The following is a 61,443-nucleotide window of genomic DNA, read 5'->3' on the forward strand; positions in this document are numbered from 1 at the left end:
TTTTCTCACCCCTGTTTGCCCATACGACTTAAACTAGTTCTTCCTGAGCATCCGTTTGTTCAAAAGGACTTTTGACATTGTGAAACTGCAATGCAGAGCACGGTGATAAATTGCCGCTCCTGCAAACACGTGCATGGGAAGTTGCGCTGTTGGATGGGAGGCGATGGCTCGGGCTCCAAGTGCCCTCTGCTGTCACTCTGTCGTCAGTGCACTCACATCAACGAGGAGGTGGCACAGGTTTAACACTCCTCATTGAGAGCCTCACTGCTTAATCAATGAGTTGTAATTTTAATGCTTTGTCTTCTCCGGACTTTGAAAAATTATTTTATGGCTTCCTGAAAGCCAGGAACAAAGCTCAGGTCTTTGGGAAAGTGTTCTGTTACAACCTTTAAATGGATATTGACCTCTTTGGACACAGCTTGGCTTGGTAGGTGGACAGTGTTGGACTCTGTGTGGCCACTTCTGTTAAGGATTTGGTCTGGGTGCCTGGGGCAGCTGCCAGGAAGCACTTCAACCATATGCCAAGCTTTCAGCCAGGTGCCAAGAAGCGATCAATAAATCATCATATTTAACAAGAAAATTGATCTTAAATCACCGAGTGTGTTTTTCTCTTCTTCCTGCCTCAAAGCATCATCTACCCAAATGGCTGAGCACCTGGAGGTCCCACTTTCCTTCAGCTATGGGTTGTGATCAACCCCACTGCTTTTCCATGGGGACAAAGGCAGTAGGTCTTGGAGACACATTAGAAATGCAAACTGTTCTGACAGCCTTTTGTCTTTCATCTGGTTTAGATGAGTTTTATATTCACTCCAGAGCCTTGGCTTCCTCCCCACTGGCCAACTTTGGGGTGATAATACTCAGCCCTCAAAAGTGGATCCAGGTAGAACTCCTCTGACGTCTGATGGCTGCCAGCCCTCAGAATGACTTTGAACCAGCTCTGTTCTGTGGAGGCAGACAAGAAAATAAATCAGGAACTGTCTGCCTGCAAAATTGTCTTCTTACCATCTTCTATCCCAATCTTTAAGGGTTTACAAGAAGTCTTTAAAATAAGGAAAAATCCACCCTGGTGTGGCGTTCTCAGGTCTTTGGAGGTATGAGATCATGTTCCTTGGAGTCCTACTGTAATTAAGAAGAGCTCTAATAAATTCAGTTCCTATTTTATGCTGTGCATGGAAAGTTGAGGCTTCATACAATGAATGTATTTGTGATACATGCAGGGAATATTCACAGAGTTATGCAGGTTTGCAGAGATGCTGGTCACTGCACACTCATCACCCTTTAAGTGAAAAGGGAAACAGGAAAGAGTGGCGCTTTAAGATATTGATTTGATTTTGGTGGAATCATCTGTAGTTAAATGAGGGTGGAAATCAGTTCTACGTGCATAATCCCACGCAGAGTTCAGTTTCCAAGAAGCCGAAGGGGATGTGCTCCAGGATTCTTATCAAAGGCATCTTTGTGGCCTTTTCAGTATCGATCCCATCTTCATCTGAACACTCTGGATGTACAAAAAGGGACTGCAGTGTCACAAACAGCCCTAAATATTGTCTTCTTACACCACTGGATTCTCACAATGTTCATGCAGCTTGAAAAGCAGATGACATTGCACATTATTTAGCTTGTGAAAACCTGTCCCTGCTGACCACCACCCCTCCCACTGCCATTTATTACCAGGAGCATGGACAAACCAACACACACGGTGTGCCAAATATAGCAGGAAAAAAAAACGGATTGAGAACAGTCCCTTTCTGACAGAACGTACCTCATTGTGTTATCTAGGTCAGCACAGCTTGGGAGATGTCCTATATAACTGACGGCCATACAGAGTGGTGTTGGGAGTGAGCAGGATGTAGAAACATCACAGTCTCAGCCACTTGTTGGTGGCTCCCTTTGCTCCCAGATTTGGACTGATCCTGTTAGCTCAGAAGTCATGGAAATGAACTCATGATTTCAACACATTTGACATTATTTCTGAGTATAGTCTGGAGTTCCTGGTGGCAGAAGCAGGTCACCTCGGTCTGCAGCAGCACTGGGAGTGGAGGTGCATGAATTCTGTGATCCCAATATGATTCTTTCCAGAAGGCAGCTATTAGCTATTGAGGAATAGTGAACGCGTAGCCATTTGGATCCCCACCTACAGGGAAATCTCAGAGCAATTTAGTTTTGTTGCATTTTAAAGAGCTGTCCCATACTGCATTCCCAGCAGCCTACGATCACATCATCCCACATTGTTCCTAAATATAACTGCGTCCCCTAATATACCTATGTTCTCTGTTTTGCTTTAATTATTTGTTCCACTTCAGTGGCTTTCCTCGGGTTTGTGCGAGGCAGAGATAGTTATTAAGAACTTCCTAATTATGGGGATATAAATACATGCAGACTGATACTCCCAACCTGCTGTATTTTGGCTGCGCAGAGATTCCAGCCTGCAAATGCTGTCAGCCAAACCTCGGCTTAAAACAGCGGCTTTGTTCCTGTGTCGTTGCAGATTCCCTATGCAGCAAGCTTGATCAGGAAAGAAAAGCTGGGTGCACACCTCAGCAAAAGCTAAAGGTAAGCTGGTGAAAGAAGGGGTGGGGTGTTATTCTGACCCGCCTGGCCATGGGGTTTTACTCTGCAGCCATTGAAAGAACTGAGAGAATTGTTTTGCTGTGTGATATTGGTGCATTCCCACCATGCTCACTGACCATGTGCCCAGCTGTTTGTTTGTTCAGAGTGAAGGATGGGTGCATTTCTTGTGCTGGTTTTGCTGCAGGTGATGCACCATCCCTGCAAGCAACAGGGATTTCTCTTAGTAGGCCCTGGTGCTTTTAGAAGATCAGTTGTTACTTAACTGCCAAGCTAAGCCAGTAAAGCAGAGAATCACAACTCTATTGCTCAGAAGCAACTTTAGATTCTCAATGTGCTGAGCAGGAAATGTGAGTAAATGTTGTAATTCTGTGACTAAAGAAACGTCAGATTCGAGCTTAGAGATGGTAACATTTTCTCTCTGTTTTGTCTTGTGGGTTGTCTGTCGTTCGTTTTCATTCCCAGAAGCGCTGGACCTTTTGCAGCTGTTCCCTTGTAAATAAAAACCCGCCGTTCTGAAATCTAACTTGTATAAAGACTGATAAAATGGAAGTGCTTGGGGATATAAAGAACAAGTAAAACAAATCAGGTTCCTCCGAACTCAAGGACAAGTGACCTCAAAAACATCATGGACAACCATGTAAAATAGAACGTAGCAGCCATTCATTAGTAAAAACAAAACAAAACGAAACGGGAAAAAAAAAAAAAAAATTAAAAAAATGCCTGTCCTGGATCTTTTTTGGTGGTACCAAAGTTTAAGTCTTTGTGTTTTTAGAAGGACTACTAAACCTAATAGAGGAAACGCTTTTGATGAATCACACACACACACAAGCAGCGAAGAGAAACGACGATCCTTCCAACGCTACGGACACCGACAGCATCCTCCAGATCATCTTTTGCTTTTGCATAGTGATTGTCTTACGGGAAGAAACTGGCTTTGAGACGGAGCCACACTGGGATGGAAGGATAAAAAAGCGTGAGCCATACACAGTGCTTTTTAAAAGCAGACTGGAAACTCTCATTACCCCCCCCCCCTCCTCCTTGGTCCCTTTCTCCTCTGGTATTTTGCCTGCTGTATGAATTAAGATTGTACTCTTCTGGAAATATTTTACAATTTAATATTGAGTGTAATTAAGAATATAATCACTGTTATCAAAAAAAAAAAAAAAAAGAAAGAAAAAGAAAAAAAAAAGGTATTTAACTCTGTTGTAGTTTCTTTATCATTCATGTGGATAAAAAGTCTATAATAAAACAAAGAAAACTATGAGATAATAGTGGAGCTTCTCTGTAATTCGATGCTGTGCTTGTTCCAATGGAAATTAAAAAACAAAGAATGGGGAAATTTACCCCCAAGAAAAGCTGTTCAGAAGCACTTCAGTCCACAGGCCTGACAGTGTGTCAGCCAGCTGCCAGATGAGTCCTTGTCAATCCTGAGTGTCAACCCACCTCCTCTATGCCAGAATGGTTTCATAGGCAGCCATTGAGCCTCTTTGGTTGCCTTTCTTCCAACCAGTTGTTGTTGCTCCTCCAACAGAAGCAATCCCACAGCTTTCCTCTGCCTCTTTCTGATCAGCTGTGTCCTCCATGAGATGGGGAGATATCTGCACAGCACTCAGCACTCAGGATGTCATATAGATCGTAGCGTAGAGTGACACAGTGATGTCTTCCAATCTTTTCTGTGAAGAATGAACTCCTCTGTAGCGTCGTGGTAAAACGTCTTACCGCTACAGATCAAAACTTCTGCCCAGACATAAAGCAATCCCATTGCTCGATAAGAAATTACTGCCTTAATGGCTTCAGAGTGCCAGAGCTCCTGGATGTGGTCAGGCGAGCGGAGCAGCCTGTTGTCTCCCACCATGTGTTCAACCCCAGGAGCAGACACAAAGGATTTGCGGCAGATTTATTACTTCCCTCTGCTCTGTCCTGTTCAGCAGAGCCCAGACCATCATGTTGTGCTTCCAAGTGTTGCTTTTGCAGATGGCTGGTGCAAATGAAGGATGTTTAACCAATATGCCTCTAATTTAACATTCAAACTTCAACTCCACACTCTCACTTCTTACTTACGCCACAGTCCCAGATAGAAAACAGAAGCACCGCTTGTCCTGTTGGTAAATGACCTGCAGATATCCATGCACGTGTGAAGGCGGAGCAATGGTGAAGCATGAGCAAAACCTCTTGAATTAAAAACTCATCCCTCACTCCGATAAAGCTCAAGAATCCTGACCCTAGAAAGCAAACACAGAGCAGCCTCCGCCTAAGCAGCTCTCCTTCAGCAAACACCCTACGAAGCTTCTTATCGCCCATTGGCTCTTGTTTGCTTTCCTCTTGCGACAACGTTTTACATGTTAAAGTGATGAGGTTCCCAATGTAGCAGTAAGTACTTGCACCCTACAGACTCAACCCTCAATGTGTTTTTTTTTCCACCAGCTGGTGCCATAAAGAAAAGGGATGGCTTACATAGCTGATAATTTGCGTGTGCCTGAACTAATGCTGCCTTGTATTGAACTCAGATCTGTAGATAGTTATAGAATCATAGATTTAATATCCTGAGTTGGAGGATCACTGAGCCCAACAGGCTCCACAGGGCACAGCTAAAAATCAGACCATATACTGTGATGGTGGCCCTGTCGGGTGAGCTGAGGACATCCTGGGGAGCAGTGTCTGGCATGGTGAATAAACCCATATCTACAGCCTTCCCCACAGGAGGTGGCCATGCAGAGATGAAAGGTAAGGGTTTGCTGGTGCATTAATTTTATGGGTGTTGGAACAAATTCCTCCCACCCAGAACACGAAGCTCAGGTGCCCTTAAGGCATCTCCAAGACCACAGATTTCCTCCAAATGTTTTCTTCCATTAATTTTTACGTAAAACTTTCAAATCATAGAAACACCAAGGTTGAAAAAGACCTCAAAGGTCAACCGGTCCAACCACCCCTTAAGGCTATTACATCAGAAAAAAAAAATGTAGATAAAGATTGTAGTAGGCAAATGGTGAAGTTCTATTCACAATCAAAGTTTGTGAGGAAGAACATTGTGTGCCCATCGTGTCTCTGCACTGAATTCCTAGCAGGGCCAGAGGGTTTTCAGTAACACCCAGGAGACCTGCACAGCCTTGCAGGACTGAGCTCTGCTGCATATCTTTACCTTGGATGGTTTCTCACATGTAAAGAAAAACACACAGCCTCCGTCATTATCTCAAAGTGCTCGCTGGGTTGGAACGTGGAGATCTGAAAGGCTGCCAACCAACCTAAAGGGCTGTGAAGGGCTGCTTTGGTGCTGCTGATACTTGCAGGAGGAGCTGTGATTGTTTTGTGGCTCTTTGCCTTCCTGCAGCCAAAGGAAAAGAAAAACGTGTCAGTCTCCATTGTTTTGAAAGCCCTGCTTACCTGCCAACCCAAAACAACAGTGTTCAGATGGAGCCTCCACCCTGCAGCACCCCTCCCTCTCTGCTCACACAGCTTTGAGTTAAAGGGATGCTTTTTGTTTTTTCAAGGAAAACTCAGTGTAGCTGCCAGCTCAGCTCCTCCAGCAGCAAGGAGTGGGATTTTGTGCAGAGAAAAAGGAGGTCCTGATCTGCAGTGAAGCACCATCCCTGGAGGAGGTGTGAGAAAGAGGCGAGTGCTGCAGGGTGAGATTCACAAGACCTTGCTCATGGTGCAACAAATAAGCTAAGGAAAAGCCAACACCAAAATAAAGCATGTTTCAAACTCGGTCCTTCTCCAGCAGCCCAGAACTTGGCCATCATGGAAGACGCTGCTCAATGAGGGACATGGTTACTGGGCATGGATGGGTTGGGGTTGGTTTTGGTGATCCTTGAGATCTTTCCCAGCCTTAATGATTCTAGGAGTCTATGACTCTAACACTGTTGCTTTCAATGTCAGACTGACAGATTGGTCTGTGTAGCACCAAAAAAAACAAAATCTGGGTTCAGACTTCTATGTTCCCGTAGCTGTCCCTTGGCCAGGAGCCTTCAGGCCAGGGAGGGACCTCCACAAGTCCTGCTGGAATGACCCAAAGGTCCTGGATGTGGCACATTTCTGCAGAGACAGATGCAAACAGAGGCAGCTCTGTTGCAGGAGAGGGTGCACATGTGGCTGCTGGAAGGAGACCAGCGCTTGGAGAAAGCTCTGGAGGCTGTAGGTGGAGTCCAGCTGCGTCAACCGCTCTGCAAGCAAGGAATTGCTTCAGAGGAGAACAGCGAGTAAAGGCTCTCTTTGATCCACCTCCACACTTTATTAACTGCCCGTGAAAGGAGGAGATTATTCCACCCTAATAGATATATACATATACGGAGGGGAATAAAAGAATAAAAGCAGAGGCAAATGAAGTGAGCCATTAGCCTGGAACCCTTCAGACCAGTCTGGCTTTCACTTCTGGTCACACCAGCCTGATGTCGATGCAAGGATCTCCAGCACCCACAAGGTAACCCATAACTTTGTTATTTTCCTTCTCAGCCTGCTCCAAATATAAATGGCCGTGGCTTATTCTGTAACATTTTCGAGCTGTAGGGTGGGATGGAGGTGCTCTTTAAGGACATCTTTCAATGTGAGTCAGGTTGTATCATGGGAGTCTGGAGGACTCCCCAGCAGGAGTTATTGCGTACAACTCTGATGCATGTGGTACATGAGGTTTCATTCTGAGCATCATTTCAGAGCTGGCACCAGATTTTTCATAATGATTCCACTTCAGCTTCGAGCTTTTTGGTGCAAAGAGAGTAGAGTTGAAAGTGTAGTGTGTAAGTTGTTATAAACAAGCTGTTCTGATACCCGGGATCACAATGGTGGACAATTTATTGGTGTGTTAATAAGATGAATGTCATGGAATGCAGCCTGTGATTGCACACTTTGTTCCTATCCTGAAAAAGGAACTGGAAGGGAGTAAAATGGAATGGAAGCTTGTGCCCCACACACGCAATATGGAAGTAATGTGGGCCCACACTGCTGATTTCTCTTATTGCCTTAAAAGAAACATTCCGGTTTTCAGTATCAGATTAAATTCTGCTTGTAGGATTTGTCCCTCAGCCCCTCTATGCTTTAATTCCCTGCCTGAAAAACCATGGTATTGTAATGCTCCTATCTCACAAGGAAGTTGTAAAGATAATTCACATTAGAGATGGTGAAATATCCTGAGGTCATTCAGGGATATAAAACAGACACACTGATTTTGAACACTGAGATGTGACCTGAGTGTTGGCTTGTCTCTTCAGGATGCTCCACGATGCTGAAGAAGGTTTTCAAACCGCTTCCCTGTCCAAGGAAGAAGGTGCTTTATTTTCCTGTTTGTTTCCACTGGCATTTAAAATCACTTTTGCTGTGTTTGTTGGTGTGGTAATAGCCCTGAGAAGCCCCGGGTAATAGCAGTGCTGTCAAACACTGAGGATTTATCAGATACAAAATGGTGAGTGGGCTCAAAAGGAAAGGAGTGAATGAATGAACAACCTATTCCTGTTGGAGTTTTAGAGAGGGGAGGACAGTGGAAATAAAAAGAGCTGTCACATTGGAGGTGGGTGCATATGGGGGAATCCAAGCCACCGTGCCCACTGACCACGTCCCCAGCTGCCACATCTCCATGGTTCACTGACAAATCTCACCTGTGGTTTCCATCTGCTCTTCAAGGTTCGTCGTCCATTATTTATGAAATCATCATGTTGTCTCTCGGAGGAGGCCTGCTGCTGCTCTTTGTGATCAGTATCACAGTGAGAATTCTCCAGAGGTGAGTGCTGTGGACCTGGGTACACCAAAGAAATGTGGGCAGTGATCGTAGAGTCATTAAGATTGGAAGTTCCATCTCTGGAGACATTCAGGATCAAGCCCTGGGCAACCTGACCTAGCTATGGTGTCCCTGTGCAGTGCAGGGGAGTTGGACTAGATGGCCCTCAGAGGTTACTTCCAACTCTAAGGATTCTATGATTCTATTCCATGATTCTAGAGAGGACCGATTAACTCCTTAGATTCATTTTAAATTGAGATTAATATTCCAGATCTGACAAATGTTTATTTGAGCTTCAGTTTGAATGCCATAGAGGAGTGAGGTGGGGTCAGAAAACGTGTTTTGTGCTTAAAGGAGAATAAGGTATGAGGGAAAGGGAAAAGGACATCTCATCACCAGCACCACATTGCTTTTAGTTACACCCTCTTATAAGCTGAATCACAGAATCACAGAATGACCCGGGTTGGAAGGGACCTCAAGGATCATGTAGTTCCAACCCCCCTGCCTGGCAGGGCCACCAAACATACACCTTTACTACATCAGGTTGCCCATGGCCCCGTCCAACCTGGTCTTGAACACCTCCAAGGACGGGGCATCCACAACCTCACTGGGCAGCCTGTTCCAGGGCCTAACCACTCTCCTAGTGAAGAACTTCCCCCTAACATCCAACCTAAATCTTCCCTCTTTTAACTTAAAACCATTTCCCCGAGTCCTGCTATTGTCAGCCCTTTCCAAGAGTTTACTCAATCTGGACTGGGTTCAAACTACACACGTCTCCCCACAATGATGTGACGATCCTCACTGATCAGCTTTGTTCCGTTTCCATCTCACAGCCGCTGCACTCCACGTTACTCTTCCAAAGACCTCAGTGCACCTACCACAGTCCTGGAAAACACCGCAGTGACCAACAGCTGCTCTGATAAGATCTCAACAGTGAATCTGACTGGCCCGGTGTGTCTGAGTTATGTTTCCAGCAGGTCCACCGAAGGTACAGAAGAAACAATTTCCATTTCTGAGCTCTCGTTCTTCTCTGCTGTCCCGATCACACCCTCGAATTCACCACTGGAGCAGTGATGGCTCCTCCTGTCAGCTGCTTTATTCTGAAGATAAACGTGCACTGGGGTGCATGTTGGCAAGCAATGGCCTGGTGTGTCCTACATCTCCTCCACCATGACTTCGGGTTGCTGACCTGTACTACACCAGTATTAGAAAAAAGAGGAAACTGGGGATTTTGTTATTATTATTGTTGTTATTTGTAGAAGTGGAGAAAAAGTGTGTATTTGCTCACCTTATCTTTGTGGGGTGATGTATTAGAATTCTACCGCAGATTTACTTTTCTCCATATTATCTCCTGGATGGACATATGATCTCTTTCTGTTGAATGAGTCATGAGGAAAAAAGCAAAAAACAAAACACAGGGAAATTTCAGGTGATTTTCATTCAGGTAATTAGGGTGATTCCCTCTGATTCACACACAAATCACGGCCTTCTACTCATGGTTTCCAACAAGCTATGTGACTGTGGCTGTGCTAACAACCACCGGACACACTGCAGTCTGCAAGTCACCAGGTGTGTGACGTCCTTTTTTGATCTGCCCACCTTTACAGTCTGAAGGAAGATACTATCTATTAATCTTTAAGCTAAGAGCTGCAGCACCAGTGACCTCTGCCTCTGGTGTGACATCAGCTTGTTGAAGAATGAGCTTGTTCTCCCCACTCAGGTACAAGGAACAAACCAGCCTGAGATGGTGGTTGATCAGTTTGCTGGCTCCTGACTTCAAGGGATCTAATTTTCCGTTTATCTTATCAAGTTTTTTGGCCTATCTCCAGCATTGTTTTCCAGAGGAAGCAGGAGGAAAGTCCTCTGACTGATACGTGTTCCTCCAAAAGGGATTTGGAGTCATTCATTCATTCCTTCTTCAATCATCAAAGTGACAATTTGAGCAATTTAACCAGGCGGTTCATAGAATCATGGGATCACAGAATCATGAAGGTTGGAAGACCTCTAAGGTCCCCAGGCCCAACTCCAACCCATCCCCACCATGCTCACTCACCATGTCCCCAAGTGCCACATATCCATGGTTCTTAAACACCTCCACGGATGGGGACTCCACCACCCCCTTGGTCAGCTGTGTCACTGCATTGCTGCTCTTTCAGAGAATAACATTTTATATCTCTTAGGGTTATGGCAGAATTCCCTTTCTTATCTCCAGTGTGGAATTCCAATGCATGAGGACCAGGACTGTGATACTGGTGATAATAATACAGGATAATGTGTATGTATGCACCAGACAACAAATAGCAATTAGAGACTGTTAAGTTTAGGGAGCCAAGCACAATAAACTTAGGAAATAGCACCAATAAATGGCTGTGTGGGTTTTGAATTTTGTATTTGTTTTACTTTTGTCCTTTGCTCACCAGAAATAAAGCAACATAATCCTGACAGGGTGCATGCTACAAGCTTTGGTCTCGGTGGAGGAGATGAGGATGGTTTAACCCCAGGAAATGTGCTTTGTTTGATGATATTGAACAATAAACCAATGCAAAATGTAAAAGAATGAAAAACAGCAAGGTCTTCTCAATACTTCCCCAGCCTCAGCTGTAATCCTTTGGCATCTGTAGGGTGGTTTTGAACTCTCCTTTATGGTGATGGACTGCACTCTGCAGATGACATCGGAGGAATTTACTGCAATGAAACACAACACCTTAATGAGGAAAAGAACCGCTTTCCTCCTAATGCAGCAGCTTTGTCTGGTTTCTCCCTCCACCACGCAGTGCGATGGTTCAGATCTAAGACTCGTGTGGTTGCAGAATTGCCATGATGGATTTTAGAAAGAGGAAAATCATGTCAAGTTTATGTAAGCTTTACAGCAGCTGCTCTTTGGAAATACATCTTAATTATGGGTAAAAACACTAAGGCGTAACTTGTATGCTTCTTTTAAAGAACTCAGGATTTTTCTTTGTTTCTTTGTTTTTAGGTATTTTAATTCTAAACACTAGTTCTTCACTCAGCTCAGTATCTGTGTGTGTAAAGCCAGTCTGTTAAGCTCCCTTTAAACACTGATGGCTGCAGTGAGGTCTTCCTGGAGCCTTCTCCAGGCAGAATAAGCCCAACTCCCTCAACCTTCATTAACAGCAGAGGTGTTCCAGCCTCAGCAGCTTCCACATTTTTATCCAGTGGTCCCCAGGCCTGGATTCAGTACAAACACATTAATAACAATTATTTAGCTCAATAAAACTCTATAACAGAATCACAAAATCATACGGTCAAGTTAGAAGGGGGCCATAGGGATCACTGAGTCCAGAGCCCAAACAGCACTACCCAAATCCAAACCCCAAAAACCACTGCCCAAATCCAAACCCCAAACAGCACTACCCAAATCCAAACCCCAAACAGCACTACCCAAATCCAAACCCCAAACACCACTACCCAAATCCAAACCCCATGGCTGAGAGCAGCATCCTAACTGTGAGTCTTATGACCTCAGGTCATAGTGATGATGCCAAAACCAGTCATAATTCTGCTACTGCCCAAGGAAAAGGATCATGGTATACTTGATTGCTGATAGAACTGGGGTTACACAGTGCCCTGTTGGCTGCACTGAGAGATGTGAGCAATACAAGCAAATGCTCACCCACAGAGAGCAGCACATTACGAGGAACTGAAAACACAAAAAACATCCATTCCTCCCCATTTTCTCCCTCGTCTCAGATCCCACCCCTCTTAACTCCCTCCCACAACCCCGTGGCCCCACCTACTCACCCCAAATCCCCGCCTATTCAGCCCTGAACCCCCCACCCCGTCCATCCCCATTCACTCATCACACCCCCCGCCCACTCCCCTTATGTCCCGCCCCCCTCCCCGCCACGTCCGTGTCCGTCCCTCCCCGCCATGGCGTTCACGCTGTACGCCTTGCTGCAGGCCGGGCTGCTGGTGGTCAATGCCGTCGCTGTGCTGCACGAGGAGCGATTCCTTCGCCATGGTGAGACCCCCGACCCCAGCCCCAAAACCCCCCCGACCCCTCTGCAATGCCCGGAGGTGGCTGCCAGGCTTCGGGCCCTCCCTTGTTTGGGGTAGGGGTGGTGGGAGAAACGCGATGTTTTGGGTTTTGTGGTCGCCCTGCTGTTGTATTTTGGTGCTCAGCATCCCTCCATGCAGGCTCTATGGCTGCTCTTTCCCACTCTCTTACGCCTTTTCCTGTTTACTCTCTGCATTGGGATGCTCCTTTGGGGCGAACACTGCTTTCCTCCTTAACAAAAGAAACGCAGAGCACAGAAGTGTGGGCTGCCACCATTGGTTTCAGCAGGGCTCCCTGTTTGCTGCTTTTGCCCTTATTTCTCCAAAACCAGGCCAAAAGCCCATCCCCAGAGCTGCTGGAGCTTAAGGTGTGCTGGGCACCGCTCTCAGATGCAGAGCTTGCATTGGGGTAGTGCTGTATTGGGCTCCACGTGTGTCCTTGCAGCTCAGGGTGCTGATATTGCTGTGATATAACATCTGTTTTTGGTGTGCTTTGCTCTTTAACGTGGCTGTGTTCACGGCGTGCAGTTGGCTGGGGAAGCGATCAAGGGATCGGAGGATTCGGAGAGCAACCAGGAATCAAAGCGCAGCTGATGAACCTGGTTCGATCCATACAGACGGTGATGAGAGGTGAGATGATGGAGGCTGTCTGTATGAGCAGCCACTGTCTGTGAAGTTCTGCATTGGTTTGTGATGAGCAGAAGGAAATAGATCCAGACTTACTCTTGTTTTCTCTGCAGTGCCGCTGATAGCTGTGAACTCCGTGACCATCGTGCTCCTCCTGTTCTTCGGCTGAAGATTCCAGTTGCAAAAACCTTTTGGATATCCAAAGAAGCGAGTTTATGGCCTCATTGCTATTGAGTTTCCCGGGGATACAGCACGGTTTAACTGTCAGTTTGCCGTTCGACCTAAAATAATAAAAGACACTGTTTGTATTTATCCTATTTCCTAATGCTCACTTTCGGTTTCATTCAACGAGATAATGGGGCTGTTGCATCTGTTGGGCTGTGACAGGGTCTGTTGGTGTGTGTAAGGTCGGAGGCAGGTTGGAAATGTCTCAGGGCTGAACCTCATTTAGCACCTTGGATTCAGCAACAAATTGCTTCCCAGTTTGTTCCTGAATTAATAAGTTACAGTGGATTTTATTTCAGCTGTTTGCCATAGTTCTGCTTTAAGGGAATTAAGCTTCAAAACGTGCTGTGAATCATTGAAGGAGGTAGGAGGTGAAACGAAGATGGGCAAACGTGTGATTTAGCAAAGATTAATAATTTTTTTTCCTGATCTGACAAAAAAAAATAGGATTTTTCTCTTCAGATCAATGTGAAATAAGGTGAAAATAGGAGCAGTTTCTATGCAGAACCTAAAGCAGCTGTACCTGAACTGGGGCAGCTCTGTGTTATTTATCAGGCAGGTTCAGGTCAGCATTTGTTTCTGTTCTGTCCAGCTCTGTTATTATTTATATGCATTAAACCCTTTGGGCTGAGCACTGTGAATCTAATAATCTCATAAATATAATAATTACAGTGTTTTTGCAGAGTAGAGCATATCCAGGAGGGGAATATGTTGTTTTTTATTATCCAGGAGGGCAGTCTATGTTGTTTCTTTTTTATTTTTTAAGTGAAAACTTACAAATAAACGTTGTATTTCTAAGTTAAGCTCTCTAACTCTTTATATCCCCACGGCTGCCCGATGCGCTGCCTGATCAAACGCGGCTCCTTCCCGGCGCTCCGCGGGGCAGCCCCGCTGTGAGGACCCCATCGCTGTGAGGAAGGCGGCGCTGTGAGGCGGCGGGTCGGTGCGGTGCGGGTAGGCCTCGCTGTGTGAGTGCGGCCGCTCGTTATATTAATTAAGGGGCGCTGAGCCCATTGCTGGGGTTGTTAATGGGGTTAATGAGCACAGTACAGACCCCTAAGGGTCACTGCTTGTCGCTGGTCTCCATCCGGATATTGACAGCTGCTGGATGAGGGTTGAGGCCTTGCTGCCCAAGATGGCGCCGGCCGCTCTATCCTGTGTGCTCGGGGCTGGTCTCATATCGCTCCCCTTTAACATTAACAACCACCGTATTGCATTGCTGCATCTCCAAACACCTTCATGGGCAACATCTCTGCCTCATTCCTTGACATTCTGTGTGTGACCGAGATGAACAGCTGCCCAGCGAGGCTGTGCATGCAACAACATCCATTTTTAGGGTGTTTTTTTATTGTGTTTTTTGAGCGTTACCGTCGGATCTCAGTAGCTCTGCATTCATTTTCCCTTGAACAACACCTCTGGTGTCGCTGGGACTTGCTGCAATGCGAGGCCTTGAACCAGCAATCCCAGACCTAATGATCCCAGCTGCCATCGTTGTTTAGAGAGTTTTTTGACTCAAAAAGGCACTTAACAAACAAATAGCACCTGATTTCCATATATAGAGTCTTTGGGAAAATACCACCCCATCAATTACACGGTTTTTTTGTTGTTTTTTTTAAACACTGCCTTTTATTTCTCAGTCTGAAGGGGCCCATTTCACAGTACGAGTAATGTTGTGAATAATCCCGGGCTTGGCACCAATGAGGCGCTTAACTGAGCTCCTTATTTTTATTACCCATTGTCTGCTAACCAGTTTTCTGTCATTTCATTTCTTTGCCTCCTCCCTGGGGATGAAGGATGGCAGCTCGGCGCGCACTGAAAGCTGTCCTGGTGGATCTCAGTGGCACGCTGCACATCGAAGACTCAGCCGTGCCGGGTGCGCAGGAAGCTCTTAAAAGGCAAGTAGCCTCTTTGTGTTTCTTCTGACAGGTTGTGTCAGGACTGCTGGCACAGAAATGCACTTTGAGAAGTGGGGCTGAAGATCTTGCCTTCTCAAAGAATGGTGTCTAAAGAAACGATGGCATCATGTATCAGTTTCATCTCACATCAGGGCAAAGCAGGCTAAGCAAACACTGTTCTGTTCTGACATCTGACATCATTTCCATGGAGACTTTGTCTTGCAAAGGCTGAAGAAAAGCAGCAGGAAGTGGTGAATGGGGGGGTGGGGTGGGAAGAATAAGTCAGGAGGGAGGGGTAGGGTTGAATTAAGCATGGAAGGTTTTCACTGGAGTTGTATTGACTGCTTTAAGCTTTTATAAAGCTAGGCTGTTGTATGGTTGGAAATCTCACAGAGGGATTAGGAAGCTGCAGTTCTTTCCACAGATAACTCTGTGGCAATCGTTGTTTTCTGAAGATGTAGAATGGCAAGGAACTAAAAACGACTGAAGTGTTGGATATCCATTCAGTACTCAGTGGATCTTGTTAATCCATGTCATTGTCCTCCCTAAAGAGATGGCAAAATGAAAGGCCTGAAAGTTGCTTGGGGAACAAATGCATAGATTCCACCTTTAGGGCTAGCTTTCAGTGCTGAGGTCAAAGTAACAACTAACAAGTATTAACAAACAGGTTTGTTTATTTGGTTTTTGCTAGTTTGTACCAGTGAAAGGTCAGTATATTTCTTTCTCTGGGTAGCAGAACAAATGAGAGAGAAGTGGTGGGTGCAAGCAAGACTTACAGATTGACCAGCTTTGTCCTGGTGTACTTCATACAGTCAGCATTTGTTTCTGTAGCAACAAACAGAGGAAAGCGATGGTAGGGGAATAATTAAAGGAGATGCCATTGAAATTGTCACCTAAAATGATTTGGCTGTTCAGCAGTAAGTGCTAGTAATGTAGTGCAGTAAGAAGTCTGTAAACAAGAAGTGTTCTGCAGCATTGAGGCTTTGCTTTTCGTTTATCAGGCTGCGTGGTGCTCCAGTAACAATTCGGTTTGTCACCAACACCACTAAAGAATGCAAGAAGGATCTGCTGGAGAGGCTGACCAAACTGGGCTTTGACATTGCAGAACATGAAATCTTCACGTCTCTGACAGCAGCCAGAAATCTTCTGGAGCAGAAGCAGGTGCGGCCGCTCCTCCTGGTGGATGAGAAGGCCCTGCCTGATTTCACAGGTGAGGTGGGTATGGAGTAGCATGGGAGGAGTTGTTGAACCATTGACTGTCTTCTTGGCTTTCTTCTTGACACCTTTCCACAGCTCCAGATGGCAGTCAGAATCTTCAAATAAGCAGGAATTCAGATAAAACTTGATACATGATATTAATGTACAGCTTAGAAAGTAGTGTTTATCACTGGATCATCGGAGATTTATTGCACCTGCCAATATCCATCAGGCCTGGGGCCCTCAGCACAAGAAGGATGCAGAGCTGTTTAGAACAGGTCCAGAGGAGGGCATGAGGATTCTCAGAGGGCTGGAGCACCTCTCCTATGAAGGTAGGCTGAGGGAGCTGAGCTTGTTCAGCCTTGAGAAGAGAAGGCTGCATGGAGACCTCATGGAGAACTTTACAAATGTGAAAGCCATGAAACCTAATAATCTGTTCCGCCTAAGATCACACCCGGAGAAATACAGCCCCAGCAATGTTTTGTGTTCTCAGTAAGGCTTTTTTTTTTTTTTTTGGTGGGGGGGTGGTTTAGAAGCAGCTGAAACAGCAGCTGAATTCACCAAAGTGCTATGAGAATCTTAACATATCTGGGTTCTTTCCATCAGTTTTACAGTAGCTGTAGCTAATTCCGTATCAAGTGGCAAAGAATACGGAATACACTGGCAACACTTTTTGCACTGCTTGTATCTGGTATGGGTTGTTTTGTTTCTTTGTTCTGCAGGCCTTTAAGCTTACACTCAGTGCTGCTCTTGAAGCATCAAAGTACCCTGGAGAATATTTTAAATTCCTGCTAGTGACTGCTATTGAATTATTCTTAGATAATCTCTCAGTAAAGTTGGTCACAGATGGATGAATGTAATCCATTCTTGGTTAATGGACCCAGATGCTTTCGGGTGGTGTCACAAATCCACGTGGCATCTCTGCATGCTGTGCTTTACTGTCTGAGCTCACTGATTGGACTCTCTGGAGACCCACAACTTTTCTACAGTGGTTTTCTTCACTTCTGAAATACATAAAACTAGTCTGCAAGGTGCATCTGTGTCAGAAGATGCTAAATTTTGCTGCAAAGTGATTAATTTCACTTGTTGCACTTGCTGACTGCCTATTGCTGAGCATAAACAAAATCTAGCTCATTCAGAATGATCATGTTTTGATTTTCCAGGGATTGCCACTGATGACCCCAATGCAGTGGTCATAGGACTGGCTCCTGAACACTTTCACTATGAGATGATGAATAAAGCTTTTCGGTAAGCTGACCACTTCTTGTGGTTGTCTTGTGCTTTTCCTACAGTTGTTCCTTGCTTGTTCCTACAATGCTAGGAAATATTCCCATATCACCACTACATGGTGAGGATGATGTTAACCTTTATGGGTTTGCACCCTTAGCCATTAAGTTCCACTTGAAGAGGCTGGAACGTGAGTCTGTTGCTGCATCCAGCCCTCATTTCCCATTCACAGGGAAGTCAGCAGAGGGAATTTCTGCTGGTGTCAGCTTTGTTTGGTCGAAGGGAGTATTAGTGCCTGGCCATGTTCTGCTTTTCTTCAGCCTCATGTCTGGTCCACATGCCTTGACCTGTACTGCTCAGATAATTCAGTCACTGTGAAGAGCCCTGAATCGCAGGGCTGGTAGGCAGCTGCTAGGTTGAAATCCATCATAAGGCTGCCTAAATCCAACCTGGTATGAGCCCCAAAACACAATTCATAGCATCAGTCCATTCTCTAGGCACCATTTGAAATGATTGAGACTAAATTTCTATTCTCTTCTACCTGGGATTTTCACGCCATATTTAAAAGAATTATCTTGGGTGAGATCCTTCCTGTAAACTGCTGAATGCAAGCAGTTGTAGTGCCACTGTCAAATTAAATCCTTCTGTGTCCTAGAGGCATCGAACATAGCTGGCTGCTCTCACATACAAGTGCCAAGTCTCTTCTGACAGAGCTTGATTTGGAATGCGTTGATCCAATAGAAGTATTTTGTGATGATTGAGGAGCTGACTGAGATCAGAGGAGTTACGGTCATTCCTTAAGTACTTCTCTTCCATTTTTCCACTTACTGCAGGCAGTCCCATGTTCCATGCAGGTTTTTTAACAGGTTGGCCAGCTGGGAGGTGCACATGAGAACCCTTCTATTGTGCACAAAACTGTTGGGAATCCAGTTGCTTTCAGCTGTCTTCCACTTGGGATTTTTGCCTATGGGAAGAAGCCCAAATCCACCTCTGTTTCTGAAGCATACTTTACTGGGGAATCCAATGGAGCAAGAAAGTGCCTAATATCTTTGTTCTTTTTCAAGATGGAAATAGAAGATCCATACAAAGTGATCGACCTCTTACCTGAGATTCACAGGAACACTCATCTCTGCAGGAATATTACTTAAGCCCCAAATGAATTCTATGATTCCATGATTCTGAATGCCATTGGAGGACCTATTTGGGTCTTTCTGGAAGCCAGTGGGTGTTTTGTCATCAACTTAAAGGCAGGATCAGGCCTTCAGCTGTAAGTATTTTTACCTTTTGTATTTTCCTCTTCATCCTTCAGGTTGATTTTGGATGGTGCTCCTCTTATAGCCATACATAAAGCCAGGTATTTCAAGAAAAAAAATGGCTTGGCTCTGGGACCTGGACCTTTTGTAGCTGGACTTGAATACGCCACAGACATTAAAGCAACAGTGGTGGGAAAACCAGAGAAAACATTCTTCCTGGAAGCTTTACGAGGGACTAACTGTGCTCCAGAGGAGGCTGTCATGATTGGTGATGTACGTGGGGACCATACCACCTGCCTGCTAGCACAGTGCTCAGCTCCAGTCTATGGAGCTCCCTACCCTTGTTAAGAATTGTGTCCCTGACCACAACCTAATTGTTCTCTTCCATCGCAGGACTGCAGGGATGATGTTGGTGGGGCCCAGAATGCAGGCATGCGTGGGATTTTGGTCAGGACTGGTATGTATGTGATGGATCGGTCGTTTCATGAGACCATGGTGGTGGGTCCCATCATCTTGTCCTGGGTACTGGCAGCTCACAAGCCCAAAGCAAAGCTGTGCACTGAGCCTCTGGAACTTAGAGATCTGTTGCTGTGACATTATTGTCAAAATCAGTCATGTCACTGTAACCTCTGCTTGTTCAGGACCTTGATGACATTCCCTAGTAATTATACTGGCAGTTACGTATGGCATTTCCTTCAGACAGAATTGGAACCTTGTGGGACTGGAAGGTGTTGCCTGTACTGCTGATGCTGTGATAGATCCATGGGCTGGGGAAGGTCTTTTTCTTTTAGTGAAAAGCTGGGAGATGCTTGTTGCAGAACAGCAGATTGGCATTTCTCCTGTCATTTGTGACTGTTGCTGATCCCAGAAAGCTGCAATTTTTAGAGAAAAAAAGATAACCAAAGGAGTAAATGCATCTTTTTGTTCATTTCTTATAGGTAAATATCGACCAGCGGATGAAAACAAAATCAATCCAGCTCCTTACTTAACCTGCGAGAGTTTCCCAGAGGCAGTAGAACATATCCTGGAGGATCTGCTATGAGAAGCTGAATAGTTCAAAGAAACATCTGATTCACATAATTTACTATTGCTTCTGAGGTTGCAGGATCAGTGCATGCTCATCAGAAACCTATCCATAAGCTCCTTCCCATCAGGGTGTGGAAGGGAAGAGGAGCAGTGTGTGGTGGTCACAACGCAGCCCTTTACCTGCACTCATTTCCTGAGGCGGTGATTAGGGACCTTGGATGATCAGCAGGACGGGTAGCACAGGAAGGCTACAGCACAGCTGCTTTCCTGAAGGGTGCATGGAACGTGGCAGAGAGTTCTGTTTTCAGATATCATGAAATAGCTGATGTAAAGCCCACTCTGAAAACTGTTAAGGATAAACTAAACTGGAAGCCTCACTGGAAGCACTCAAGTAAACTGTAAAGCCTAACAGCACTTCAGTCAGTCTGCAGTGATCTCTCTGTTCTAATTTAAAGGCAGAGATAAAAACCTCTAGAAATGACTTCTATATTAAAATATCACCACTGTTAATAATTACTATTTGCACCTTTACTCTCATTGGAGCAGATCCTGGTTTTTGTTTTTCAGACTTTACATAAAATTAAAGCTGTCAGCAGCGTACAGATGTTTTAATTAGATGCTGTTATTAAAAAGAATGGTACTCAAACAAAAGCCTGGTATTAAATGCCTTTAGACGTTGAATTTTTAAAGTAAGTTAGACTTCAGCGGGGTCCTATTAACGCTTCAGTTCCAAAATTTCACTATTGCTGCTTTTTGTTTCTTTTTAACGTTATGGGAAAAACCCTTCATGAGCCGTGGGGACATATTCAAGTTTTTACACCGTTGGTTAGTAGAGCTGTAAAATGAAATTTAATTCTGTCATGTGCATTGCTTCTCCTCTGTGTTAAACACACCAATATGAACCAACTCTGTAATGATGGGAAATAGCTTTTCTGGTCCATTTGCAAACTGTAATAATCAAAGTCCTTTACAGTTGTTTTACAGTGCTCCTGAGTCTTAAATTACTGGATTGTAATTATACAGTACTGGAGCATTAAGCTTATTGAAAATATAGGTTTGTGTTAATGAGCCATGCTCGTTCTTTGTTAAGGAAAAAGTCATTGTGATGAATGAACGGGAAGCTTGCCTTAAAGGAAAGATGGTCTGGCTGCAGCCAGGTGGTGGGTTACTTACAGTTAGGTTAACCTACAGCTGTGAATAAATTTAAACATCTGCTGTTCTGCCAGCAGTTCTGAATCTGTGTTGTTTGTTGCTGGAGCTCATAAAGGAGGTTTGTGGACCGCAGTCAGAGTCAGGTCAGGGAGGTGAGAGATCTCTTAAAGTGAAATCCTGGGAAGAAATTTCTCTCATGATTATTCTAGATTATATTGCTTTCCTACCGTGACTCCAAACGTTTCTAATTCCTTGCCCTTTCCACCTTGGAAATACCCCAAACCAACCAAGTAAGTAAAATGCCAAGGCTTTGATTTCATATGAAAACAACAAGCCAACCAAATGTACCAGGCACTGTTAAGCTCAATTTCATTGAAAGCAGTCACTTAATTAGGCTTGGTTAAAAAGGCACACAGGTCTCTGTTGGCAGAGCAGTGCTGGCTGTGATGCTTTAGTGAGTCTCAGAAAGGAGGCTTACACTCATCACCTTCCTGCTCTGCTTCTTGGATTCCTAACCTGTAAAGAGCCACTGAGAACGAAGACTGAAAAAGCCATCCATCTTTAGATCTTTATACTTGAAGTTAAGTCTGCAGTTTTCATCTCCTCTGACATTTCCTACTGGTTTCTCCCAGAAACTCGTCACTCCCTTCTCCATCACCACTCAGTCCTTTGGAGGTGACACAGATGCCATTTCGGATAGTGAAAGTCTTTCAAGTGCTCAGTCTTAGGGGATTTTTCTTCTCAGACTGATTCAAACTCTCTCTGCCAAGCTGTGTACTTCTGGCTGAGCTTCTTAGCTGAAGGTTTGGTGTGGGCAATCACATCCAGGAAGTCTGCTGTTGTGATCGTGTCCAAATGGACTGCAGCTAAGTTACTGTTACCTACAGAAAATAGAGCCAACATGGTTTTTAGTACTATATGATCCTGCCTGGCATACCAAAAAATAATGAGAGATAAAGAAAAATTCATACTAATGCAAAGAGCACAGATATTGACAAAATGCAAGCTCACTTTCAGACGTTTTTAGGTACATGTTTTAGGAAGATACAGGTTATAACTTTTCTAAGCAGATGACAGAGCTCCACCTGCTGGAGTTATCTGAATTTCCAGACTTGAAGCAGTGGGTTTCCCAGATCCCATTCTCTAACTGAGCTGTGTTACCTGGTTGATGGTTTTCAAGAGCATCGAAAACTTTCCTCACTGGTCTCATGGCTGCTTCCTTGCACACGAGTTTGATGTCTGAGCCAGAGTACCCATCAGTTTCCTACAACAGAACAATACATTACAGCTTACAAGATCACAGATCAGAAAGCAATGCCATTTAGAAGCATAGAGTCATAGAATACTTTGTGTTGGAAAGAGACCACATGGATCAGCAACTCCAACTCCTTGCACCTTGAAAGTGCAAGGAAAATACTGAGCATCTTCTTTCTAAAGGACTGTTTTCTGTAGGTAAACAAAAACTCACCTTTCTGTGTCTTTTTTCCTATCTCAGAGATATGATTTAGCAGAGGGTTGTTAGAGTTAGTACTATGGTTAGGATGCGGTTGGATTTTGATGATAAAAAACCTTAGAGGTCTTTTCCAACCTGAGTAATTCTATGATTTTCTCATCTTCTCTGTTAATAAAGTATTTCCTTATTTTCTTTGCTTTATGAAACAAAATGGGGAAATTTTCTCTGAGCAGAAGTAAAAATGGATAAACTAGACAAGCTATAGGTATTCCAAAGAATTTAGGAAGTGATAAGGGGCTGAATAAAGCAAGCCTGCTTTCCTTGTCAGCCTCACTCCTGTCTGAATGCTCTTTTCTCCTGCAGCAGCAGAGCTGGCACAAACCTTCCCTACACAATTAACTGCCTGTTACCCCAATGGAATGGAATTGCACCCAGCTTGGTGAGCTGGGACCTCAAGCCCTTGCTGCAGTGTTGCCTCACCTGGCCCAGCAAGCTGTAGTCCAGGTCGGTTCTCAGCTCTACTCCTCCACTGTTGCTCAGAGGTGGCAGCCAATGCCGGATCATCGCCTGCCGTGCCTCTGGATTTGGGAGGTCAACCAAAATCCTCTTCTCCAGCCGCCGCAGCATGGCAGAGTCCAACTCCCTGCAAGCAGACAAGAGGAATCACCTCTGTGCATCCATGTGTCAATGAGCCAAAATTCTAATGGAATTTTGAGTATTTGAAGGAATATTCTTCATTTTCACTTCCTTGTGATGAACCAGTGAAATCTGTTCCTTTCTCAAAGCATTCCATGACAAAGTTCTTTCAAGCAAAGGAATACACTGATTCCTTGGGTGAAGCCCTATTACCAGCAATGTCTTCATACAAACAGTACTTTGAGTAGGTGCCAGCCCAGGTTTTTGCTGACCTCGGGATGCCTGGCTTTCACATCAGAGGGATCAGGAGTCCCCCCGTCCACAGAAAATATATATTTAGCTTAAGTGGTGAATTGTTCTGTCAGTGATCAAATGTAAGGTTTAGTGACAACAAGCAGAACAGAATAATAAGCAGTACAGCAACCCAAAAATTCTCTGAAATGACACCTCATAGAAACACTGAAAAATCCCCGCGTGAAGAACCTGTACATCTCCTATTGGAGAGGGTGGGTGGCTCTTCAGAGCTCTCCAAGGTTGACATCATAAGGCATCGCACCTTCTTAGCACCGCCATATTTTATGGAGGCAAATGAGACAAACACCTATTTTCATTTCCAGTGTGTTTCTATTGACAAGTAATTTGCCCATAGAAAATGCCATGCTGATGAGCAGTGGGAAGCAAGGGTGGGCAGCGAGTACAGGCAGCGAGCACAGGCTGAAGAGGAAGATCAATAGCAGCAGTGCAGCTTAGGACGGCGTAAGGAGCTTTGTTTAGGCTTCTTTTCATTCATCTAAAAGCAGCTTGGGACTATTCTTTTTATTATTATTTTTTATAATCAATAAATATCCAAGCTATACAAATCTCTTGAAATCCAACTTAATACCAAATGTTTGCAAGAACACAGGGCTCTGCTGTGAAGCCACAACCTCTGGGTTCTCATTCCAGGGGTATTCTGAAACTTTGCTGTAAAATACCCCTACACAGATCAAGACCTTTTTTCAAGAACCATGGAGATTTGGCACTTGGGTTAGTGGCTATGTTGGGGATGGGCTGGGGTTGGACTTGGTGATTGTAGTGCTCTTTTCCAACCTCAGTGGCTACATGATTCTAAGACTGCTGGCAGCCTAATACATACAAAAATCATCTGTAAACACTTAGGTGAGATCTTTAAAAAGGTTCAAATCCCATCGACCTATCTGGAAGCAAAAATTTCCATATTAATCAAGGCTAGTAGCTTCACTAACGGTGTAGGATGCTCATGGATCTCACTAGGTTTCCATCTTCCTAAAATACTCTTCTAGGTGTATAGTCAGAGATCCACCACCAGCCACGTGGTGACCTTCACTGCTCGGTCTCTCCTTCCAAAAGGGTAACTGCTACAGCAACAAACATTTCTAATATTTGACTAATGAATCACACAGGAGATGAAAGCCTGATTAATGTGTTATTTAAACTTAACTGCTCACCACAGTAGCTACTTAATTTTCAGCATGTTTATACCCAACTAGAACATAATTAAGTCATAGTCTGCTCAATTCCTTTCATGTAGATACCTTAAGACAAAATGGGGTGGATTTTGCACTGATTTAAATCTTAATTAAATCTAAATTAAAAGTCTTAGATGTAAACCCCCCTCAGTTCACACACACATCCTGCTATTATGGCCATAAAAGCCACTGATGGTTTTGTACTCACACTATTGGGCCGGGCTAGGAGGCAGCCTTGTTTGTACATCTAACTTCAGCATAAACTTTCGGTGCTAACAGTCATACTCCCAGTTAAAAGAGCCTTTAAGCCCACACAGGCATCAAGTCAGGTTTTGAGCATGCCCATGCAGCAGAGAAACAGAGCATCTATTTCTCTGTTAATAGTCTGACAGTATGGGAAACTTACCTTCTACCTTAGATGCAAAAATTACACTTTATGATCACAGAGAGGATTTTCCCATATATCTCCCTATGGCACCCTTGTAAGATCCAGCCAGAAAAGCATTAATCATAAAAACCTTCTGGGTTGTTACCCAGAAGTGAAGCAAAAATAAAGCAAATCCACACTAGTTCCAGACCTATGAAAGCCAACTTCAAAAGCAAACTTATCAATGTGCTTCCATTCCCTGCACAGGTGTTAACTTCCACTTTGAAACAAGGTTTATGAGCTACAAATCCACCCACTGAAAATAGCTGTGCTTACCCAACAGCCACTATTTTCCCCACTTACTATTTGCAGTTGTTTAATATGAAAGGTCCAATTTCAAGCCATTTATTCTATTCCCAATTATGCTAAAGGAACCAAAGAATTCTGTCCCTCAACTTTTAAAAATCCCAGTAGTTACCAATAAAATCCAGCCTTCCTATTTATGGCGTATCCTTCTAAGCAGTAGATGTTTTAAGCACCTTACAGTTCCAAGCTGAAACCCTTCTTAGCTTAAACATAGTAAATAACTTGCCTCTAAAGTCAAATACTCCACTTTAAATATTAGCAGCTGTTAGCACCAGCATATGTTGACTTTATTATGGATTATTCTCATGTGGCACAAATAGCAAGAATCGTAGAGTTTAAAGGTAAAAGCCCCAAATTAATCTTTAAATGCTTTAACCAAATATCAAGGCTTTTTCTGCAAAAGTCTAAATAAAATCTTTATCTGTGCTTAGAAGCTCATGCAAATGTATTCAAAGCGTACTCTCTGGATCTCTTACCATGGCAGATTGGAAGCTGCTAAAACAAATACAAGATCATCAGATCGGGCCAAGCCATCCATCTGCACCAGTAATTCTGTTTTCATCCGCCGACTTCCTTCGTGTTCACCGCTACCAAGATTCAGAGAAACAGTATTTGCTCAGTGCATTAAAGTAATCATCTTTATTTATACAGTGTCATTCACAGCAACTGAGCCCTCGTCACCACTTTGCCCCAGTTCCAAGCATGATTAAGCTCCATTAGCTAACATCGAAGTATTAAAACCAAGCTTTCTAATGGTTACTTAAATGCACTCTTTTCAGAGCATTAAAGTGAGGAGAATCCACCACTACTGAAGCCAAACAAAATATACACACATATATTTTCTGTCCCTAATCCAGGTAATCAGTTGGATCTTCTGCTCCCAGAAGTAGAGTTCTTGGCAGCTCCTGGACCAAACCTAGAGATAACCTCAGACCTTGAAGATGATAAGAACTACCACTCAGGTTTAATCACTTACCTCTCCACAGGCACCCACACATCAGTGTGATGTTAGTACTTAATAGTGTTATGTAAAAATAGCTGTGTAATCTTTGATAAAGGTCTTTACTGAAACACACAACTGGCCAACGCTAAAAAATACGAAAGCAAAATGTGGTCCATCTATTTTGGTCCATCTACATCAATTAACTGGCAATTATTAAAAGTTGTATTTGTAAGAATATAACTTACAGCAGATGATGAACATGCGCCCCCCCCCCTCCCCAAACTATAGTGGGTTCCAAACTGTTAAAACAATATTTTTGTAGTTCTCCCGCTTCTCCTGCATGTTCAATCTTTCCAGTCTGTTTTTACCTACACATTTTCTACTCTGTGGATGACTGTAATAAAATCATCCCATCCTTGCACCTGTAAGTCCTGACAATGTCATCAGAATTAGTACCCTTAATGAAAATGTCATTCCACTGTGGACACAGCATCGCACATCACACAATGCTGCGCTTCAGCCTGTGCTAAGTATCATATACCAGCTGCTTTTTACTTGCCTCTGTCAAGATACACAAGTTTCCTACAGCTGTCTTTGCTAACTTTTCAAATACAACACTGCTGTTTATGCATTATCCATCCTCTTTCCTGGTTACAGTCTTTCTGGATGCATGCTTTTCATAGTTCCATGCTCAGCTCCCTCAACCTTTCCTCATAGGAGAGGTTGTCCATCCCTCTCAGCCATCTTCATGGCCTCCTCTGGATATGTTCCAACAGCTTCATAATCTTTACATGTGGAGGTCCCAGGCCTGGATGCAGTACAGCAGATGGGGTCGTGAGTGCAGAGCAGAGAGGGACAATCAGCAGCCTCTCCCTGCTGCTATTCCTCTGCTGATGCAGTATCCTGAGCTGCAAGTTTGTCCACCCAATGCTTCTCTGCTGGGCTGCTCTCAGGGAGTTCTTCTCCTAATTGGTACCTGGGATTGCCCCAACCAAAATGCAACAGTCTGCAAGTGGCCTTGTTGAACTTGATTCAGTTTATGTGGTCCCACTGTTCCAGCCTGCCCAGATCCCTTGGAATGACATCCTTTCTTTCTACTGTGTCAGCTGTACCATTTAGCTTGGTGCCATCAGCACACTTGCTGAGGGTAAACTCAGTCCTACATTCTATGTTGCTGATACTGAAGAGTTCCAGTACCAGATGGGTCCCCCAGGGATACCACCTGTGAGCAGCCTCCATCTGGATAGAAAGCCATTGATCATAGCCCTCTGGCTGCATCCATCCAACATGAATCCAACAAATTCCTTATCCACCCCATAGTTTACCCTTTGAACACTCCAGTTTAGAGAGAAGGATGGGATGTGGGACCATGTCAAAGGCCTTGTACGAGACCAGGTAGCTAACATCAGTTGCTATTTCTTTATCCTCCACTCTAGTCACTCCATAATAGAAAGCCACCAGATGGGTCAGGCATGATCTGCCCTTGGTGAAGCTGTGCTGGCTGTCTCAGACCACCTACTCATTCCTCAAGTGCCTTAACATGCCTTCCAGGAGGATCTGGTCCATGATCTTCCCACACAGAGAGGTGAGGCTCACCAGACTGTAGTTCCCCAGGTCTTCCTTTCCACACCTTTCTTAAAAATGGGAGTGATGTTTCCCTTTTTCCAGTCACCAGGAACTTCACCTGACAGCCGTGACTTTTCAAACATGATGGAGGGTGGTTTGGAAGCCACATCAGCCAGTTCCTTCAGGACCCTGAGATACCTGCCATCTGGCCCCATAGGCTTGTACATATTCAGCCTCACGAAGTGGACTCGGACTTGATCTACTCTTACACTGGAAGAAACTTGTTGAGTATCTCAGCCTTCTTAATGTCTGCTGGAGCCAGTGCTCCCTTCTCATTTATCAGAGGGAGTATGCTCCCTATGGACAGTCTCTTCTCAACAAAGTATCCATAGAATCACTTCTTTCTACTTTTCACATCCCTTGCCATGTCCCATTCCATCTGCAGCTCAACTTTCCTCAACCTATCACTGCACGTACAGACATTATCCTTGTATTCTTCCCAGGACACCTATTCCACTGTATTCCACTACTTATAATTTTCTCTCTCTTCATTCACTCAGTCTGACCAGCAGGTCCTTTCTCAGCCATGCCACCCTCCTTTCTCCTCTGCCTGATTTCTTACACCTGTGGGGTAGTGAGCTCTTGTGTTCCCCAAAAGGTTCTTAAAGAGCTCCCAGTTCTGTACTCAGAGGCAGCTCTTCACAATCTCTCAGTTTCTTAACACAGAGGGCAACTCCCCCATCCCTCCTGCCTTGCCTATCCCTTCTATAAAGCTTGTAGCATTCGATCGTAGTATCCCACCATGTTTCTGTAACAGCAACCAGGCCAAAGTTTTCTAATTGCACCATATTTTCCATCTCCCCTTGCTTATTTCCCATGCTATGTGTGCTACTGAAAAGATGCATTGAAAAGGGGTACAAATGCTCTCCTAAATCTACTGGAAGTGCTCTTCTTAGTTACCCAGAAGTGGTGCCTCTTTGACTCATCACAGACTCCAGCTCATCCAAGAAAATTGTGGAGGGAGCGTGGTACCGGGCAAGCTCAAACAGCACCTGTTTAGAGAGAAAAGGCACAGAAAAAAATAAAGGAAAGTAAAAAAAAAACATTAAGAGACACTGGTACTGAAGATCAATAACAGAGTCCAGACCCAAGCTTATAGGACAAAAGAGGGTATGTGTTCTGGGTAGACTGAGGATCCCCGAATCCTCTCAAATTCTGAAAGGTTTGTAAAGGAGATATAAAGAACACAGGACATAATCCTGCCTTTATATGTAAATCTTTCTGCCCAAATCCTATCAGAGTACCCTGAGAATAATGGGATAGAAGAAAATGATCCCTCAGAGGATTCTGGGAACTCCTGCACTGTTATCAGAGATTAAATATCCTGTCTTTTATTGGTGCTCCATTTGTAGTTTTTTAAATAAGGATTTGAGGAAAAAAACAAACAACAACCTGCACCACAATGGAAAAAAATGGACTTACTCCCTTGCTGAGAATTATGCAGTTATTGTGTTTCTCCCGATGAAACAAACATAAACTGCTTGAACCACCAGGGCTAGATTAAAGAACGCAGTACTAAGCTGACTGACAAAATCTGGGTCTGTCATCCTGAAAAAAAGAGTTTCATCTATTTTTTTCTGCAGTCAGGGAGAGATTTACATCTGTAGTAGAAATATGTAGTCCTTTCTTTCCTGTGGTGAAATGCCACATATTCAGCTGTATCGTTGCAAGTTTCACAGAAAACTTTTGGATGGTGTTGTGTCAAAAAACAGGCATTCCCACCCCTTCTGACAGGAGGGAGACTAGGCAGCCTTGGAGCTGACCCTTGCAGAGGGGCTGAGAAGCACTTTGAAGGGGTCACTAAGTTCAATTAGCAGTTCTGCTTGCCTATCTCTGATTCAATGAGACAAAAATATTTGCTGTCTCTGCGATGTCTGCTTTATTTTGTATTACAAAACAACAATTCCGCACCAAGAATCTATTTTAAGTCTTCTGCAGAAGTGATGTCCCCATTTTAAGAACCAGACACAGACTTACATGTTTTGTCTGAGACAGGAAGGATTATGAGTATCAGAGAAACACACCTTTCCAGTTCTGTTTTAAGCTGCAGTTCTTTAAGCAGGAACCTGATGTTTGTGTAATTGAAGAAGTTAATCATTCTTACCCGAACAAGCTTTTCTGAATCACCTCTCCACTTGCTGACAATGGTGGATGCTGATATGTTGAAAAACGTTGTGTTGCATTCTGTGGCAACAGCCTTAGCAAGCAATGTTTTGCCAGTACCTACCAAAAAAAAACCAACAAACAAACACAAAGTGTTGAAGAAATTCCCTTTCTAAAGGAATATAATTCAAATGCTTGGGTAGCTCCCCTCATCCTCCTATTGGTCAGATAAAAGCAATTAAATAGGAAAAGTCCATCCAGGATTGCCTGGGTTACCAGGACTGCACAATCTCCAGAGGTCCCTTTCATTAACCACAACTGTGGGACTCTTGTGACTCCATCAGGTCAAGCCGAAGTTGATTCATGTGGCTCAATCTAAGCAGCAGAGATCTAATACTAATCCTTATTTCTCCTAATGGTTAGTGCAGGTATTGTATTTTATAAGATTCCAGTATAAAAGCTGTTTGGATTGTGAGAAAGGCAAAAGGACAGGTTCAAATGTGAGAGACAGATGTAATCAACCACACAGGCTCCCTCATTTCAAATTACAGAACATTCCCTTAGCAGTACGTTAATACATGAGATCTCATTAACATCAGTGATTTATTTGTAGTACAAAAATAGAATGGGCAAACAACTGGAAAGGTTGTAAAGATCTCCATACCTGGTGGTCCATACAGCAATAAGCCTTTCCATGGAGACAGAATGCCTGTAAATAGCTGAGGGTACTGTGGGAACCAAAAAGGAATTAATGGATTATAACTGTATGAACTACAACAAAACACAAGGGGCTGCAAACCCACCTAGTGCACTCGGGAAATCTAAGAACTGTGAAGAGAGGAAGAGAAACAAAACAATATAATATGTGCAATCTGAGCACTGAGAAAAATACTGCACTGACCATCTGAACTTAAGTGTATTCCTCAAATACTTCAATTCTTCAATTATATTCTCTCCTATACATTACTCACACTGAATTAGCATAGGTCACACCCAGAGCCTTTTATATTGCCAGAATATTGTCAAAGAATAGGAATCCAAACTTAAGAGTTATTATATTGAAAGTACATTTTCCTATACAAGAATATCCCTTCTGTAAAGCAGGAACAGTTCTAACAGGAGCTGCCAAAAAAAGCACCAAAATAGGTAGAAAATGTGACCACCACTCTAATCACAAGAAAAAATGTAAATGAGACGAGCAACTGTTTTGATCTATTTAGTGCCTTACCCTGATAGGATAAACAACTGCTTCCTTGACGAGCCTCTTAGCTGCATCCAAGCCAATGATATCATCCCACTTCACGTTTGGGTTATGGAGATAAATGTCCTGCAACACATGTCACATCTTGTTAGCAAAACTTCACCTCTGGCAAAGTAAAAAATCAACTTTGTTATAAAGTCATAGCGTTAAATAATTATCATTTAATCTTGTGCAACAGTACAAACTATCCAAATTTTCTACAGATCTTTCCTTTCCTTTAGTAATACTTTGTGGCTTTGCCTTCCAGAGACTAATTGTTCTGCAAAAAATATCCTCAGTATAAATACTTGGGATACATTCAGCTCTCTAATAAAAACAGGCAGGCTCCAGAGACCAAAGAAAAATTATGTGCTTGCGTCCAAGGGGAAAATTTGATTTAATACAATTAGAAAAATTATTTATATAGAGTAGATTACACTTTCCCTTTCTATTAACAGCAAATTAAGATGAATCAGATTTATGACACCAAGCAGAGGCTTCCATAACTGTTTCCAAATTAAATTAGATTGTGCTGTGAAACAGATACCACATGCTATTTATTTTTATTGATTTACACAGTGATGATTACCATAGCAACTAGGCAATTTAAAAAACATATCCCTTAAAAAGCATGTCATAATGAAAGCTAAAGCAACAAACAGCATTCCCATCTAACAGAGATAGCCAAGATCTCTGTACAGATGAAATAAAAATCCGACCTTACTTTGCTTACAACAGTTGCAAGTTCTCTCATCTCACCATTCATGCCAATAAAAGCACTAAGGGGTTTCAGCAAGCGTTCCTATAATTAGAAAAAATAAATAAATTCTTACCAGATTTCAGTTATTTTTAAATAGATAAAACAGTAAAATAATTTCATAAATAAAATGGTGCATCGTAGCAATAGCAACTTCGAAAGATATGTAAAATATGGATAAGAGTAATGTTTTTGAAACAAGCCACATTGTTTACTACTACTACTACTACTACTACTACTAGTAGTAGTAGTAACTCATAATTTCAGCTGACAGAATACAACCCCAAATTAACATTAAAATGAGCAGCTCTCTTACTGCAGATGTAATCCTAAACATGCCATACATAAATTAAGAGAAGTGGAAAATGTAAATATAGTCACCACATTGCCACAGACTCTGTTTTGAACGTTTCAAGTGTAGCAATTACCAGGCCACTGAAGCACCAATTTGTGAATCACAGAGCACAGCTCGTATCTGCTGCCTACTTTTGTGTTCAAAGAGTCAGCAACTGTCAAGAAGTCAGACAGCATCAAGTATGACTTAAGGAAGAAATACACCACTCAAAAACCCAAGACCTTTTGTAACACTCTGAAGATCCACTGTGGTATTTTATTTTGTTCCTGGTTATATATACCTTGTTTTAATGTACACTGAGTGGAAATACAAGAAGAAACATTTACCGATGGGTCTGGATCCCAATTAAGGCTGCTTAAGCCTATTCCATTTGGCGATACTTTGACATCCTGGATCATCCCATGGAAGTCAACTACTTGGCCCTAAGGAAGAAGATAATGTGACAGGGATTACCATGACGGTAGCTCTACTGTTAAAAGCACACCAAAATCATGCTTCACATTAAAGAAAGTCATTTCCTTGCTGCACATTTCAAATACAGGAAACAGCTGACTAAGGAATCTGCATACATTTCTATCATAAAGCACATTTTGTTTCCACCAACCCTTTTTGGGTGAGGGCCTTCTCCTCCTCCTCCAGTTCTGTTGATTGCTGAGATGCTTAAGCCAAAGTCAGACTGCTCCAGAGTTACTGTGCTCTCATTGTTCTGGGGAAAAAAAAACAAAAAACCCCACAATTTTAAGACAATATTTTATTGTACTGCTTAAGGGCTACAATTTTTTGTAAGGGTGATAAATGTTGAACGCTTAGATATACTGACATTAGAGGAAAGACTGCTGATTTCTGTTTAGGCTGAGTTACATGGCTTCTCTTCCTCTGATTTTGGTTTGTGACTTGCCGCAAAGCTGATGGCTAGAAAGCAGTTTCTCATGATGTCTAACACTGCTGATGGTGGGACTTGGTGATCTCAGTGGTCTTTACCAACCTTAATGATGCTACAATTCTATAATGCGTAAACTACACAATTAGGTAAATCCCAAAGTTACAGAAATTTTATGACCATCTCACTGACTCTATCTATTCCAGATGCAATCCCATTGATCTCAACTGCATCGCTGCCAAGATTAAACGCATTTCAACCTGCTTGGGGCTCTCCTTGGTAGGTGACTTTAGTTCTGAACTCCCCAATGAAGTTTTTGATGATGGTTGTTGCATTGGCTGTTGCTTGATCCTTGGGAGATTCTGAGAGCTTGCTGCCCTACAATACAACAAATGATTGCTTCACAGGCATTCACAACTTCTTTCTTACTTCAAAACAACATTATTATAACTACACTGCATGCTGTTCTTAGTGGAAAATGTTCTGCCTGGAAAAAGCCCCATGCATTCATCTTACCTTCTTTGCCTTCCTCCAGTTCCCAGCTGTTGTTTATGTTCTGCTGTAGCAAAATTAATATTGAAAGGGAATTAGGGCACAGTATTTTAAAAAATAACAACTTGCTTTCTTTGCCCCTCAGAAATATTTTGGAGCATATTTTAATGACTTTGGAAATAGTGATACAAAAACAAGATTGTCTCTGTAGGTCCCTCACAGACCAAGATATTGCATTTCCCTTGGATCTCAAAGTTGCTCTCAGACATACGAAATGCTGTAAGCTGCTCAGAGATACTCCCACACCATCACCCCTACCCTGCTGATTCTTTTTCCTCCCCTCCTCTCCCTTCCCCTCCTCTTTCCTTTTTCCTTTCCAGAAGTGTAGGAAGAGATGTTGGTGCTTTCTGCACCCTCTGAGCTCTTTGGAACTGACTTCTCTGGGCTTCCATACAACACATTTTGTGCTCAAGTACAGCACCACTCAGGCTCTCAGAGTTGTAACAGAATGCTCGTATTCTGGTTTGCCTTATTCAGCATCATTCAGTTATATCTCAGACCTTTAAGCCCTCTGGATCAAATAAACCAACTGCTTGTTTGGCACATTACCTTTAATGTACGTACTAAAACTATAGTACGAGGATTCACACAGTGAGCACAGAGGTACACCAGAAGTGTCATGAGTGTATCATTTTAGGGTTTAAGGGAAAAAAAGAGCCTTTCTTCTGGAATACATACCAGTGTCCTGGATCTTCCTTGTGATTTTAGGGTACTTTTGAAATTTTACATAGTAATAGCTCTCATATTCCATCAAAATTGTCTCAAGGTCAACGTTGTCACAAACTTCAAAGCCACGTAAACCTAGTTTTGTCTCTTGCTCCAAAGTGTTTGCAGCATCCATGTACCTGGTAATTACAAAAGAAGCAATGAGCAAGAAGTTGTAACTTATGCAGAACAGAAAGTTATTATATGAGTTATATAATATGAGTTATTACAGAACGCAACATTGTGAGTTATTACCTCATCGTGATTTCTGAGAGAAAAGGGAAACTATGGTGCAAGTATACAGTATTTTTAAGCTCTATTTGTCATCAAATCTACAAACTCTATTTAAAAATCCTTTCAGCAAGGGATTGCTAAATGCATTTGGAAATTATGTAGGACACTCTTGCTGCAAAAAATGATATTTAACAGCAGATTAGCTCTTTCTCACATGGCCGTGCTGTCCATTCACCCATCAGAGGACAGAAGCACACAGTATGGGAGGTCAGACATTGAAACACAGACATAGGGCACTGCTATTCAGATGACATACCCTTCCTCCATTAAGTAATGCAAGATGAGAACGAGGAGATTTTTCCGACGAGTTTCTGCTCGCAGCTCATCCTGTGAATAAAGACAGGATTTGAGATTGGGTGTAATGTTCACTTAATTGCTGTGAACAGCATCTCAGTGCAGCCCGTGGAAAAAGATCAAGGCAACAGCAAGGAAGAACTGCAAAGCAATGCACTGTTAATACACAGAACTGACATGACTTTCAATATTTCTCTTACATGTTATCAGAGCGACTGGATGGGTGGAAAACTGTTCCTAAAAGAAAGCAAAATAGCTTGAGGTTGACAAATATCTTATGGCCTTGCTGCAACTGTGGATCTCCACCAGATTCCAGCTGCTGGGCATTTTAGGATAGAGCTCTTATAGATAACACACAGCATCCTGCAAATGTACACATTTGATATAGCACAGTCTGTAAAAGGTTCCGGGTAGAGTAAGCAAACAGCGGCCGTGCAGGGCAGGTATTTTCCGCAGTTTTGCTGCAGGCGTGGGGCCATCTGGTGGCAAAATGAGGAAAGGCTGGGAGTTGGTTCGAACATTTCTTATCTAAAAATGTATTTTACATTATTACTAAACTGATCGGTTACATTTTCCTTCTGGCTTTGGAGACAGAGGAATCAAAGAGGCTGGCGGTGTATTCCAGAGAGGTGCTGCAATAAGAAAGGAGCCAGTTCGTGCTCATTAGCAAAGACAAAAAACCAGCACCCTGCTGTGGAAGCATCTTTCATTTCTTGCTTTTCCAAACCGCTGATATTTGGGAAACATTTCTGTATTGTGGCAGTTTTCCTACTACTCCAGGACTTCAGCTGCGTGTAGAGAGGAAATGGTAAATCTTCTGCTGTGTGGAAAAAAAAGCAGGAGAACTTCTGAGTGCAAAGTTACTTAAAATTCAGTTTAGCTTTATAGTGATTTAGCCTTCCTGTTTAATTAGTAGTTGGAATTGCACGTTGTTTAGAGCCACTGGTGTTTCAGAGGATGTTTGAGTGCTTAAAGTTTAATAAGCTTCTATTCTTAAAAGAACAAAAAAAAAAAAGGGTGTAATTACATTTTCAATTACTACAGGGGACTTAGGGGTCCTTGCAATTAATAAAAGCTTAAGGCACTTAAGTGTGATCTTCTTTTAAAAACTAAACAGTTGAGCACTTAACCAATTATCTCCAGCACTTAGAGAACATTTTATTTATTTCTTGCTTAACAAAAGCATGTAACATACCCCTCTCTTTGCAGTCATTTGAAATTAAATTCTAGCAGAACCACATATTTTTTTAATTGAATTCATTCTGTTATTTCCATCCCTTTTACTAAAACGCAATTACTTCAAAAATCAACTTAGTTTTGTGCAATCCCTTCAAACTGATTGGGCTACTAAAAAGATTAATTTTACTTCATTATTTCATATTTTATTTCATGAGCGTTTGACCCTGGATTTTGGTGTGAATATCGTGTGGTATGGCGAGTAATTAAATAATACAAATTAAAGGCGCTGAGTTTACAGATTAATTAAGAAGAATTAACTCTCCTTCTCATTGGTATGAATTCAGTTATACCACAGTGAACACCCACTCCTGCAGCTGGACTCTGTCCACTATGGTTTATCTTTTGAAACAATATTTCTGAGAGCAGGGTTTCACAAATCCCCACTGAGGAGGTTACAAAACAGATCCCTTCTCTCCTGCCTCAGTCCTCTAGTTGGGATCTGAGTTCAGGAGGGGACTGTCATGGAGTCCTCCATTCCTGGGTAAAGGAATCTACAAGGGATGATCCAAAAGTAGTGCCTCCTACTTCATTATGTTGGCTTATGATATTAGATGTGGTTGTTGTTGTTGGTATGGCAGAGTTTGAATCTCCTCACCATTTTGGTGGCCTTCTATGATGGAGTGGAGGCAATGGTGGACAAACAAAAGGCAGGTTATTTCACTTATATGGACTTGTCCAAGGCCTTTGACATGGTACCGCATCACGCTGTTATCTCTAAATGAGAGATAAGGGTTTGAAGGATGGACTATTTGGCGGATAAGGAATCGATTGAATGGTCACAGTGTTGTCAATAGTCCCATGACTGGGTGGCAGCTGGTGTATTCCAGGGGCTCATATGCAACCAGCACTCTGTTATCAGTGACACATGAAGCAGCAAATCTCACTCACAGCCCAGCAGGCCAACAGCTCCCGGTCCGCATTAACACAGGGGTGGCAGCCGGCAGGGCTGTTCCCATTGCTCCGCCCTGAAAAGGCCCCACCTCATCACAGAGAAGGTGTGAAGCCATCAGAGCGTCTAGAGGACGGTTACAAAGATGTAATAACCCCTCCGTGTAAGAACAGGGCCCAGACACAACCCCACAACGCCGCCATCAGAGCAGCCCTCGGGGCCTGCGCAGAACCCATCGCTGTTCCCATAGCAACAGGACGCGCGGCCTAGTCTTTCTTACCGCCTCCCTCGCCTGGCGCGCTGCTCGCAGCGCCTGACACGAGAGCTCCATCCGACGGGCGGCGCAACGCCGCACTGAGCGGGGAACGACGCCGCCGCCGTTACACACCGAGCCCCTCCGCCCCGCTCAGCCAATCGGAGCGTCCGAAGCTGAATGATTGATTGAAGAGCTGTCCAATCAGAGGAGGAGATGATGGTGGCGGTTTAAACGGTGAGCCAATCAGTGTGGGGAGTGGAGCTGACCAATCGCTGCCGGGCTTACCTGAGGAGTGGGCGGGGAGAGATTGTAGCGCTGTGAGGGTGGGAAGGAGCTGCGGGATCGTGCGTTAGTGTTACCACAGGAACTAAACAATGTAGCTCCTAATACAGGTACCAATTGAACAACACCAGGGATGGCGACTCCACCACCTCCCTGTGCAGCCATTCCAGTGCCTGACCACTCTCTGAGAGAAAAAGTTGTGGTTTACTGCTGTGTTTTTGTGTGTGAAAACAAAGAGTTCAGTCCTTAGAGCGCAAAGAAACCTCGATAGGGTCGTAAGTTGTCATCGTTTTATAAACACAATAGCATTCGAGAAGACATTTCCATATGGATATCCTCAGCCATGCCAGGGTGTGAGTTGTTAGCAGTGTTACCCAGTCAGCTGGGTGCTGCCTTAGAGGGCAGGGCAATGAGGTGCCCTTCTTACTGTGGTAAGAGCTAATTGGAGGAGCTAATGGGAGGGGGTTGGCTCCAATTAGTGTGAAAAATACAAAATGGAGAACTGAGAGGAACTGAGAGGTTGGGTTGGGGTTGTGTGGGGGATACGTGGGTACCTGTGATGTGTAAGGGAGGAACGGAACAGTGTGATATAATGGTTTAAACACCAGGTAGGGTGAACTGTGTGTTTTTTGGGGGTGTCCTCAGGTTTATAAGTGTTATGAGCTGTGGGGATGTGGCACTTGGGGGCACGGTGTGGTCGTTTCCAATCCCATTGACCCTTTGGGATCGCTCTTAGTGTGTGTGTTGTGGATGGCACAGCTCTCCCCCGACCTTAATTCTTACGTGACCGTCTTTAGGGCAGTAAATCACTTCGGTTTTACTGGCCTGGATTCTGAGGGAACTAACCGTTGTGACTCAGTAATGATTATGACTCGATAACGTTCTCAGCTGCAATTCGATGCTTATTTCTCCACAAGCCTTTAGTTTTCCTGTCATTACTCCACAAAACACCTCCCAAATAGGCCATTTTTAATCACAAACCGATTAAACCTCTTTCCATCCCCGCTCTCTTTCCCCACCGGGTCGCTGTGAGGCGGCGCTCACTTCCCGCCTCCTCCCCCCGGGTCACGTGAGGAGGGCGCGCGGCGGCGCACGATGGTGGCGGCGCGGCCCGGCTGTGGTGGCGGCGGAGTGGGCGGCAGCGCGTAGAAAATGGCGGATTTCGAGGAGCTGCGGGTGAGGAGGAGGAGGAGGAGGAAGGGGGGGGGGTGTGAGCCGAAGGGCGGCGGGGCACGGAGCCGCCTGGGGGCGGGGGCTGAGGGCTGGGCCCGGGGGGAGACGAGGCCTAATGCTTTTTATTTCCGTTCTCGTTAATGCTTTTTTTTTAATTATTATTATTATTTCTTCATTCCCGACACGTTTTCAAGGCTTGGGCCTTTTCAGCATGACAAGAGCTTTGTGTTAACGCGCCGTCGTAACGCATCTATAAATGGTTTTTGGGGTTGGTTACGTTCAGCTGATCTCCTTTTAAATGGAGGAGGAAAAAAAAAAAAAAGAAAAAAAATTCCACTTCCCAGTGTTTACTCGCAGGAAGCGCTGTCCTGAAGGGCCCCTTCCGGCCCTGACCCGCTGGCAGTGGGCACGCAGGGCTGGCTGGCTTTGTTGGAGGGCAGCAGTGCTCTGCCTCGGCCTGTGGGGAAACACGGACTTGTTTTTTTACAGAGACATGAGACGGTGGTTTTTGTGTGTTTTTTTCTTTTTTTACCATGTTTTTGAGGCCTTAATTGCCGCGAAGTCCCTTTTCTTTTGGAGATAGGACATGTATGGCTGTCTGTGTGAACACTGGGTGCTTATTTGTAGCTTGCTTTCCTTCATCCAAGCGCTTCTTCTTCCTTCCCTTCGGAGTGGAAGGAGTTCCCCGCCTCAGCCGCCCTTTAGGAGCGGTCTTAAGGTGCTGCTTTATGGATGTGCACGAGGAACCTTTTTATGGCAGTATTGTTTACTTCTGTCATGCTGGTGGTGCTTTCCTGCAGGCTGTGATTGCTGCCTGCCTTAGGAAGGCCCAGTAGGGCAGTTTGGAGAGTTGGGTTTATTTCAGTTGGATTATAAGGTCTTTGTAAAGGCGAGAGGTCATAACTCCCTCTTAAATCTTTCTTTGCTTTTTTTTTTTTTTCTTTTTTCTATTTTTTTTTCCTAAAGAGAGAGAAACATGCAGGGGCAGCATTTCCTACTCTCACTGTGATTTCAATTAGTGCTATGCCTGTCATCCTCTGGTTCCCCTAAATATAACTTTAGGGGAGCTGTGTTGCAGAGGTTCCTTACTGTGAGGCTGTAGGAAAGGACAGCAGATGCAGAGGAACTTGCTGTTATCTCAAACCTTCAGAAAATCTGCGCCTTTGTTAAGGATTCATAAATAGCCAGAACTGCAGACCTTTTTTTTTCTCCAAGATCTTGGTGAAAATCTCTGGTGCAAGGTTCACCCTTAGATCTGGGGAGAAAAGCTATTTCAACTGGGCTCTCCATTAATTACTAGTTGAAGTAGATGATTCAGTGGTCTGTTGAGTTCTCTAGGTGACTGCTCTCTGTGATAGGAGGGCATTGCTGAGTGGATGTGGTAGGCAGAGCTTTCCTTGTGGTCAGAGACATAACTTCTAGACTTGCTTTTCATGGGTGAGTTTTTAAACTTTTCCCGTGGATTTCCTTTGTAGGCAGCCTGATACATGTTGAAAAGATTCCATGGGCAGAGCTGGATGCGGAACTGAGGTCTGTGCTGTGGGGACCACAGTGGGCACATGGACTTTATTCTTGAATAGCTTTGGCCCTGGAGTGGGAACTTCAGCTCACCTTGAGCCCTTGCTGACCCCTGCTTTAGGAGATACTCGAATCATACTGAAGCTGCTATTTAATTGTATTTAGATGTACTGTGTTTGCTTCATCTTAAAGGAAACAAAACCTCTTTATAGGCAAGTGAATAAACCTCTGCCAGAACCAATTTGTGTGACACTCGTGATCAGCTTCGTGGCTGTTTGGAGAAGACATTTTAGCTGAAAGAGATGGAAATGTGGTCTTATGACTTATGGGGAGGAGAAGATTACAGTTATCATTCAGTGCATTAAGTAACAGTATAGTATGATAAACTATTAACAGTGTTTTGTCAGAGGTTATCTTGTATCTGTATTTCACATTTTCTGTGCTTTGTGTATGTGAAGTTACTTAAGACCAATGAGGCTTATTGTGGTAATTGAAGTTTCTCTTGTGCAGAATAATTAACAACTAATGATCATGCTGAGATACAGTGACTGGGGAGAAGAATGAGGCCAAATAATTTACAGTGTTTTAAAAAAACGGAGTTGCAATGGAATGAGTTGAGCTTTGTTTCCAGGGACCTGTGCCCATTGGAAACCTGCAAAGAAAATACTTCCATTCACTGTCAGTTTGGGTGCATCCAGCTTCGGAGGATCCTAATGTGTGATTTAGGAACTGGGCTAAAGCTGCTCCAAAGCAAAATTCCCCATCATAAGAGGTTACATCAGCTTCCAATGTAACTTTACGTAAGGTCCATATAGATATCCTCAGCCAGCCCAGGGCATGAGTTGTTCTTTCTTAGCAGTGTTACCCATTTGTAGCCCAGTGCAGTCAGCAGACTTAATTGAAAAGGTGTTACAAATGGGCTTCTCTGTTAATGAGCAGTCAGAAAAAGTTGAAGTGGGGTTTTTATTTTTTATGAGCTCTGAGTATGAATTTTGGGGACCTGTTTCTCAGAATTGTCAGACTACTTTGTGCTTATGGAGAGACTGTAAAAATAAAGTGGCTTTGGTCTTGTGTGTCAAAAAAAAAGTTTTTTATTGGGCTGTAAAGAATGTCTTTTAAGAGCAGACTAATGGCGTGTCCATGACACAACTTGAGTGTCTCATCCCGATGTGATGATGTGAAAAGCATGTTAATGGCTCGGCTGCAGGCTTCTGTAAGAGAGCTGGAACCCCACTGGAACATAATTTGGGAAGGTTTGCTGCAAATCTGCCCTGCACCATGATTTGAAGCGCTCCTAAACATGTTATGCTTCCATAAAACCATGTTGATTATAACAAGCGCTGCTTTGATACATCAGTAAAGGGGATAATAAGCTAAACAATGTAGATGAGATTAGCTGTGTCTTTATGCCGGTGGTTACTGTTGCCTTAGAGGGAATGTAGCATCAGTTTTACAGGGAAAATGCCGTAGAAGCCATTGTTTGATTGTTGCCAGTAAAAGTCACTTTTGCAAGAGTCTCCTTTCAAATGCATGCATAAGATTTCAGCGTTGGTGGATAAAACTACGTAATTTTTGTACTCCCAAGCACTTTAATGGAGGTGTCGATTTAAAATCTTGCTGACTGTGATAGTGAAACCAGCCTGCGTCTTCCAATGAAATTAAATACAACTCGTAACAAAATGTTGCTTTGTGGAGCTTCCCCATAAAATGCCGGGCTGTTCCAAGGCATGATTGACTGCACATTTCACCTTGATTAATGGTGGAATGCACAGGAACACACAGAATGCAGCAGTCGGGGTAATGATAAGTATTTGGCAAGGCAGGCCATTTCCTTAATCTCAGTGTAAAGGATTATTTCGTTCATTTGCATTCCGATGATGGAATCCAGAATCTTGCTTACTGTCTTGCTCTGAAGGAAGGAGGTGATGGTGCTGTCAAAGTCGTGTGTCTATTTATGCAGTCAGTGTGAAGTTCTCAGTAAATTCTTCACCATTTCCACTCCTTCAAAGCTGGGATAAGCCACTCGATGTGGATGTGAGGCTGCTTTCACCAGCAGTGATGTTAAGGCAAAAATGAAGAGCAAGCAGCTGGGCATATAGTGAGTGTTGGTGGCTGAGGCATGGCTGTAGCACATGTTCAGTCTTTAGTTAAGGTAGGACCCATGTTGGGGTATGTGGTTATAAACTGTATTGTAGCAATTAAGGAAGATAAACACAAAGTACTGGACTTCAAGACTTGTACGCCTCCTTAAGTATTGTGTGCTGCTCCACTGATTAACAGCTGGAAGGGCGCTACTAAACAGGTCTGAAGTCTGCATTGTGATTGCAGATGTGTCCTGCTTGATACCCAGCGTCATGTCCTACATCTGTCAGTTCTTGGGTGCAGGATCGATACAGTCCTGCAGTGTGGATTAAAGCCAGGTGTTCTGTGTTCCTCAGAATTTAACCTTTTCATTTCAGGTGGGAAGGAAAGGAGAATTATTGTGGTTTTGTTGGTTTTTTTTCTCTGAAAAGGGAGCTTCCTCAAAAAGGGGAGTGATACGTCTGTGCCAACCTTCTGATCTGTACTAATCCAGGGGCAGGAGTGTTTTCTCTTGGGTAGTGTTAAAAGTAACACTGTCCTTTTATTTTTGTCTGAGAGTCTTTCTGTCTGTGAACTTCAAAGTTCACTCTTCCACATGGAACTTGGGCAACCAAGTGAACATTCTTCAGCCTCAGTATTATAGCTGAACTCAGCCTTCCCAGATATGTGATTTCCTTGCTTTAACCAAGCCATGCTCTCTCAGTGGGTGAGTGTGTGGGTAGTATCTGAGGTGGCAGAGGTTGAACCAGAGTGATGGAGGTTCCTGTGCCTCACTGTGCTTCAAAGAAAGGCATTTCTAGAATCATAGCATCATTAAGGTTGGAAAGGAGCGCTGTGATCATCTCATCCAACTGTTGTGCACTGTTGGCTCACTGATGTGTATCTTCATTCTTCTTTCCAGAATATGGTATCAAGTTTTCGTGTTTCTGAACTTCAAGTGTTGTTAGGCTTTGCTGGGCGTAATAAAAGTGGACGGAAACATGACCTCCTGATGAGGGCTCTGCACTTGCTGAAGAGTGGCTGCAGCCCAGCAGTGCAGATCAAAATCCGAGAACTCTATAGGCGTCGGTACCCAAGGACAATTGAAGGACTTTCAGACTTATCAGCCATAAAACCTGCAGTTTTCAATCTTGATAGCAGTTCTTCTCCCGTGGAGCCTGACCTGGCTGTTGCTGGCATTCACCCAATCCCTTCTACTTCGGTCACCCCTCAGTCTCCTTCCTCACCCGTCAGCTCCGTGCTCCTTCAGGACACTAAGGCTCACTTTGAGATGCAGCAGCCATCGCCTCCCATCCCACCTGTCCATCCTGATGTCCAGCTGAAGAGCTTGCCCTTTTATGATGTGCTTGATGTACTCATAAAGCCTACAAGTCTAGGTAAGTGTTTAATTGCATTGCGGGTTGCTTACTTCATGAAGTACTTGTTACTAATGACAGTGCAAAGCCTGGGTTTGAATTGCTTTTGGCAGCTGGGAGAACTTCCTTATTTTTTTTCTTTCTTATTTTAATTTTTTGGTCAGAAGTATGTGGATCTGAGGAACTTGTTTGTTGCAAGTGAAGAACGCTTCTATCATGGCCAGCAGAAAGCATTCCTCCCAACAACTTGCAGTCTCAGTTTCCTCAAGCACCTCGTTCTTGATTGTATTCATTTGAAAATAAGTTGGTTGTCTTGAAATCAAGACAAATTCAGTGTCCTACCTTAAGGGGTAGAAAATATAACATAAGGGTTTAGTAGTACAGTTTAGAAATGCTTTTAACATTTTGCAAGCTGTTTGCATCTCCCTAACCACTTCAGTGTTTTAATTAAGAATTGTAGGTAGTTACATGTACCAAGTGAGGCATATTTCTTCGTGGATGAGGGGCTCCAGCCCACTCATCATCCTCACAGCCTCCTCTGGGCCCCCTCTAAAAGCTTCCTGTCTTTCTTGTGACAACTATTGACACACAGTTAACCAGACACAGTGACTCCCTTAATGAAACATTTGCTCTTGATAAAAGGAGCATTTCCAAAGCTGAGGAGAAGAGCTGGTATAAATAAGCTGCATGAGAATTCACCTTTCCTTTGAAAAGTTGGCTTTTGGTTGTGTTGTGCAGGTGTGGGGCTTAGCTTTAATCCACACCTGGTTCGATAACAAAGTTATGCACGTTTTAAACATGTGCAAATACACATGCAGTATGTCATGCTTTAGATTTGGTGCATGTATTTGTCCCACCTGGACTTAAGTTCATTTTGTGTGAATTCTGGGCTGAGGTTTCCCCTGGGTGGTGCAGGGGAAAGACACGTGTCTTGCTCTTGGCTATCATAGCTGTTTCTGCTTGGAATAATTTCCCAGCTGCTCATTAGTAACTCATGGTGTGCATTCTCCTACTGTACTAAGATAAAATAGTTGTAAACATCTCCCTGGTATCTCTTCCTCCAAGTGTTCAGTGTTATACTTTGTTGTTCAAACCTTTCTTACCCCGAGGATTACAGTGCAGCTTGCCAAGCTGCTTTAGTACTGAAGTGTAAAGTGATATTAAGCCTTCTGAATACAGCTGAATGAATGATTTGTTCTTTTGCCTTCCTCTTGACAGTTACGTGCTGTTCAGCAGCAGTTTGATTATGAACATAAGTGCCTTATGCCTTGTTTGGGGGAAAAACTCAGCTGCAGAACCTCTTCTAATCATTGACTTCAAGCAGCATGGTTAAACCTCTTCTGTCTCTTTCTCCTTCTAGTACAGAGCAGTATTCAACGGTTCCAAGAGAAGTTTTTTATCTTTGCTTTGACTCCTCAGCAGGTCAGAGAAATCTGTATTTCCAGGTAAGAAGCATGTATTCCAAAAACTTCCCATTCCACATTTTTGCTTTTTGTTACTTTTTTGATGCATCCCGTAACTTTGCAAGAGTGCAATGATAATCCTCACAGGCTGTTCTGTTTATTTCTCTAATTACTGTGTATGGCACTTAAGTGTGGGTGAGGTGAATCCAATGCTTCTAAGGAGTTAAAAACTACTGTTTCAAACGATTGTGACTGAGAGATGGTAAGCTTTTATCCCTTACATGTTTCCTGGCTGCATAAACAGGAGGCTACTTTTATCTTTTGTCCTGGGGTTCATGTTCTTGCAAGAACGGTGGCGTGAGCCAAAATAATTTGCTTTTCATGCCTCTCTGGCAGCATCATATTTTGTAGTAGCAATTAAGTCTTGACAGAAGGTGGTGATGCTAAAGACATGCTTAACTTACAGCAGCTGAACAGAGGTGTCACTTGTAAGATTTGTTCGTAGCTTAATAAAATAAAACCAAAATTTAGTGTTGATTTAGGTGTGCCACTTCTATGTATGACTGCTGTCTAAACAGGTGCTCTTCTTTCTCTTTGTTGTAGGGACTTCTTGCCAGGGGGCAGGAGAGATTACACAGTCCAAGTTCAGCTAAGGTATCTTTCTCATGGTGTTCTTTTCTGTTAGCCAGTTTAGAAGTTGTAAATCTTAATGTTTGTGGAGTCCTGTGAATGTGATGACACCTGAAAATTTTTCTCTTTTTGGGGCTATAGGTTATGCCTAGCAGAGACAAGCTGTCCTCAAGAAGATAATTACCCTAACAGTTTGTGCATTAAAGTGAATGGGAAGCTGTTTCCGTTGCCGGTAAGCTCGTTCGTATGTATTTGTGGTTTCTTTGACTTGTCTTGTTTTTGTAATGCTACCGTGCTAAAATGATCAAGCACTTTATTTCCCTAGGCATTAATGCCAGCAAATGTGCAAGCTGTGCCCTGGGTGAGGTAGCCAGTGCTGCCATTATGTTAAAGCCCCTGCACAGCTTAATTATGCTTTAGCCACCTGTAGGCTAAACACCTCATCTGTGCTGTGAACACTCAAAAAATTCAAAAACAAAACAGTGTGAGCATGAGGAGTCTCCCTTACATAGATCTGAGTTTGGTTGGATTAGTGCCTCACTGTTTTGGGTACCTGCGTGTTGGCCTGAGTTCCTCCTTGCTACAAGCAAGCAGTGTCACCTTTTGTTCATGTGTTTGCATGCAGCTCTGCATGCCTCTGCTGAGAGCAGCATTCATCACAGGGATGAAGAGTAGCACATCTAGGGTACCAGCAGCTACTGGTCTTGCAGTGGAACATTGTGAGCAGTTGTGCTTTTTGCTCTTGTCTCATGCTTTAAAAGTCACTGTGCATACAGGGTCACTGTGGGGCTAGAATATTTACAAAAATGAATCAGTCTTCATTTTTGGAAGAAAAAACAAAACAAAACACACTGAAATGGTATTTTGATAAATGGAGCGGGGTTAAACCCATACCCAGCCCATTCTGACATGGTTCCAGAAGTTAGCTATATCAGGTGATGCTGTGTTTTGCTATCCATTTTATTTGTAATGTCACAGTCATAGCAAAATTTCTGTAATCTTGAATTCTCACTTTGCTTTAGGTCTAAATTCTCTAGTTTCTTTTTGCACATCATTTTTCAGACTGTTCAACAGAAACATGAAGTGAGAAAGTGAATAAATGACTCATCTTGGCAGCTTCCTTACTTCTCCTTCAGTATGAGCTGAATGATTAATACAGTCTCAGCCTGAGTGCTCTGGCCAGGTTTTCTTTCCCACTTACTTGTTTATTTGGTAACCGTCTGCATCCCGCTGGTGATTCAGAAAATGTAAGAACTTCTCTGCCTCAAGGATCATTGTTATCCAGCTCAGTAGTTGTAGGGAACTAGTGAGCGATGCCAGGCTCTGTTCTTGCCTGATTGCTCTTCTGATACTTTTTCTGGTTACAGCAGAGGCCACGTGTTGTTACTGATACAGTTCTTGCAATAAGCAAGACTTAATAACAGTAATTCTGGCAAATAGTTGCCACTGGAATTGGCCACCAAACTGAGCAGTGTTAGACCACACTGATTATGATCGACAGGCATAATGCTCCTTATTAAAGTCACAGGAGGTTGGGAAGGGCTTAAATGTGTTTTAGGACTATGGGTTTGAATCCTGGAAGTCTTTGCTTTATGGAAGAAAACATTAAAAGCTTATCTGAAATAAAGCATATGTGAGTGAAACATGCTTTCTTGATCCCCTGGAAGTAACACAGCCTCACTTTGTTTGAGATGAACAGGAAGGGACTTGTTGTGTCTGGTACACCATGTGTGGGAGTACCCTCCTTAAATTGATGCTCTTTGTCCTCATGAACTCGCTAAAAGGTCCAGCTTGCTACTGTGAGAACAATGGGGTTTATATCCTGTAAGTGACTGCAGATGTTACACCTGGCTTGAAGAAATGACTGATCATTCCTCCTTTTAAGTGTGAAACTATACCAGTCCTTACACATCTGCTGCCTCCATGTTCTGTGATAAAGCACGCTTAGCTTACTGGAAGCCTTGCTGTTGTGTATAGACTCTGATAGCTAAACTGAAACCTGAAAACAGTTTTCCAAATTGCTTTCCCCTATCATTAGCTGAACAGGGGAACATGTTTTGTGTGCTCTGCTGGACCGTTTCTGGTGAAGCAGCTGAAGCCAGCAATTCTAGCTGTTACTCTGGATATTACTTTCAGAATTTGGTTTTTTCAGTCTTGTTTTGAGGCGTAACACTGTGAATGTGTGCTTTTCAGCACGTTGCTTCTGGAGAGTTTCTAATGTAGGACAACACTTGAACTGAATGAAGTCTGGCAGTCAGTTCTGTGCAAGATGCAGGTCTCTGGTTGGTGTTTTTCTAATGCAAGGTGAGGTTTGGAGATGAGTGGACTGCAGGCTGCTTGATGTCTCCCCTGAGCCTCCTCTTTTCCAAGCTGAACAATCCCAGTTCCCTCAGCTGCTCCCCATAACACTTCTGCTCCAGACCCCTCACAGCTGTTGTCCTTCTCTGAACATGCTCATTTCCTCCACACAGCTGCTCTGCCCCAAGCCTGCAGTAAAGTATGGGGTAGTTGTGACCAAAGTGCATAACTTGGCACTTGGCATTATTGAACTTCATCCCCTTGGGGAAATGAAATAAACCATGAAATAACACTGCAGAGAGAAACTGTCCAGACTTTCTTCAATTGTGAAGAATTTAAAAGTATTTAGTTTTCGTTTGCTTCTGCTGACAGCAGTAAAGCCTTTTAGCTCTCACATATATCAGATATGCTATGTACAGCTCATGCTCAGGTCCTCACTGAGTGTGCAGATGATAACCTGCTGCTAATGAAGCTCTGTGTAATTATTGCAAGGCAAAGCTGACATGAAGGAGTTGGAGATCTTGGAGGAAGTGTCTTAGAAGCAGTGAAGCATTCTGTATAGGTGTGTGTGGGAAGTGCTAAGTCACGGCTTGAACCATTGATCTCCTGGTGAAGCGACACAGCCTTCCCTGGGAGCACAGGTGAAATACTGGATCAGAACTCTGTTTTTCCAGTGCTCCTTTAAAATCGCTCAAAAACTGTTGATGTGTAATACTGTCAAAATGACTTCTATTCCTTACTCATTTCAACTTCAGTCTCCAGCCTGAAGAACCTCAAGGCTTTTCTGTTTCCCACAGATCAGTTGAAATAGGAGTTGTTGGGGTAATGCTTTTTTTTTTTTTTCCTTTTCTATCACAGGGATATGCTCCACCACCGAAAAATGGAATTGAACAGAAGCGACCTGGGCGCCCCTTGAATATAACCTCTCTGGTTAGGTTATCTTCAGCAGTGCCAAACCAGATTTCCATTTCCTGGGCTTCTGAAATAGGAAAGGTAAGCTGTCTGTTTTGTAGGATGTGGGCAGCAGACTGAATAACCTTGCCTAGCGTTGCTTCTAACCCACTGCCTGATACTGCTGGCAAGGCATAGTGTGATTTAGTGGCTGAACTTACAATCAGTGCTAGGAAACAAAGCTATCTCCAGAAGCATGGCAACTTACAGTAACGTGAAAAACTTCTATGTGAATTGCATAGAGTTCAAAATGGAATTCCAGGGGCTGAGGGATGTGGCTTCAATTGGGAGCTTTCCTGTCAGCTTTGCTATTAGAAGTTGCCTGAGATATGTCAAAAAACACCTAGATCTTTCTGTGGTGTAAATACAAAACAGTTCAGATACAACAAAAAGGGAATCTCCATTCTTCTTTGTGGCCTGATTACACAGAACTATGACCGTGAGGTTATGCAGCCATGTCTTTAGAAGCTCTTTTTCTCGATATCTTTTGCAGCTGTTCATTGTAAAATGAACAGAGGTGCCAAGGCCTTACCTCTTCAAGGCCAGGTTGGATGGGGCCCCGAGCAGCCTGGTCTGGTATTAAATGTGGAGGTTGGTGGCCCTGCCTGCAGCTGGGGAGGGTTGGAGCTTCATGATCCTTGAGGTCTCTTTGTGAGCAACTTACACATCTGACTTGGTTGGAAGAATTATGGCACAGTGTGGACTTCTTCATAAAAATGAAGACATCTGTTGGTGCTTTTTCAAAATAACTCCATAATACCAAGAAAAAAAAAAAACAAAAAACAAAAAAAAACAAACCAGCGTGTTTTTATTCTTATGTAGAACAGTTTTAAGTGACCAGTTTTAGCAGAATTGCTGCATTAGATCAATATCTCATCTTTACTTTTTTTGTAGAGTTACTCCATGTCTGTGTATCTCGTTCGTCAGCTCACTTCAGCTATGCTTTTGCAGAGGTTAAAAATGAAAGGTATCAGAAACCCTGATCATTCCAGAGCATTAAGTAAGTAAACTTAATTTTCCTGTTAATTTTTCCTTAGGGGTGGTTAATGGCTCTTTTAAAACCAGAACTTGTAATGCTTAGGAGATTTGCAGCATTCAGAAAAGAAAGTCTTTGCCTAAAACATCAAAGGTTCCTTTTGCTGCTACTGAGGAGGAAAAGGAACTAACTGATAATGATGCAGCAAAAGTAACCTAACCTGTAGGGAGGGGTACTTAGAAACTGAAATGTTATGGGGATGTTGTGAGTGTTGCCAGCTTCTTAGATACTTGTTTTAGGTAGCTGGAAACAAAATGTATGTGCTCCAGAATGGGTATTAGGATTGTAAACAAACAGTGGTGTCTGTCCATAACTTCTTCATTTGTTTTTATAGTTAAAGAAAAGCTAACAGCAGATCCTGACAGTGAGATTGCCACCACCAGTCTGCGGGTGTCTCTGATGTGTCCTGTAAGTAAGGCTGGGAACTGCCACGTACAGAACCATGTTTTCACCTGTAGTGCAGAGTTGGGTTGCTCTTAAAAGATCTGATGTAGAAATTTAGCAGGATTACATTACACACTGCTTCATTAAGATGTAACAGGGAGAAGGGTGCACCTGCAAGTACATGATTGTAGCAGCTTTCCACTAATGGGCTTAGATTTGTGGATGCCCCAACTGCAATGCTGTCAGACTCACGTTGCTACTTGTGTTTATGTTAAAACCTTTAAATGAAATGGTCTTGTGTACTGAGGCATCGTCTGGTTGGGCAAGGTGATGGAATAAAGGGTGCAGTGAGAAACAGCACTTCAGATCATCTGCTCTTTGGGGTATTGCTTTTACTGTCCACTATTAAAAAGGGAAAATAACCCGATCTCCTTGTAACGAAGTCACATCTACCTGGTTTTCTCTTCCCAGGCAGAAACTGGTATTGTTGTGATTTGTCTATTAAGTCTTACACTGACACAGGTATAGTGCCATTCTAATGTGACTGCAGCTCACAAAACCTTGCAATGACAAAACAGGTGCTTCAGTAGGTCTCACTAATAAAAATCAAAATCCTGGAAGTAATGCTGTAGGTCCACTCAAAAACCTGATCATTTTCAACTCAGGAAAGACTTTGAATACCTCTTTATTGTTCCTTCAAGTACACTGTATGTGATTTGATGGAGTGGATTTGCAGTGACCTTGGTTGTAGTGAGAAGGGATAGTTCCCTTGCTGGTTGTCTGATTTTACTGTTAGCCATGCAAGTCTGTTTCATTCTCTTTCTCTGACACCCTTCAAATGTGTCTTTGCAGCTGGGGAAAATGAGGCTGACAATCCCATGCCGGGCAGTGTTTTGATGCTGCTCTTTATCTCCAAATGAATGAAAAGAAGCCTACCTGGATCTGTCCTGTCTGTGACAAAAAGGCAGCTTATGAGAGCTTGATTCTAGATGGGTAAGAAAATGGGATTGCAGACTACAGAACTATTTCCATCTTTTCATAGTGTACTTGATAGCTCTGCGTGTCACCCGCAGTTAAGTCATTTCAATTCTTTTTTTTTTCCCCCCCCTCAAAATACATTAAACTGGGAGGAGCCATTACAATCCTTCAGTTTCTTCTCCTTTGTAACAAAATAAGTAAACTGATCTCCTAACAGAGTCGATCAACTTTGGGCCTCATCTGATCTCCTCTAGAGAAATCTAAATGTGACATCTCAGGATGTCCTCCCTTCACACGATCCTGTCTCCAAAGCTATTAGCGTTGACACCATTTGAGTTAGTTTAAAATTGATTTGAAGGATGATGGTTTCTACATCTTTGTGAAAATCTCTGAATTGCAGTAATGTTGGAGTAAGAGATGGGTGGGTTGGAAAACTCTGGATTTTCATGTGTGGTTGCTGGGGAAGGCTACAACTGCACGTCTTCATGTAAGATAAAGCAAGGAGATGAACTGTGGGTTGATGCTGATCTTAGTTTCTCAGCTGTCTGCTTTTCACTTAACAAAAGTCTGGAACCAGATGTTAAAACCATTTCACTTTATTTTTTTCAGACTCTTCATGGAAATCCTTAATGAATGTTCAGATGTGGATGAGATTAAATTCCAGGAGGATGGTTCCTGGTGTCCTATGAGGCCTAAAAAAGATGCTGTTAAAGTCTCAAGTCCACAGTGCACCAAAATAGAAAGTGAGTACATCATGGATGCTGATGGTAAATCAACTAAAAGGCTCGAGGCCTGGTGTTTGCAGCTGGGATGATGGCTATGGACCTTGATGTTTGTTTTGTGAAGGGGGTGACACTTTTCAATTTAGTGTAAAAAGTAAAAGTTACGTCTCTGCAAGCATACATCTGTAGGCTTTATTTTTGTTCTTTATAACAACACTTTTGTTGCTTTTGTTATGCCCTTAAACTGGTAAAGGGAGATTGAGAAAACTGAGTGTAAGCTTTAATGCAGCACAGAATGCCACTCCTGGTTCATAGTGGCCTCTGTAGTGGACTTAAAGATAAGACAGGATTTGAGACAATAGTTCTATTGCAAATTGGAACTGCTGGTGTCAGCAGTTTTAAGTAATATTTTGTGTTTCTGGTTTAGGTTCCAGTGTTGTTAGCAAACCATGTTCTGTGACGGTGGCCAGTGAGGAAAACAAGAAGAAAGTTGATGTTATTGACTTGACTATTGAAAGCTCTTCTGATGAAGAGGAAGATCCTCCAGCCAAAAGGAAGTGCATATTCATGTCTGAAACGCAAGGAAGCCCAACCAAAGGGTTTGTCAATTTAGAAGTTTGTTGTTATTCTGTAATGTGTCAGATAAACTGATATGTAGACATGGTGACTCAGCAGTCTCTTTGTGATCCAGCTCTGAACTTCTGGAGAATTTCTAGATTCTAGGCAAGCCTCTATTACATAGTTTTCTGTCCCTCAAAACATGTGCTGAGTCTGTGTTGGCAGAGATGTTTATCTGTAGAAAACAATTGAGTTAGTGTACAGGACTCTCTTAGAAATCAGATTTTCCTGCTTGCAGGAGCTTCTACGTGTGTTCTTGTTGACTTACAGTCATCTTAAAGACTTCTCTCACTGCCTTTTACCCTTTATCATGTGCTCTGGTGCCCCTGAAACAAAGTTGTGTTGCATGTTTTCTCCATCCTATCAAACTTGGAAGGGGAGGGAGGCTCTTCTTTGTTTTGAATCAAAACAGTAATTTTTTCTTCTGTCTCACTATTAGAATCTGAAATGTCTTGTTCATGGTTACTGGTCTTGATTGTCAGTCAGTTCTGTGCCTTGGTTAACACGGCCGAGGGCTTCCCAAGTCCCTGGTCAACCCCTTCATCTCTGTAGTTGTCTGAATTCCCTGCCCTGAATTGAGCAGTTCACTGACTCCTTTACTGTTCTGCCTTCTGTTTGCTACAATCTGTGCAGTTTGGCTATAGACAGTCTGTGGTTGCCGTACTGTTCTTGCTCATAGCCTCCAAGACATGGAGCTGTAGGACACACGACCAGCAAAGCAGGGAGAAGAGGGCATTGGTTAGGTTTTCCAGCAGCCAGTGTTCCATGTGGCAACTTAAAAGTATTGGCTTTATGTTGTCCTTCTGGTTAGTCTGACTGCATGCACGAGGTGTGTCTCTGAGTGGTGGCTTCTCTTTTACTAAAACAACAGTAATAAAAACAAGCCTTTCTATTTTGCCACCTTTTGAACTGATGAGCAGGCGTGCTGTGTGCACTCAATGGCCATGTGTGGTCTCTGTCTGTAGCAGTAGTCATTCAGTTACCTCCAGTAGTGATGGTGAAATGCTGTTGCTTGTTGTAAGTGCTGTGAAGGGACTTCATTATTTTGACACCAAAAAATAGCTACAAATCTCTTAGTGAATAAGTGGATAAGTTCAGTACTGAACTCCAGGCTTGGAAGTCTTTGCTGCAGGGGCTGAATTGTGGTTGGCTGCATCCTCGGTGCCACAGCTCAGTGCTGAGCAGTAGAAGGACTTGGAATGCCCTGCTCCTGGCTCAGGCCACCTGTCATGTGTCCCACAGGGTGCTCTGCAGATAGAGATGCCTGCTTGGATTGCTCTGAGTGACTCCAGCACTGTATTTTAATCTCAACTTGCTCTTATGTCACAACTGCTGTTGAGAAGGCTGTTACGAAATTAGAGTGGAATACTGTGTAGAGTAGCCACGCTGTAGCTGTGTTGTGATGTGGTGACTCTGAATGAGAGTGCATAATGTCTCTTCTGTAACTGACAGCCAGGCTGGTTCTAACACGCTGTGCCTTTAAAACAGGGTTCTCATGTATCAGCCATCCTCTGTCAGAGTGCCCAGTGTGACAACGGTTGATACTGCTGCTATTCCTCCATCATTATCAGACTACCCTGTGCCATTCCACCACCCACCGATGTCCAGCATTTCCTCAGATTTGCCAGGTAGGTGGTGATTATTTTTAATGTGTGTTCTGAGAGACTTATTAATGTGCGGGGTGGGTAAGAGTCAGAAATTAACTTCTTTAGGTGGGACAGGATTGTATATAGCACTGCACTGATGTGATGTCTAGATGAGTCTAGTACAAGCTGTCTTTCCAGTTTCAGATTGCACTTCAACAGTGATGTGAAAAACCTTGCTTCTGGGGTACACCTGCAAATTGGCACTCTGGAACGGCAGCCAGAAGCACTTCTTGATATATCCAGTTAGACTGTGTGTAAACACCTGATTGTTACTTGTTGTAGATGTGAGGGAGAGTAGCTGCTTATTTAAGATTGAGAATTGTAGTGGTATTGACTCATCCCAGCCCTAAATGTAGAGATTTCTGCTAGCTAATTCGTGTGGTACTCTGTCTAGACTGTATGAAAAAGGTTAAGGTGAGCTACAATATGTAAGCTGACCTCTATTGACTTTCTTTACCTAGACAAACCCTAAATGCCTATGATGTATTCTTCAACACTGCTGCTAAATATCAGACAAAAGGTGGGGATACTGATTGTTTTCTATCCTGGCTCCTTGAAAAGAACGCTGTGTGTAGGGACTCTGGGGGTTCTCTGTCGGCTGTAGTGAACCTAGAGCCCAGGAAATGGTGACTTGTGACAGCAGGTGTCACGTGGGCCTCCTGTCCTTCCCCTGCCCCGCTCCATTGCCTGTCTCCATTTCTCCCCCTGCCGCATCTCTGGGTTTTTTTTCATCTTCTTTCAGTTTGGCACTGCGATGGATATCATTCCCCTTGTTTCTGTCTGTTTTGGTTGCCTCACTGCTCCCTCCCTCCACTTCTCCCTTGTTAAGAAATTCATTTTCTTTCCAAATTGGTTAGAAGACTAAGATGAGAGAACGGAAGTCTAGAACTTTATTAATCTCTGCTAACTGAAGTTCTAGCATACATATGAACAGAAGCTGTGAATTCTGTAAAAGCAGCTGATCTTAATTAAGCTCCTTTAAAATTTTTCTTTACTCCTCTCCATTAGAGAAAACAAGAGATGCCACTGGCTGAAACAGATCTGTACTGTAACAAGAGAGGGAGGGAGAAAGCTTACCATTTCTTTCTGTTGGCATAGCAAACACAAGGCCAAGATTTTTGAAGTAGAAATGGCTGTGATTTCTCATTGATTTTTAAACATCTTGCCCTAAATGCTTATGTGCTAATGGCATAGAGGATGGGCGCTGGTTGTCACTGCTCATAGAGGATTACCTTGAACTACTTGTAGTTTCCTCTTCTTCATTCCTTTTATTTGTCTAGACGCAAAACGGGGATGATATTAGAAATGTTTCCTTATTGGCTGCCTATGGGTGGAGGAAGAGACCTGCTGCTTGTTTTTGGACTTGTGCATGTTGTGACTTTACTTCATTCCAGCATCCTTAATGTGATGACACTCTTCATGTCCCAGTTTGGCCAAGTCAGGTACAATATGCAGTGAAACTTGTGTTATGAACAACAGCTCCAAATGGCAACCTCCATCTAAGCAACCACATTGAACCACCCTGCAATATCCAGTGAATAATACATCATTGTCATCCTCATTCTTAAAAAGAGCCACTTGTACTAGAAAACGTGTTTTGCTGCTGCCTGAAGTCGTTGAGAGTGGTGTCACAGTGGTATACTTCATTTAGAAACTGTAAAGCAATTGCAAAAGTCTGTTCTACAGCAACAACAAAAATTCCTTAATCTTGTTGTGTATGAAGAGAAGGAAGACGTGTCAGTTTATTATCCCTCTTTTCTTTCTAGGTTTGGATTTCCTTTCACTAATTCCAGTTGAATCACAGGTATGTTTCTTAGCTGCCAAGGGCTTAATTTCCAAGTGTTTTGTATGAAATACTGCTTCAGTGTATATCAGGTCAGGATGTTGTCATTCATATCACATTTGCAGTCCACTTGCCTAGATCTAACCACAGACCAAGAAAACACCTTTTACCAACAGGAGGTAATGAGGAAAAAGTGCATTAAAGGAGGATTCTGTTTAACGACATTCTGAATCCATGCACATCAGATTATTTGTAGCTTGCTTTGCCTTTCTAAAGCAGATACTTGCACAGTGCTGACATCAGTACAGCTATTATGTCTTTCATGCTCTTAGTTCATATCATGTATCTGCAAGCCAGGTGAATTTCTGTAAAAATTTCAGTGTGGTTGGTTTTGATAATAGTTGTAGATCGAGTTGTAGAGACTATATTGTCACTAGTTTGGGCACACTTACTGAATGTTTTTAAGAGTCCTTCAGTGTAACGCATACGTAAGATCCATCAGCCTTGCTATATGTGGGAGTTTTGTAGGTCAAAAGCACCTCGCTTGACCTGGCCTCCTTTTGATGGAGCCCAGGATGATCGGCTTTTTCTGGGCTGCAGGTGCACAGTGCTTTTCATCTGGCAGTACTCCAGGCCCTTCAGGGTTATTCTCCAGGGTTATTCTCCACCCATTCTCTGCCTGTACCTTGTATTTTGTGCCCAGAATTTCTGTAATCCAGGAGCAGTGCACTTGGCCTCGCTGAACCTCATTCAGTTCACATGGGCCCATTCAGATTCCTCTGGATAGCCATCTCCTCCTGCTGCGTTACCTGCACCACTCAGCTTGGTGCCATTATCCTTTTCGTTAGGCACGATACAAGTAATACTGATCCCAGCAGTACTGACTGCAGTATGGACCCTTGCAGGACACTGTTCATCACAGGCTTCCATCTGGACACTGTGCTGGGAGGTCCTGTGGTCTTGGTAGTGTTTCCTAATGTGCCAGTAAATGCTCAGACTGATTAGGAGGAGGAAGAACAGAGTGGACAGAGAAGGAATTGCTGCTCCCACCTCTGCTTGCTTCCCTGCTGTTCTGCAGAACTCTGATTCTTGCTCTGCATGCACTAGTGAGGTCCTGCTAGTCACCTGTGTTGTGCTTGTTGTAGGGAAGATGTATCTTCAGAGCATACATTTCCCTTGTGCAGTTAGTCTCTTCATTTTTCATTGTTTGTTTCAAGCAGTACTGTCCTCCTATGTTTTTGGATAGTCTCACCTCAACCTTAACAAGCAACACGCCTGGCAGCATCATCACATCGACCAGTCACCACGAGAGCAGCACGCACGTTAGCTCCTCCAACAGGAGTGAGTCAGGAGTTATAACCAGCAGCAGTGGCAGCGCTCCCGACATCATCTCACTGGACTGAAACAAGAGGCAGCATTGGAACTCCAGGAGGAACTGCACACAGCTGCTGCTTGTATCTCTGGAACTTCAGCATCTCTGAAGTTATTCTGATATTTATTGAAAGGATCTGCCTTCTGGAAAATGGAAAAAATTCATTTACATTAGGGACAGAAGTGATAGAACTTCCTTTTTTTTTTTTTCCTTGCTTATTCAATAGTTGGCATAAGAGAGGACCCTTCAGAACATGGGATTGTTCTGGGGAAACTGACGTCTTGTTCTTGGATGGATTCAACAGATGTTTAATTTTGAGAGTGGCAGAGCACGGGCACAGGCAGCCCAGAGATGTGGTGGTGTCTCCTGGAGATGCTCAAGGCCTGCCTGGATGCCTCAGTGCTTCACCTGCTGTAAGGAGCAGCTTTAGCAGGGGGTTGGACCAAATGGTCTCAAGGTCCTTTCCCACCCCCGCGATTCTACAATTTGTTGTAAAACAGCAATAATGTAAAAACTTTTTTTTTCTTTTTTGTTTTTTAAATAAAAAAGGCACGTAACCACTCTAGAACAACAACCACCTGGAAAATGGTGCAAAGGTAGATGATGAATTTTTTTTGTATTTTTCACTGGGGCTGGTAATAAACTTCAGTTAAGGCAATGATGCTTTGTGAAATAGCCATGCCTTCACTTTTATGTTTTGTGATTCCCCACTTTCATGGGGAAGAGAAAGTAGGTGGAATTTTTTTTTCACGTTCTTCACAAATTTAACACTCCTAACTGTGACTTCTTGATGTTTTTTGGGCTGGGGATGGGCAAGCTATCTATGCAAACCTTGCATTGTACAACCTCTCTGTGCTGCCGTGTCAGAGTGGATCACTTCTCCCATCACCAAAACCCACAAACTATGCACAGTTGGGACATAGTTTAGTTTCTGATTTGATAACTTTTAAGAGATGACAGAGTTTTACTTTGCTTTTAAAGTCCCCAGTGTCTTTCTTTGCCACTGCCAGCTCTGCCCTTAGATGCACCAGTGAGGTGCCTGCTTTCTATGACACTTGTAAGGAGAGAGCACATGGATGGCTTTCTCCAGTGCAGAACTGTTTTCTGGGATGGCATACTTTGGCAGTGGCTGTGTTCTGCCTGGGCATTACTGCAGTCCAGCTTGCCATGGTGTGTTTCTTCTTGGAGCAAAACAGCTGTAGCTGCATACTGCTCCCGCTGAACTTCAACTATGGAGAGGCTGCTCTGAAAGTAATGCTTCCTATTTATTTCCATGGAAATGACAACGACGACATAGTAACGCTATGTGAATAGAGCATGATCTCAGCTACAAAACAGCAGTTGCTACTGTTAGCTCTACATTTTTGCTAGTGATGAATGAGTGCCTGTAGGCTGTGCTTGTAAATGAACGTCAGTGGGTCTCATTATTTTTTTTTCACGTGGAGGGATTCAGTTCCACACCTTTGCTTCGTACACGCTTCCATGTCAGACGCCATTCTGCTGGACTGCCCCTCTGCTGCCATCCATCACATGGTGACAAAGTGGAATATTGGTGGGAAGGTTCATCCTCTACTGCCGTACCACCACCATCCATCTCTGACTTTGTGGGCTGACAATGTGAAATAGGAGGCATTACTTCTGGAGCAGCCCTTATATGTTCAGGGCTGAATGATGCTCTGTCCCACCATAGAACTGCCATGACCAGAAGGCCATGTAATGAGATGGAAATAACCTCCTCTTCTGCTGTGCTGCCCTGTTCAGCGTGTGGGGCACAGCCCTGCACGTCTCTGGGGATAACGCAGGCAGTGCTGTGCGTGGAAGAGGTTACAGACCAGGAAAATCATTTCCGTACAGCTGGAATAATGGTATTGTCTGTATATGTTGACATAGCAACTCTTCCAATATTTGTTTCTCTGTTGAGTAACTGTATTTGAGATTACTCTTTCCCTACTTCCAGCATTCGTTTTTCCTTAATTCTGTTTCACGTTTTGTTTCTTTCATCAAATGTCTGGTGCTTTTTTGCCTTCCAGTACTGTTACAGTATTTGAACTAAGCATATGGATAAGAAATATTGAAGCAGGATGTACTGTACCTCTTGTCTGCTCTGTACTCTCATCTTTAATGCCGCACTGTTTTTTGTTGCCTTTTTTGTACCATCCTTCACGCCGATCCTTGATTTACCCATTGGTCTTAATATCGCATCCTTTTTCTTCTCCTTTCCTTATCTGTTAATTTTTTATATCTGTTAAGGATCAGTTTTTAGCATGATTTATTTCTAATAAAGCCACGCTGCTCATGAAGTGTTTTCTAATGGCTTGCAGCTGGTCGGTGCTCTCTGCATCACAATTGCACAGTAACTGAGCTAGGAGTGGGGGGAGGCTCGAGAGCCCTTGTGAATAAACTGCTTAAAACTTACTGACGGTGCTGTCTGTGGTCTTAATCACGAGGTGAGGTGTGAGATGGTTGAACTGGCTGAAGGGATGTAAACGTGATGCAAATAGCCCTGCAACAGTGGTGGGTGGAGAAGGGATTATTGAGGGTCCCAGGGCAAAGCTGTTCCAGCATCCCTCACCACATGGAGCATGTGACTTACAGCTAATCTACAAAGATATCTGGAGGTGGAGTGCCCTCCTTCAGGTCTGTGCACTTATGTCTTTTAGCCATGGGTGAGGATTTGCACCATAAGGATCTCCAGGCAAGTGATCAGAGATTTGCTGTGGAAAAGCCTGGCCACCAGTGCTGGTTCTCAGGTCAGCGGTAAAACCTAATGGGAAAGGGAAGAGAAAAGAATGGGATGGCTCAGCAGTGGGGAAGTTATGGCTTACTGTGAACCTGCAGCCTAACGCTGTCAGAACCTGAATAAGGCAGTGTTGGCAAACTGCTACTTTCCAAACAACTATTTCAGGCAGGTAAAAATGAGACCAATTCTGCAAAACTGCAGAAGGACCTGGTGTGACCAAAAAACAGGTGATAGAATAGCACATGAAAGGCAATTTGCATGATTAAAGAGTGTACGAGTAAATTAAGTTTCATGTGTAATGAGGCCTGAACTGATCACTACCACTGTGAAATCCTAGCATTACAGCAAGCAGAACAACAGTGTTCCATGTCCAGAAGCAGTCAAAGGGAAGGCACAGAGAACAAAACGTGACCAGTGAAAGCCTGCATCTTGAATGCTGAGTGCAGCTGTGGTTTTCTTGTACTGTGGCAGTTTCTGCAGAACTGGGGAAAGGTTCCGAAAATAATACAGCTGGTCAAAGCCCTGCGCTGGATTCCATGCAAAGGGGCAAAGAGAAGGAGCTGCAGTGCATCAGGAAGAATGCAACTGAGGGCTAAAAGTGAAACCACACCAATCCAGTGCATAAAGATCAATGGTTCATGCTCATTTCTGATACGGATGAAGGAAGCATTAGCTGAAACTAACAGCCAGACCAGAGAGACACAAAAAGAGGCATTTAGGTGCTTCCTTTGCTGTTACAGAACACTCTTAAAGATTTTTATAGCTGGGAGAAAGGAAGAAGAGATGCACGAAGGAAAAACAAGACCAGAGGAAGGGCTCTATAGCACACTTAAAAGGTGGTTTGGTGGCAATGCAAGAAGGGCCAGGTACTGTTTTAATGGCCATAAGACTGGTAAGGACATGGAAAGCCATCTAAGCTGTTCAGGCCCGTCCTGTGCCCTTCTCTTACAAATTCAAGTATCCTGCATGCTGCCACTGTGAGCAAATTCTTTTATCCAACTTGTTTCAGAAGAAGACTTTGATTCAAAACGATGGGTACAGAACCAGTTCAGCACTGGAGTCTTAATTTGCAGATGCCACACGTTCTTTTGGCACCCTCTGCTGGCAGGAAAGGCCAATGAGTCAAGGGCCAGAAAAGC

At 43.4% G+C, this 61,443-nt stretch overlaps 5 protein-coding genes across 9 annotated transcripts in view; 4 read left to right on the forward strand and 1 right to left on the reverse strand.

Moving 5' to 3' along the window:
* Nucleotides 1-3,745, forward strand: part of SKOR2 (SKI family transcriptional corepressor 2) — a 24,542-nt gene extending 20,797 nt beyond the window's left edge. For both annotated transcript variants that reach the window (XM_032441433.1, XM_015848236.2), the window contains 2 exons: nt 2,486-2,550; nt 3,031-3,745. In XM_032441433.1, the coding sequence (XP_032297324.1) occupies nt 2,486-2,548 (63 nt within the window). In that variant the 3' untranslated portion in view covers nt 2,549-2,550; nt 3,031-3,745. The remainder of the gene's footprint in view (nt 1-2,485; nt 2,551-3,030) is intronic.
* An 8,369-nt stretch (nt 3,746-12,114) lies between these two features.
* Nucleotides 12,115-13,233, forward strand: IER3IP1 (immediate early response 3 interacting protein 1). The gene is made up of 3 exons (XM_015887205.1): nt 12,115-12,254; nt 12,818-12,919; nt 13,030-13,233. Exons 1-3 carry the CDS (start codon nt 12,164-12,166, stop codon nt 13,083-13,085), a joined length of 249 nt encoding a protein of 82 aa, XP_015742691.1. The 5' UTR covers nt 12,115-12,163; the 3' UTR covers nt 13,086-13,233.
* Nucleotides 13,234-13,351: 118 nt separating this feature from the next.
* Nucleotides 13,352-20,958, forward strand: HDHD2 (haloacid dehalogenase like hydrolase domain containing 2). 3 transcript variants are annotated; one of them, XM_015887202.2, is made up of 7 exons: nt 13,352-14,109; nt 14,935-15,036; nt 16,038-16,246; nt 17,397-17,481; nt 18,770-18,986; nt 19,107-19,170; nt 19,652-20,958. In XM_015887202.2, exons 2-7 carry the CDS (start codon nt 14,936-14,938, stop codon nt 19,753-19,755), a joined length of 780 nt encoding a protein of 259 aa, XP_015742688.1. In that variant the 5' UTR covers nt 13,352-14,109; nt 14,935; the 3' UTR covers nt 19,756-20,958. The 3 variants fall into 3 exon arrangements, with proteins under 3 accessions (XP_015742688.1, XP_015742686.1, XP_015742689.1); XM_015887200.2 differs by having other exon boundaries at nt 13,352-14,095; XM_015887203.2 differs by having other exon boundaries at nt 13,352-14,089.
* KATNAL2 (katanin catalytic subunit A1 like 2) lies at nt 20,566-37,482 on the reverse strand. 2 transcript variants are annotated; one of them, XM_015887188.2, is made up of 16 exons: nt 37,358-37,482; nt 34,912-34,982; nt 34,335-34,501; nt 33,621-33,660; nt 33,365-33,482; nt 32,829-32,930; nt 32,551-32,646; nt 31,837-31,914; nt 31,101-31,199; nt 30,537-30,600; nt 29,874-29,992; nt 28,670-28,761; nt 25,677-25,787; nt 22,825-22,987; nt 22,053-22,155; nt 20,566-21,772 (listed from the first exon to the last, which is right to left on the reverse strand). In XM_015887188.2, the coding sequence occupies exons 1-16, from the start codon at nt 37,406-37,408 to the stop codon at nt 21,633-21,635; spliced, it is 1,614 nt and encodes a 537-aa protein (XP_015742674.1). In that variant the 5' UTR covers nt 37,409-37,482; the 3' UTR covers nt 20,566-21,632. The 2 variants fall into 2 exon arrangements, with proteins under 2 accessions (XP_015742674.1, XP_015742673.1); XM_015887187.2 differs by having other exon boundaries at nt 33,621-33,663.
* A 152-nt stretch (nt 37,483-37,634) lies between these two features.
* PIAS2 (protein inhibitor of activated STAT 2) lies at nt 37,635-59,979 on the forward strand. The gene is given in 16 exon segments (XM_015887185.2): nt 37,635-37,725; nt 38,649-38,791; nt 43,290-43,764; nt 45,104-45,188; nt 45,750-45,800; nt 45,918-46,008; nt 48,933-49,067; nt 49,920-50,025; nt 50,396-50,469; nt 51,298-51,329; nt 51,331-51,438; nt 52,033-52,166; nt 52,573-52,744; nt 54,252-54,391; nt 56,176-56,213; nt 57,410-59,979. Coding segments are annotated over 15 exon segments (1,851 nt in total). The 5' UTR covers nt 37,635-37,725; nt 38,649-38,767; the 3' UTR covers nt 57,596-59,979.
* The last annotated feature ends 1,464 nt before the right edge of the window (nt 59,980-61,443 follow it).

This window comes from Coturnix japonica, chromosome Z (assembly GCF_001577835.2).
Source record: "Coturnix japonica isolate 7356 chromosome Z, Coturnix japonica 2.1, whole genome shotgun sequence".
Classification (NCBI taxonomy): Eukaryota; Metazoa; Chordata; class Aves; order Galliformes; family Phasianidae; genus Coturnix; species Coturnix japonica.

What these genes read in the sequence shown, in the direction of transcription:
- KATNAL2 (XM_015887187.2), bottom strand. Translation starts at nt 37,408, where the DNA reads ATGGAGCTCTCGTGTCAGGCGCTGCGAGCAGCGCGCCAGGCGAGGGAG. An exon ending in TTGCAACTGTTGTAAGCAAA is followed by an intron (nt 31,200 to 31,836) that starts GTAAGGTCGGAT and finishes CATGTGTTGCAG; the next exon opens with GACATTTATCTCCATAACCC. An exon ending in CAAAGAGGCACCACTTCTGG is followed by an intron (nt 25,788 to 28,669) that starts GTAACTAAGAAG and finishes GAATCTTGGTAG; the next exon opens with CGGTGAACACGAAGGAAGTC.
- HDHD2 (XM_015887202.2), top strand. Translation starts at nt 14,936, where the DNA reads ATGGCAGCTCGGCGCGCACTGAAAGCTGTCCTGGTGGATCTCAGTGGC. An exon ending in GGCCCTGCCTGATTTCACAG is followed by an intron (nt 16,247 to 17,396) that starts GTGAGGTGGGTA and finishes TTGATTTTCCAG; the next exon opens with GGATTGCCACTGATGACCCC. An exon ending in AGGCTGTCATGATTGGTGAT is followed by an intron (nt 18,987 to 19,106) that starts GTACGTGGGGAC and finishes CTTCCATCGCAG; the next exon opens with GACTGCAGGGATGATGTTGG.
- IER3IP1 (XM_015887205.1), top strand. Translation starts at nt 12,164, where the DNA reads ATGGCGTTCACGCTGTACGCCTTGCTGCAGGCCGGGCTGCTGGTGGTC. An exon ending in GGAGCGATTCCTTCGCCATG is followed by an intron (nt 12,255 to 12,817) that starts GTGAGACCCCCG and finishes CACGGCGTGCAG; the next exon opens with TTGGCTGGGGAAGCGATCAA. An exon ending in CATACAGACGGTGATGAGAG is followed by an intron (nt 12,920 to 13,029) that starts GTGAGATGATGG and finishes TTTTCTCTGCAG; the next exon opens with TGCCGCTGATAGCTGTGAAC.